General features: G+C 41.4%; 1 protein-coding gene across 3 annotated transcripts; it reads left to right on the top strand.

Annotated features, from left to right (window-relative positions):
* The first annotated feature begins 40,724 nt into the window (after positions 1 to 40,724).
* On the top strand, positions 40,725 to 46,556 carry LOC129030675 (FUN14 domain-containing protein 2-like). Of its 3 annotated transcripts, none has more exons than XR_008500722.1 (3): positions 40,725 to 40,878; positions 41,152 to 42,460; positions 44,432 to 46,556. XR_008500722.1 is itself a non-coding variant. In XM_054476286.1 (2 exons), the coding sequence occupies exon 2, from the start codon at positions 41,444 to 41,446 to the stop codon at positions 41,897 to 41,899; it is 456 nt and encodes a 151-aa protein (XP_054332261.1). In that variant the 5' UTR covers positions 40,725 to 40,878; positions 41,152 to 41,443; the 3' UTR covers positions 41,900 to 43,788. The 3 variants fall into 3 exon arrangements, 1 of the variants encoding a protein (XP_054332261.1); XR_008500721.1 differs by lacking the exon at positions 44,432 to 46,556 and adding an exon at positions 42,758 to 43,788; XM_054476286.1 differs by lacking the exon at positions 44,432 to 46,556 and having other exon boundaries at positions 41,152 to 43,788.
* The last annotated feature ends 25,533 nt before the right edge of the window (positions 46,557 to 72,089 follow it).

Below are 72,089 nucleotides of genomic sequence, written 5' to 3'. Positions count from 1 at the left end.
TCTACATGTGCTACCAGGAGAACCAGCCTGAGTCTACATGTGCTACCAGGAGAACCAGCCTGAGTCTACATGTGCTACCAGGAGAACCAGCCTGAGTCTACATGTGCTACCAGGAGAACCAGCCTGAGTCTACATGTGCTACCAGGAGAACCAGCCTGAGTCTACATGTGCTACCAGGAGAACCAGCATTGGTCTGTTTGCCTGTCTCAGGGATCAGCTGCCCTCGTGGTCACTCTGCTCAGGCAGAGTGAATCCAAAATGAAATGCCTTTTATCACTACTTCTCAGACCTTGATTAAATAATTGTCAACTCTCAGATGCAGAGTGTAAGAACTTCAGCTTTCTCCAACCCCAGTGGAGCATGTGCCTTTTGTTTTTTCTTCAACCAAACACACAAAGGTGGAAAATTAAAAAGAGATTGTATTTTGTAGTTTGTTGATAAAAGGTCCAGAGGTAAATCCCCAGACTTTCCATCATGGCAGAGCCTTAGATATGTCTGTCAAGCTAGTAAATCTCCTTAGAGAACTTTTTAAGACCATGTGTTCCTAAAGCTGGGGCTTTATGGAATTATGTCTGGCATCTAATTTATTCTCTTTGTGAACCAAAACATAGGCCTACTGTGTATCACATTGTATCACCATTCTCAGTCATCATACTAAACACCAGTACCAGAAAATGATACCCAGATCAGAGAATCTCTGAGGTCAGAGCTAGGAGGTTGTGAAAACAAAAGAAAATCTCGAGACCCCAAACTCACTATACCAAAGGGAAAAGTTAAGCTCAGAAACTGAGTCACACAAAAAAGAAAAAATGCCTTTCCTTTTGTTCCTAAACAGATACCTGTACAATAAAAGGCCACATATCTCCCCAGGTAGCTTCCCTCACTCTGATAATGTAAATTAATGGCTTATCTTCACAGGTACAGGACAAAGACAAGACTAGAAATCATCCCTCCTCCTACCTCAAAATAAAGTACACTCTCTATTTACTTATCTTATGTAAAATGCAGATTTACTGAGTGCAAGATGTATGTATAATTGATTGTTCCTCTATGCCTTTCACACGCAACATGGATTTAGTGAGTGCTAATCAAAGCCTCACAAGAAATGTGAACAGTTACCTCACTACATACCCTCCCTTTAATTTTCTTTCCTCCTTCCCCTCCTGCCTGCTTTTTCTCCTTTAAATATTCAAACACCCAAAACCCTCTTAGGAAAAAAGTACAGGCCACAGATCCCACTGAGACTTGTGTCTCTTTTTCTCAGGCGTGTCCTCAACCTCAGCAAAATAAACCTCTAAATGGATTGACACCTGCCTCAAACACTTTTTGTTTTACAAGATCAAAGTAAGGTTTGAAAACATAAAAAAACAAGTCTCCAAACTCAGCCAGTCCTGAGATTTGAGAAGCAGGTAAAGTGACAACCAGAATAAGAACCACAGCTAGCCCTGAAATAGAAAGATAGCAGAAGGGTGGTGAACAGAACATGAACAGTGAACAGCAATAAAGCAAAAAGATCCTCCAGTACTTTCTCTCCTCGCTTCCTTGTAGGAAGAGAAAACTGGTAGCTTGGATAGGTTACCACATCCTACCTGAGAGGCATCTGAATGGCAGCAGATATTCTGCACTAATTGGTGCAAATTTCCCTCTTGCAACTTAGTCTGGCGGCTGTGCTATTACTTCCCTCATTGCTGACCTAGGGAAGATCTCTCTGGAACTCTCTGGAACTCTCTACGAAGGAAATAGAAAATCTTTCTAGGATTTTCCTTGAAACCTAGAGGATGCTGGTCAAGTCCATCAAAAATGCCGTTTCTTGATCAAGTTTTACCACAGTATAAAGGGCTCAAGAGAAGGGAGCTCAATGGAACATGTGTTAATATATAGGGATCATGTAATAAATTGATCTCCTGCCTGGTTGAAAACCTGAAAGTTGCCCACAGAAGCCTCTAGGGGCCATATTGAATCTGTCACCTATGAGACCAGAAACAGAGAAATAGAGTATGTCAAGATGATGAAGACTTAAAGCCTCAACATTTCTCAAAGTGTGGAGAATCAACCTCAGAATCCTGGGCCTCAGAATCAACCAAGGGCATCATTAAAAATGCAGACAGTCTGGGCCCTACACTAAATCTACTCAATCAGAATAACTGAATCACTAATCTGTATCTGGAGATTCTCCTACCCCCACTTTTAACCTCACTCCACTGACCTAGGAAATTCCATTCTTTTCTGTCCTTCTAGTATTAGTCACTTTCAAGGGAGAAGGGGGTTAAATCCCACAGTCTACTTAATATCATGGGGGAGAATACAAATCATCGCTCACTTTATCCCTCTGGGAAGAATAGAAAAACAAGATACCAGCAAACCTTGCAAGAGGATATGAGCCAATTAGAGCCCCTAAACTGAGAAGGGTAGTATCATTAGGACCTGAATGATTTGAAGCTCCCAGGGTATGCTGATACTCAGTAGGTGCTTAATAAATATGGAGAGGGAGGGAGAAAGGAAAAGAAGGAGAGAGGGGTGGGGGGGGGGAGAGAGACAGAAAGAAGAAAAATAAGTAGGAACAAAAGAAAGAAAGAAAGAAAGAGAGAGAGAAAGAAAGAAAGGAAGGAAGGAAGGAAAGGAAGGAAGGAAGGAAAGAAAGAAAGAAAGAAAAAGAGAAAAGAAAAAAAGGAAAAGGAAAAGGAAAGAAAAGAAAAAAAGAAAAAGGAAAAGGAAAGAAAAGAAAGAAAGAAAGAGAGGGAGGGAGGGAGGGGGAGAGAAAGAGAAAGAGAGAGGAAGGGGGAAGGGACAGACAGAGACAGAGAAAATGAATGACCAGCCTTAATCTTGTGTTAATTTTCATCCTCCACATTCTGCCCAGGACTTACTCTCAGCTCTAACCCACTTACAGTCAACCCCTTTCACTTTCATTTGGGATAACGGGAATTCTCATTCATCATGCTGACTCTTTTTGATGAAGGTCTCCTGGCCTACCGAGTTAAGAAACCCTCAGCCCACGTCAACTGCTATTCTCTCTGATTCTCTAATCTGACAGCTTCTTAAAGAAGAGAGCATTTTTCTCTTTTACATAAAAGGTACTTCTCAAGGTCAGAGCAGCAGAGGCATACACACAGAGGACAAGGTGTGGATCAATCCACAGCACCAGAGCTCAGCTCCCCTCACTGTTTCATCAGCTCTTTAGTTCCTGTGCAAAGCCGAGCTCCTTCCTCTGGCTCTGGGTGTGTGTAGGGGGTTTGGGGAGAGCAGATAACAGGGAGGAGATGGCATCTGTGGTGTTTTACAGATTGTTCACACTCTCTGCCTATGTGGCCTCCGGGTCTTCTGGTCTGCCATGAATCTGGGGGGCCCAGTTCCTGGCACCATCCCCACTGCCATTGGCACTCTAATTTCCAGATTTTCCATCCAACTATTAAATGTTGTAGGCACTCTTTCTGAAGGAATGCTCTATGCTGGGCACTGAGCATTGACCATTGGAAACAGAATGTGTGTGTGTTTATTTTTTAATTTCAAATTATGTGTAGCAGATTTGAAAAGCAAAGAAAAATACAAAGAATGTAATTAAAATAACCTCTAATCCTACTACTCATCAATAATCACTGTTAAGTGGATCTATGTGCTTGTTAAATTTGTAAATAAATACACAACTGTTTCATTTTTTCAAAATTAAAATCATGTTATATGGTCTTTTGTCTTCTTCAATGTAAATGAATAATATTTTCCATGGTCATTACAATCTTTCATAACAAAACTTTTTAGGCTATATAATGTTCTGTGATATAACTTATTTAGGCAATTATCTTTTTGGAGATTTGAGTAATTTCCAATTATTCACTATTATTTTTTAAACCACTGGGATAAACATATGCATTAGTAAGCATATACACACAGTTTTGATCATTTCCTTAGGATTAATTCCTAGAATAGGAATTGCTTAGTGGGCATAAGTATGTTTAAGGCTTATGATGGCTATCATTATATCACTCTCCATAGGTTATAAGCATTTAAATTCCCATTAACACTAAGAGTGCATTTCCATTTTTCTTACCCTTATAACTACCAAATAGTACATTTCCCTTTTTAAAAAATTTCATAAGCAAACAACAAATTTTGGAATGCATTTTGTCATCTCCTACCAATTGTCTATCCATTTCCTTTGTTCATTTTCCTACTGTGTGTTTTTGTTTTTGTTTTTACCTTTTGTATATTGATCAGTGCTATGTTCTGAGTGTTTTTGAGAATGGACTCCTCATAAAGGGGATTAATGACCTTACAAAAAGAGCCCCTAGACTGCTAGCTAGTTCCTTCCACCATGTGAGGACACAGCTAAAGGGTGCTACCTATGAAGCAGAGAGCAGCCCTCCCCTGACATGACTCTATCAGCACTTTGATCTTGAACTGTCCAGCCTCCAGAATGGTAAGAAATAAATTTCTGCAATAAACATACGTGTGGCACTATTCACAATAGCAAACACTTGGAACCAACCCAAATGTCCAACAATGATAGACTGGATTAAGAAAATGTGGCACATATACACCATGGAATACTATGCAGCCATAAAAAATGATGAGTTCATGTCCTTTGTAGGGACATGGATGAAATTGGAAATCATCATTCTCAGTAAACTATCACAAGGACAAAAAACCAAACACCGCATGTTCTCACTCATAGATGGGAACTGAACAATGAGAACACATGGACACAGGAAGGGGAACATCACACTCTGGGGACGGGTGGGGTGGGGTGGGGGTGGAGGGGTGGGGTGGGGGGAGGGAGGTGGGATAGCATTAGGAGATATACCTAATGCTAAATGACGAGTTAATGGGTGCAGCACACCAGCATGGCACATGTACACGTATGTAACTAACCTGCACATTGTGCACATATACCCTAAAACTTAAAGTATAATTTAAAAAAAAAAATGAAAGCAAAAAAAAAAAAAAAAAAATTTCTGTTATTTACAAGCTACCCAGTCCATGGTATTTTCTTGTAGCAGCCTGAATGGAGTAAGACAATCTGTTAAGACTTTTTATACAGTAAGGACTGGATCATAAGTCGCAAATATTTTTCCACTTTAAAAATTTAACTTATTCACAAATTTTATATGAAAAATAAGTATGGTAGTCTATTTTTGTGTAATGTTTTATGTCTTTGTTTTCATGTCAAAAGAAAGACTTTTCCATTTAACTCTTTAATCCATTGTTAATGTATTTTAGTATATTGTATGTTATAAAGATTAATTTTCTCAGATAACTAATTGTTATAGCACCAAAAATTAACAAATTTCTTCTTTAATCATGAATTTGAAATCTTTACTTAACCATAACTATATTTTTATATTTGCAAGTATCTGTTTCAGAGTTTTGCTTTGTTTTGTTTTCTGCTCAATTAACTTTTCTGTATTTTTGCTTCAATATAAAGTAGTATGTATTTTAGCTTTAAAATACATTTTACTGTCTAGTAAGATAGCATTTCTTTTTTTTTCAAACTTCTCTAATTGGCTCTTTCTATTCTACGAGATGTAATTTTTTGAACTTGCATTCTAATATCTGCTCACAGAATCTAAAATTACAAGATATAATGAAAGGGCATTTTTTCTTAACCTTCCATAATATCCCTTTGTTCTTAATTTCACCACTTTAAAAAAATTTTTTAACTTTTATTTTAGGTTCAGGAGTACATGTGCAGGTTTGTTACATAGGTAAATTGAATGTCACAGGGGCCTGGTGTATAGATTATTTTGTCACCCAGGTAATAAGCATAGTACCTGACAGGTAGTTTTTTTATGCTCTCCCTCCTCCCACCCTCTACCCTCAAGGAAGACTTGGTGTCTGTTGTTCCCTTCTTTGCGTCCATGTGTTCTCCTTGTTTAGCTCCCACTTATGAGTGAGAACACGTGGTAGCTGGTTTTCTGTTCCTGCATCAATTCCCTTATGATAATGGCCTCTAGCTCTATCCACGTTGTTGCAAAGGACATGACCTCATTCTTTTTTATGGCTGTGTAGTATTCCATGGTGTATATGTTCCACATTTTCTTTATCCATCAATGGCCATTCAGGTTGATCCATGTCTTTGCCATTGTCAATAGTACCGTGATGAACATAGGTGCGCATTGTCTTTATAGCAGAATGATTTATATTCTTTTGGATACATACACAATAATGGGATTATTGGGTTGAATGACGATTCTGTTTTAAATTATTTGAGAAATTGCCACACTACTTTCCACAATGGCTAAATTAATTTATATTCCCACCAATAGCATATAAGCTTTCCCTTTTCTCCATGACCTCAACAGCATCTGTTATTTTTGACTTTTTAATGAAAGCCATTCTGACTGGTATGAGATAATATCTCATTGTAGTTTTGATTTGCATGTCACTAATAATTAGTGATGTTGAGCATTTTTCCATATGCTTGTTGCCCTTATGTAGGTCTTCGGTTGAAAAGTGTCTACTCATGTCCTTTGCCCACTTTTTAATGAGGTTGTTTTTCTCTTGTTAAGTTCTTTATAGATTGTGGATATTAGACCTTTGTCAGATGCATAGTTCGCAAATATTTTCTTCTATTCTGTAGGTTGTCTGTTTACTCTATTGATGGCTTATTTTGCTGTGCAGAAGCTCTTTAGTTTAATTAGGTCCCATTTATCAATTTTTGCTTTTCTTGCAATTGTTTTTGGCATTATCATCATGAAGTCTTTGCCAGGTCCTGTGTCCAGCATTGTATTTCCTAGGTTATCTTACAGGGTTTTTATAGTTTTTTATTTTCCATTTAATTCTTTAATCCATCTTGAATTGGTTTTTGTATATGGTATAAGGAAGGGATTAGTTTCCATCTTCTCCATATGGCTAGTCAGTTATCCCAGCACAACTTACTGAATAGGGGCTCATTTCTCCATTGCTTGTTTTTGTCAACTTTGTTGAAGATCAGATGGTTGTATATCTCTGTTATTATTTCTGGGCTCTCTATTCTGTTCCACTGGTCTGTTTTTGTACTAGTACCATGTTGTTTTGGTTACTGTAGCCCTGTCGTATAGTTTGAAGTCGGGTAGTGTGATGCCTCCAGCTTTGTTTATTTTGCTTAGGATTGCCTTGGCTATTCAGGCTCTTTTTCAGTTCTTATGAATTTTAAAACAGTTTTTTCTAGTTCTGTGAATAATCTCATTGGTAGGTTGATAGGAATAGCACTAAATCTGTAAATTGCTTTGGGCAGTATGGCCATTCTAATAATATTGATTCTTCCTATGCTTCAGCATGAATATTTTTCCATTTGTTTGTGCGTCATCTCTGATTTCTTTGAGCAGTGTTTTATATCGATAATTCTCATTGTAGAGATCTTTCACCTTCCTGGTTAGCTATATTCCTAGGTTGATTTTTTGAGCTATTTTGAATGGGATTGCTTTATTTATTTGGCTGTCAGCTGGGATGTAGTTGGTGTATAGAAATGCTACCAATTATTTATATTGATTTTGTATCCTAATATTTTGCTGAAGCTGTTTATCAGATCAAGGAGATTTGGGGCAGAGAGTATGGGGTTTTCTAGATATATAATCATGTCATCTGCAAACAGGGATAGTTTGACTTCCTCTCTTCCTATCTGGATGCTTTTTATTTCTTCCTTTTGCCTGATTGCTCTGGTTAGGAATTCCAGTACAATGTTGAATAGAAGTGGTGAGAGAAGACATCCTTGTCTTGTTCTGGTTTTCAAGGGGAATGCCTCCAGCTTTTACCCATTCAGTATAATATTGGCTATGAGTTTTTCATACATGGCTCTTATTATTTTGAAGTATCTAACAAATGAATTTTTACCATTAACAGTTTCTAAAAATCTTGGTGGAATTTAATTGGAATCACATTAAACCCATAAAAATTTGGGAACCCACAATGTCTTTACAAATTGAGGGTTCTCATTCATAAACTCTGTTTTCATTTTTCTAATATTTTGCTCAGTTTGGGGGGTGGTATATGTGATTTTCCGATATATGTATACAATATGTAATGACCAAATCAGGGTAATTGGAATATCCATCACCTCAAACATTCATATTTTCTTTATGTTGAAAACATTCCAAGTCTTCTAACTATTTTGAACTACACATTATAGTTAACTGTAGTCACCCTACTATAATGCTCAACAGTTGATCATATTCCTTCTAATGTATTTTTCTATCCACTAAACATCCTCTCTCCATCCCCTCTCCCCTCCCCTGTTTGCAGTCTCTGATTTTTATTTATTTAGTCAAGTTATTTTAATAATCTTTTAAAAACAGCTTCTATGACATTTGCAGTTTTCTTTATCTAGGCTTTGCACTAAATTTCAGATTAAGGTAAATCACAGGTATTTTACATTTGTACTGCTCATATGGATAATAGTTTCCCATTATATCTTCGAGGCCATAATAGATGTATAGACAAAAGTTATGAAATTTCTTATATCTGAGATTTTTTTTACATTTTTATTACTCTATATTTGTTTTTATAGTTAGTGTTCATCTCTTTTTGATGATTCTTTTTCTATTCTCCCCCTGCTTTGCATAACAAGAAAATGTTCATGCATACTTTTGTATTTTGGTGGGTCTACGCTCTGTGGCCCCCAGGGCAGATGGTTTGGTAGAGGTGGTCTAAAGGAATGTTTGCATTTTTTAGTATGAGCATATCCATCAGACAGAGACACAAAAGGAACATTCCTATTTTTTCCTCCTACCTTCAATCGCTCTGACATCCTTCAGATTCCTCTCTAACAACTCATTCTGCCTGAAACTATCTCCCTCCAATCCATTTCAGCAATATTTATCCCTTTAATTCATTTTCTCCTAAAATGCTTCTCCCACTCCATGATCAGAATTGTCCAGTGCTCTGAAGGAAATTAGTTATTCCTTTATTATGAAACCATATGCATGTCTGTCTCCACACCAAAATCTAAAACAGAAAATGATGATCCCCAACACCTATAGCACTGAGTCTGGTACACAGTAGGTACTCAATAAATGTTTGTTAAATTGAATTGAACTGAGTGAAATGTTCACTTATATATGTCTAAGCAAGTTAATAAGAAAGGAACCAAGAGGAACAAGAAGTAAACATATTTTCAGCCATATTGACATGTGCAAAAAAAAAGTTTTCTATTTTCTTATTCCACTTTTTCAAAGCTAGTGTTTGCTTAAGTCACAGACACCTGCTGCTCTGCAGCTGTATCAGGGAATACATTTGTGCTCTAAATTACCAACTTAGAGCTTCTCAGTGGCTTTTCTACTAACAAGCTGCCAAGTCTAGAATGATGAGGTTTCTGTTTTAGCTGACAACCAAAACAAAATCTGGCTGCTCTGAACAGGCTCTTTCACTCCACCTGCTGTTTCTACAGCTAAAGTGTAGAAGCACATAAGAATCACCTAAGCCCAAGGCCAGGATTCTGATAGAAATCTAGAAATCCATGGATTTCAACACAAGGCTTTGTGAAATTGCTTGTTTATTCCTGTTGAAACCATCCATGAAAAATATGAGAAAGTTTTAAAACTTTAAAAACTGTCCATGGCTTTTCCTGTCCAGGAACCTATCTTTGATAACAACACTAAGAGCTGGAATATGGTAGGGCTCAGGAATCCACCCATATTCTCACCTCTAAAAGGGAGGAATAAACTAGTACAACTCACCTTTTCTTCTCCAAAGCTTCCCTTGCAAAAAAGAATGACTCATGGGAGAAATTTCAGAGACTGAGACAAGTTGTGAGGAGGTATTTGGGGACTAAGAGGGCCTTTCAGTCTCATGCACATCAATCTTGGCACCAACTGAGGCTCTGTCAGAGTGTACTGAGAAAAGTATAAATAAAACCATCATTCTCATCACATTGTGTCAACTTAATAAGTCTCTCGTCTGCTTTGGATGAACCCACTTCGTGGGGCAGGAGGTGAGAGACTAGGGAGACCTCAGAAGGCCATAGCAAACACACCAAACCATCCCCCACATTCCACAGCACCAGACACAGAGAAGACACTTTGAATTGCTGGATATTTTTAGTGAATCATGAATAAACAAAAATAGTATTTTAATAATAATTTAAACATTATATAAAACATTAGTTTATTGAATGTTTACTATTCATCAAGCACTGTGATAGCACTTTAAATGCATTATCTAATTAAACTATCACCCCGAAATCACACAGTTGGTAAACGATTTGAGAAGAATTTAGACCCAGGAAACATTACATTTATTTTCTCTTATTCATTCCCAATCTAGAAAACTTATGAGCTGTCCTCCCAGACTATCCCAAATCACAGAAAGAAAATTCTCCTAATACGCAGGGAGAAATCAAAAACAGGAAAGGTTATGCAGATAGGCCAAGTAAAGTTCCAGGATGCCTGTCTTCCAGAAAGGGTTCTCATTGTAACAGGGACACTAGAACTGCTACCTCTACAGGAAGGGCACAAACCCTGGGTTCTGTTGCACTTTGCAGATATCCGATCCTGTTATAAATTTCTGAGGACATATCTCCAGATGTAACTCCCTCCCTTCCCAACAAAATGTCAAGACTGCCTGCCTCACATATGGTGGCCTTCATAATAGGCATTTCAATGAGCCTTAGATTTAGGTAAACAAAATTATATTACAGCATTTTAAAGCATCCTTAATACTGCTCATTTTAAAATACTATTAGATAGAAGCATATCTTGGGGACATGATTTCTAAGCTAACTTGTTTGGGCTAAGCAATTGAGTTAGTTAAGTTGACAAAGATGCATGTACATATTTTGAAACAGTGTTTCCCAAAATACAGTATTTAATGTATTGTCCCTCAATTCTTAGTTTACTGCTGAGCTATCCTTTGGTTCCTGACAAATAAATCTAATGGTAGAATTGATTCTCTTCCTAAAATGTTTATTTCCAGCTAATATGATTTGAACTTAGGTGGTACCAGTATGTATGCTACTCCCTAAGATTAGTAAAGGCCAGTTATTAAAAACCACAACTACTCAGAACAGGTAACGTTTGTTTATAATATGGGAGAAAGAGTAGAGGTTATAAAATAGATATGATAAAGTACATGAACTAATATGATTCATGACTTAGAGAAATGTGCCTGGGCCCTTACTCAGTCTGTCTATTCCTGTTTTAGGGACTACTCTAGTAAGTTTAGCCATTTAGTACCTAAGGTTATCCTTGAGTTTCAGCAAGAAATTAAGGAGTATTTTTTGGTAAACAAATTCTGACAACGTGAGCTCCTGTCCCTAACGATAAACAAAAGTAAATATGAAAAGCAGGCAAGAGACACCCACAAGCAGAGCCGTCTGTGCCTACTGGGGGGCATGCTGTGTGTATATCAAGGGTCAGCAGGAATTATTCTACATCATTCCAAACACAAAACAAAACAAAGCAGATGGTGTTCACTGTCCCCTGCTCAAGATCAAAGAAGAATTTATGCAGACTTGAAAAAAAAAAACTACTTAAAGGAGTAGGATTAATTTATAACCTCCCTGCTCCAAAGCTCGCCTGCCAATTAAGCTCACTCTGAGACTTGAGACTTGAGCATTTAGTCTTCCAACTCCAGTTTGTCCTACTGTGCTGATGCCAGATCAGTTCAACTTCTACCACAGTCCACAAACTGCAGGAAGTGGCAGAGGATCTTCTTGAATTTGAACTCTGGTGATAGTCAACTAAATAAATGCCAAGCCTTTCTTTAAAATAGCAGTAAGAATTACTGAGATCTGTCCCATACATTCTCTCCCTATCTCTTTTTATTTTTCTTTCTTTTTTTTGCACATGTCTGGGTTATAAAAAGGGAGAATGGTACATCTCTTGGGGGAGACATTTGCCATCTCCCCCTCTTTGGCCTTTCTATTTTTGCAAAGAAGAGTAGCCTACCTCTCCCCAAAGCCAGAAAGTTAAAGAGCAGGAATGCGGGTTCCCTCACTTTTACTACTGCTTCCTGATTAGTGAGAACTGTCACTGATTGGGCCACAGTTCTATCGGGTGGGGCTAGGGCTTGGCCTTCTACGTTTGTGTCTTGTGGCCTCTGGATCTTTGGTTCTTGCTGGCAACAGTGAGTGCACATCTTCTACCAGGCTTCTTGGTCCCAGTTACAATTGAGCAAATAAGCGAAGCTTCCATCCGGTGCAGGAGGCCCACTGCTTTCTCCACCCCCTGAAAAGGTTTGGGAGTGTGAGACACGCCTGCTGCTGGCAGCGGAACGTTCCTCAGGGTCTCCTAGACAGGATCCCCCCAAGCATTGGGTACCAAGTCTTGATGAGGGTGGGAGTAAATCCCCATCTAAATTGCATTCCCCCATGCACATGACCGGGCAGTTAGGAGATATTTTGCAATTGCCCAGAGAGTATCCCAAGCCTTTAATCACCATATTGCTAGTGATCATTATGCCTATGTTATCAATCAAAATCCTGAGAGATGAGAATTAGGCTCCCCTAAATCTGATGTCATCCAAGTTTCTCACTAGGAGGAGGCAGTGAAGGGATCTGAACTCAGGTCTTCTCATTCCAGATCCAACTGTCCCAAATCTCACACCATATCAGGCAATCAGGGCCAAGTTTGTAAGAAGCGGGACAGGGAGATGGGGATGGGAATAGTGAAGTACAATATCCCATTGCTTCTAATTGTTTTTCCTGTGATTCAGGTCCCTGATTAAAACAGAGTTACTAATCTGTAAAAATAAGACCTCAAAAGCACTGGCAACAAAGACAAAAATAAACAAATGAGATCATATCAAACTAAAAAGCTTCTGCACTGCAAAAGAAACAGTCAACAGAGTGAAAAGATAACCTATACAACTACTCATTTGACAGGGGATTAATATTCAGAATATACAAAGAACTCCAATATCTCAACACCAACAACAGAAAAATGATTTTTAAAATGGGCAAATAATCTGAACAAACATTTCTCAAATCAAGGCAACATGGATAGAACTGGAGGACAGTGAAGCAGTTCCAAGATGGCCAAATAGGAACAGCTCCAGTCTACAGCTCTCAGCATGAGTGATGGAGAAGATGGGTGATTTCTGCATTTCCAACTGAGGTACCAGGTGCATCTCACTGGGGATTGTTGGACAGTGGGTGCAGGACAGCGGGTGCAGTGCACCGAGCATGAGCCAAAGCAGGGTGAGGCATCGCCTCACCCAGGAAGTGCAAAGGGTCAGGGAATTCCCTTTCCTAGCCAAGGGAAGGGGGAACAAACGGCACCTAGAAAATTGGGTCACTCCCACCATAATGCTGCACTTTTCCAATGGTCTTAGCAAATGGCACACCAGGAGATTATACCCCATGCCTGGCTCAGAGGGTCCTACGCCCACTGAGCCTCACTCATTGCTAGCACAGCAGTCTGAGATCGAACCGCAATGCAGCAGCGAGGCTTGGGGAGGGGCACCCTCCGTTGCTGAGGCTTGAGTAGGTAAACAAAGCAGCCAGGAAGCTCGAACTGGGTGGAGCCCACCACAGCTCAAGGAGGCCTGCCTGCCTCTGTAGACTCCACCTCTGGGGGCAAGGCATAGCCAAACAAAAGGCAGCAGAAACCTCTGCAGACTTAAATGTCCCTGTCTGACAACTTGGAAGAGAGTAGTGGTTCTCCCAGCACACAGCTTGAGATCTGAGAACAGACAGGCTGCCTCCTCAAGTGGGTCCCTGACCCCAGAGTAGCCTCTGGGGGGAGGTACCCCCCAGTAGGGGCAGAATAACACCTCACACAGCAGGGTACCCCTCTGAGACGAAACTTCCAGAGGAACGATCAGGCAGCAACATCTGCTGTTCACCAATATTTGCTGTTCTGCAGGCTCCACTGCTGATACCCAGGCAAACGGGGTCTGGAGTGGACCTCCAGCAAACTCCAACAGACCTGCAGCTGATGGTCCTGACTGTTAGAAGGAAAACTAACAAACAGAAAGGACATCCACACCAAAAACCCATCTGTATGTCACCATCAGCAAAGACCAAAGGTAGATAAAACCACAAAGATGGGGAAAAAACAGAGCAGAAAAACTGAGAATTCTAAAAATCAGAGCTCCTCTCCTCCTCCAAAGGAATGCTGCTCCTCACCAGCAATGGAACAAAGCTGGATGGAGAATGACTTTGACGAGTTGAGAGAAGAAGGCTACAGACGATCAAACTTCTCCAAGCTAAAGGAGGAAGTTCGAACCCAATGCAAAGAAGTTAAATACATTGAAAAAACATTAGATGAATGGCTAACTAGAATAACCAACGCAGAGAAGTCCTTAAAGGACCTGATGGAGCTGAAAACCATGGCACGAGAACTACGTGATGAATGCACAAGTTTCAGTAGCCGATTTGATCAACTGGAAGAAAGGGTATCAGTGATGGAAGATCAAATGAATGAAATGAAGTGAGAAGAGAAGTTTAGAGAAAAAACAATAAAAAGAAATGAACAAAGCCTCCAAGAAATATGGGACTATGTGAAAAGACCAAATCTACATCTGATTGTTGTACCTGAAAGTGATGGGGAGAATGGAACCAAGTTCGAAAACACTCTGCAGGATATTATCCAGGAGGACCTCCCAAAACTAGCAAGGCAGGCCAACATTCAAATTCAGGAAATACAGAGAATGCCACATACTCCTTGAGAAGAGCAACTCTAAGACATATAATTGTCAGATTCACCAAAGTTGAAATGAAGGAAAAAATGTTAAGGGCAGCCAGAGAGAAAGGTTGGGTTACCCACAAAGGGAAGCCCATCAGACTAATAGCTGATCTCTCGACAGAAACTCAGCCAGAAGAGAGTGGGGGCCAATATTCAGCAGTCTTAAACAAAAGAATTTTCAACCCAGAATTTCATATCCAGCCAAACTAAGCTTCATAAGTGAAAGAGAAATAAAATCCTTTACAGACAAGCAAATGCTGAGAGATTTTGTCACCACCAGGCCTGCCCTAAAAGAGCTCCTGAAGGAAGCACTAAACATGGAAAGGAACAACCAGTACCAGCCACTGCAAAAACATGCCAAATTGTAAAGACCATCGAGACTAGGAAGAAACTGCATCAACTAAAGAGCAAAATAACCAGCTAACATCATAATGACAGGATCAAATTCACACATAACAATATTAACCTTAAATGTAAATGGACTAAATGCTCCACTTAAAAGACACAGACTGGCAAATTGGATAAAGAGTCAAGACCCATCAGTGTGCTGTATTCAGGAAACCCATCTCACGTGCAGAGACACACTTAGGCTCAAAATAAAGGGATGGAGGAACATCTACCAAGCAAATGGAAAACAAAAAAAGGCAGGGGTTGCAATCCTAGTCTCAGATAAAACAGACTTTAAACCAACAAAGATCAAAAGAGACAAAGAGGGCCATTACATAATGGTAAAGGGATCAATTCAACAAGAAGAGCAAACTATCTTAAATATATATGCACCCAATACAAGAGCACCCAGATTCATAAAGCAAGCGTTAGAGACCTACAAAGAGACTTAGACTTTCACACGATAATAATGGGAGACTTTAACACCCCACTGTCCACATTAGACAGATCAGCAAGACAGAAAGTTAACAAGGATATCCAGGAATTGAACTCAGCTCTGCACCAAGCGGACCTAATAGACATCTACAGAATTCTCCACCCCAAATCAACAGAATATACATTTTTCTCAGCACCACACCACACTTACTCCAAAATTGACCACATAGTTGGAAGTAAAGCACTCCTCAGCAAATGTAAAAGAAGAGAAATTATAACAAACTGTCTCTCAGACCACAGTGCAATCAAACTAGAACTCAGGATTAAGAAACTCACTCAAAACCACTCAACTACATGGAAACGGAACAACCTGCTCCTGAATGACTACTGGGTACATAATGAAATGAAGGCAGAGACAAAGATGTTCTTGAAACCAACAAGAACAAAGACACAACATACCAGAATCTCTGGGATGCATTTAAAGCAGTGTGTAGAGGGAAATTTATAGCACTAAATGCCCACAAGAGAAAGCAGGAAAGATCTAATATTGACACCCTAACATCACAATTAAAAGAACTAGAGAAGCAAGAACAAACACATTCAAAAGCTAGCAGAAGGCAAGAAATAACTAAGATCAGAGCAGAACTGAAAGAGAGAGAGACACAAAAAACCCTTCAAAAAATCAGTGAATCCAGGAGCTGGTTTTTTGAAAAGATCAACAAAATTGAGAGATCCCTAGCAAGACTAATAAAGAAGAAAAGAGAGAAGAATCAAATAGATGCAATAAAAAATGATAAAGGGGATATCACCACCAATCCCACGGAAATACAAACTACCATCAGAGAATACTATAAACACCTCTACACAAATAAACTAGAAAATCTAGAAGAAATGGATAAATTCCTTGACACATACACTCCCCCAAGACTAAACCAGGAAGAAGTTGAATCTCTGAATAGACCAATAACAGGCTCTGAAATTGAGGCAATAATTAATAGCTTACCAACCAAAAAAAGTCCAGGACCAGATGGATTCACAGCTGAATTCTACCAGAGGTACAAGGAGGAGCTGGTACCATTCCTTCTGAAACTATTCCAATCAATAGAAAAAGAGGGAATCCTCCCTAACTCATTTTATGAGGCCAGCATCATCCTGATACCAAAGCCGGGCAGAGACACAACCAAAAAAGAGAATTTTAGACCAATATCCCTGATGAACATCGATGCAAAAACCCTCAATAAAATACTGGCAAACCAAATCCAGCAGCAATCAAAAAGCTTGTTCACCATGATCAAGTGGGCTTCATCCCTGGGATGCAAGGCTGGTTCAATATACGCAAATCAATAAATGTAATCCAGCATATAAACAGAACCAAAGTCAAAAACCACATGATTATCTCAATAGATGCAGAAAAGGCCTTTGACAAAATTCAACAACCCTTCATGCTAAAAACTCTCAATAAATTAGGTATTGATGGGACGTATCTCAAAATAATAAGAGCTATTTATGACAAACCCACAGCCAATATCATACTGAATGGGCAAAAACTGGAAGCATTCCCTTTGAAAACTGGCACAAGACAGGGATGCCCTCTCTCACCACTCCTATTCAACATAGTGTTGGAAGTTCTGGCCAGGGAAATCAGGCAGGACAAAGAAATAAAGGGTATTCAATTAGGAAAAGAGGAAATCGAATTGTCCCTGTTTGCAGATGACATGATTGTATATCTAGAAAACCCCATCATCTCAGCCCAAAATCTCCTTAAGCTGATAAGCAACTTCAGCAAAGTCTCAGGATACAAAATCAATGTGCAAAAATCACAAGCATTCTTATATACCAATAACAGACAAACAAAGAGCCAAATCATGAGTGAACTCCCATTCACAATTGCTTCAAAGAGAATAAAATACCTAGGAATCCAACTTACAAGGGATGAAGGACCTCTTCAAGGAGAACTACAAACCACTGCTCAAGGAAATAAGAGAGGACACAAACAAATGGAAGAACATTCCATGCTCATGGATAGGAAGAATCAATATCGTGAAAATGGCCATACTGCCCAAGGTAATTTATAGATTCAATGCCATCCCCATCAAGCTACCAATGACTTTCTTCACAGAATTGGAAAAAACTACTTTAAAGTTCATATGGAACCAAAAAAGAGCCCGCATTGCCAAGTCAATCCTAAACCAAAAGAACAAAGCTGGAAGTATCACACTACCTGACTTCAAACTATACTACAAGTCTACAGTAACCAAAACAGCATGGTGCTGGTACCAAAACAGAGATATAGATCAATGGAACAGAACACAGCCCTCAGAAATAATACCACACATCTACAACCATCTGATCTTTGACAAACCTGACAAAAACAAGAAATGGGGAAAGGATTCCCTATTTAACAAATTGTGCTGGAAAAACTGGCTAGCCATATGTAGAAAGCTGAAACTGGATCCCTTCCTTACACCTTATACAAAAATTAATTCAAGATGGATTAAAGACTTACATGTTAGACCTAAAACCATAAAAACCCTAGAAGAAAACCTAGGCAATACCATTCAGGACATAGACATAGGCAAGGACTTCATGTCTAAAACACCAAAAGCATTGGCAACAAAAGCCAAAATTGACAAATGGGATCTAATTAAACTAAAGAGCTTCTGCACAGCAAAGAAACTACCATCAGAGTGAACAGGCAACCTACAGAATGGGAGAAAATTTTTGCAATCTACTCATCTGACAAAGGGCTAATATCCAGAATCTACAATGAACTCAAACAAATTTACAAGAAAAAAACAAACAACCCCATCAAGAAGTGGGTGAAGGATGTGAACAGACACTTCTCAAAAGAAAACATTTATGCAGCCAACAGACACATGAAAAAATGCTCATCCTCACTGGCCATCAGAGAAATGCAAATCAAAACCACAATCAGATACCATCTCACATCAGTTAGAACGGCGATCATTAAAAAGTCAGGAAACAACAGGTGCTGGAGAGGACGTGGAGAAATAGGAACACTTTTACACTGTTTGTGGGACTGTAAACTGGTTCAACCATTGTGGAAGACAGTGTGGCGATTCCTCAGGGATCTAGAACTAGAAATACCATTTGACCCAGCCATCCCATTACTGGGTATATACCCAAAGGATTATAAATCATGCTGCTATAAAGGCACTTGCACACATATGTTTATTGCGGCACTATTCACAATAACAAAGACCTGGAACCAACCCAAATGTCCAACAATGATAGATTGGATTAAGAAAATGCGGCACATATACGCCATGGAATACTATGCAGCCATAAAAAATGATGAGTTCATGTCCTTTGTAGGGACGTGGATGAAGCTGGAAACCATCATTCTCAGCAAACTATCCCAAGGACAAAAAACCAGACATTGCATGTTCTCACTCATAGGTGGGAATTGAACAATGAGAACACTTAGACACAGGAAGGGGAACATCACACACCAGGGCCTGTTGTGGGGTGGGGGGAGGGGGGAGGGATAGCATTAGGAGATATAACTAATGTAAATGACGAGTTAATGGGTGCAGCACACCAACATGGCACATGTACACATATGTAACAAACCTGTGTTGTGCACATGTACCCTAGAACTTAAAGTATAATAATAAAAATAAATACATAAATAAATAAATAATAAAGCTACAGATAATAGCCTACTAAAAAAAAAAAAAAAAAAAAAAAAAAAAAAAAAAAAAAAAGAACTGGAAGACATTATGTTAAGTGAAATAAGCCAGGAACAAAAGTTAAACACCACATGTTGTCACTCATATGTAGAAGGTAAACAAAGTTGATCTCATGGAATTAAAAAGTAGAACAGAGGATACTAGAATCTGGGATGGGTGGTAGGGGGAGGGATAGGGAGATATTTGTTAAGGATACAAAATTACAGCTAGATAGGAGCAATAAGTTCTAGTGTTCTATACCACTGTAGGATGACTGTCATTAACAATAATACATTATTTCAAGTATCTACAAGGAGAATATTGAATGTTCCCAGCATAAAGTAATGAAAACTGTTTGAGATGACAAATATGCTAATTACCCTGATCTGATCGCTATACATTATCTGTATCACTACGTGCCCCATAAATATGTACAATTTTTGTCAATTTAAAAAATAATTTTAGAAAAAGACTTAAAAAATAAAAATGAGTAAGGAAAAATATTTTGAATATTTTGAAAAAAATTTTTAATTTTAATTAAAAACAATAAAATAAAAATATTATTTTAGAGCAGTGGTTCTCAACCAGAGGTGATTTGGTGGCGTCCCTCTCCCTGTCCAAAATCAGGAGCCATTTGGCAATGTCCTGAGCCATTTTTGGTTGTTATAACTGGTGGATAAAGGACAGAAGTGCAACTAAACATCCTGCAATCCACAGGACAGCTCCCAAAACAAAGAATTGTGGCCCCAGAAAGTCAATCATGCCAAAGTCGAGAAACTCTATTTAAGAGGCTCAGTGAAATATGGATACCAAATATAAATGCAGCATTGCATATAAACGCATACAGCATGTAAATGCATCAGGGCCTCAGATTGGTGAGAAGGGAAACCGCCCTTGTAATATGATTACTGCAACTTTGCCATAAGCCTTTTGTGGATCTATCAGCCTGGGCAAGTCATTACCCAGACTGTCAGGTGGGGCAAGCTTGTATTTGCCCTTCCCTATTCTATCTTCTCCCCTTTTTGAGGTCCTTAGCCCACCAGCATCTCCTACTCCAGTGTCTCTGCTTGGAGACACTATAACTTCTCCATGCCTAGATGCTGTCTTGTCCAGTTCCTAACCAATCCTGAGCAGGACGAGAGAAAAAAAAAAGCATATTAACACCCTTTGCCCCAGTAGAAAGTTCCTATAACTATTAAGGAATGCCTATATTTTAGCTAGCTGCTTTATATATTATAGCTCATAAATTTAAAAACAATCATATGAGGTAGGTATGATTTCAATTTTAAAGCTGAGGAAATTAAGGCTCAGAGAGGTTAAGTAACATGCTCACTTTCTTAGAGATAACAAGAAGCCAACATTCATATCTATTCTGTATTAATTTCAAAGCACATCCTTATGCCACATTTAGTTAATACCTGACTTTCCTGTCCTAAAATCATCAATCAAGTTGGGTACAAGCAGTTTTTTAGATTTATGTTTTAAATTATTGGAAATAAATCTACAAGCCAAATAAATTATCGGTGTCTTCTTTAGTCTGCGTTTTAGTTAGGATGCTTTGATTGCAAGTTACAGAAACCAATTCAATCTAGATAAAATAAATTGGGGTAATTTATTACAGGGATGTAGGGATTCTCACAAAAACCAAGGAGATAAAAAACTGCAAAGCTGCTACCGCATTTTCTCTTTTCTCATTCTCACTCCAGATCAACTTTCTCAGCTTTCTCTCCTCCTTTGATATAAGGAAATATAGTTTGGACTGGCTCTGCCAAAGTTTCTGAAGAAGGGCAAGGGCTATCTAAAAATGGACAGTTTTCTTTCTATAAGACATAAAAGATGCACCTTCCATAGAAGAGAATTTCAATTGACTATTTAAATACAACCTGAAAGTAATCCTACTGATGGGTACAGAGCTTTTCCTATTTCATGATACTGCCTTATTTATTCTTAATAAGAATGCTTGGCAACATATAGATTTGAAAATGAGGATAAATTGACTAAAAGTTTGACTTCTAGGGTTTGAGATTCACACAGATAGACATTTCAGTCAAAACTATCACATCACCTCCTGCCTTCTCTGCCATCTCACACTCAAATTGGCCTTCTAAGCTAACCTGCTTTTTGGCTGTTGTAAAAATAAATGGAAATACCTTGGATGCCAACAAATGATGTTGAGAAATAGAATAAATGCACTGAACACAGGATAAGTTGGGGCAAGTGAAGACACTTTCTCTTTTACCCTATAAAATGCAGATAGCTGAAGAGCTACTGCAGACATCGTAAAGCAGCTATATTTTTAGCCCCTACTCATTACGGCTTTTAGTGAATAGTCTCTCTGTTGTCTTAAGCCATTCATCTTTGGAGAAATATGGCCCCATTTCTCTGTTTATTTATCTCTTTGGAAATGGGAAAACATAAACTGTTGCACTGTAATAAATTTTCTCACTTTTAATAGTTCAAATGGTTGAACAGTAAAATGAAAGTCAAGCATTATTTTTTATTCCTTGGGTTTTTGTCATTTTGAGTATCCTTAGCACCATTTAATGTCATGATCCCTAAGAATGGCCTCAATTCTATTATCTGTCTTCTGAAGATGTTTTTCTCAAACTTTAGACATTTAAAAGTGGACTAGCAGACAGCGTAATCATCCTTTGTGTCTAGAAGTACAGAGAAAGCAGGTGTTTTTAGCTATCTAATTTCTAACCCACTCATGCAAATTTCAAAATGTAGAAAAGAAAAAAACAGGAAGGACTAAAATTATTCTAAAATAAAAATGTTTTCTAGGACAAGAGCTAAACAACCTCAAATTATTCTTAACATAAAACTTAATTGGAAAATACAAAGTTAACAAAATTTTAGATGAACCAAAGAATATGACACCTTTAGTGTCTTAGTGACACCTTTGCTATTCAGGCAGATAATTCATTTTCATATGAAGAGATCAGTTTTGGATTTATGTAATCCATCTGCCTCATCCTGGTTCCTGAGAATTACAGCACAAGAGATGTTTCAGATAAACGCATACTCTCTATTCCTGGATAGAGCTTCTAACCTGAATCTTTGTCTCTTTTCCTATCCCAAATGAGCTGAGATGGGCAAGTCAGAAGGAAATCCAAAGGTTTTCTTCTTACCTTTGAAGTCAGCTCCACACCATGCAGTCTGCCTGCTTATCTTCCCTGAGCTTTTCCAGATTCAACGGGGAGTCTCAGGAGGAAAGTAATTGAAGAAGGAAAATAGAATGAAAGAGAGACAACCCCACAAAAGCACTCAGGCCAAAATGCTTCCAAAAACACTAGCCAATAGCCACTGCCTTCCATCCAAAAAAAAAAAAAAAAAAGCCAAGAATTCCCACTCCTACCAATTGAAACCAATGAGACTCAATTCCCACCTACAATATCTAGGATGAAGCAGCAAAGAAAAGAAATGTCCATTCACTCTCCAGATGGAACAATTCCCTATCTCCTTATTTTTCCCTGAATAAACCATAAACCTTGAATGAATTGACCTATGTTCTTGGCTAATATTTTCCCGTGAGTTATGTCCAGTGTGCCATCAAAATGACATCTCATTTAGCTTCAGCATATCTGCCTTAGATTGTAGGCTTTCATTTCCTACTGGTTTGTAAACTACCTGGAGACAGAACTTTTGTCACCTGTAGCTCAACAGTTAATAGCATGGACTTCGAAGCCAGACTATCTGATTGCTAATCACGGGTCTTTCCTTTACTGACTATGTGGTTTTGTTACTTTACCTCCTTATGCCTCAGCTTCCTCATCTGTAAAACTAATGGAGATATTGCTAGTAACTGCCTTGTGGCAAGGCAGAGAGGATCAAATGAGACAGTCTGTGTAAAGAACTTGGAGCAAGCCAGGTGCAGTGGCTCACACTTGTAATCTCAGCACTTTGGGAGGCTGAGTGGGTAGGATCACGTGAGCTCAGGAGTTCAAGACCAGCCAGAGTAACATGGTGAAACCCTGTCTCTACAAAAAATACAAAAACTAGGCAGGCATGGTGGTACATGCCTGTGGTCCCAGGTACTTGGGAGGCTGAGGTGGGAGGATTGCTTGAGCCCAAGAGGCAGAGGTTACAGTGAGCTAAGATTGTGCCACTGCACTCCGGCCTGGGCAACAGAACAAGACCCTGTCTCAAACAAAAACTTGAAGCACTATAAAACATGTGACTAGCAGTCACTTAATGTTGGCTAGTATTATTTCCCTAGTATGTTGCACATAATGGGTACCCACTTAGTGTTGGATGAATGAATGAATCCTGAGAGGCATTTGAGCTCCTTCTCAGAAGAAAATCTGACATTATTGTGGAATGTTATTCTATGGAACCCTTTTGTGGCTTGAGAAAAGCATATCCAGACAGAATGACAAAATATACAAATCTTTCCAAATAAAAACTTCCAACTCATCCTAACAGATTCCACACTTCCCCTGTTGCTTCATTTATCACTGGTTAGGGACAAATAAAAAATTTTCCTTGAAGAAAACAGAAGAAACTCAGAGTTAGGGTGAAGAGAATGTGAAAAAGGAAAAGTTTGAGTCTTTCATAGGCTCTCTTCCCATCCCAGCCAGCCTGAAAAATTGTCTCTATCAGGGAAAGAAATGAGGTGCAGAGAAAATTAAGAATGCAAGTAGAAAGTTGATTTTGGTTTTACAGGCACTTGAGCGGTATCTCAAAAAATGTAGAGGCCATTTAAAGGTACCTTCTCTTATTTATGGTTGCACTTCCTGAATGAAATATTGTCTGCATTAATCCCATCTGGAATTACAGGGCCTTTCTATGTTTGATGCCTCCAGAAACTTAGAACACAAACACCAACCAAAGAAAAATATATGAACAAACATAAATTAGACTCTTTTCCCCCCACTGGGATGCATCCATGCATCATAGCTTATAAATTTAGATTATATCTCTACTGCCATCGTGTGATAGAATGGTTTTTAGCGAAGATATCCTAAAAAGTGAGCCAAAAATTCAGAATACAAGGAGCTTTCAAGGAAAAAGGCTGTATGCTGCGTTTGCCTGCCTTCCAAGCAACGTCACGCTTTCTGATTACTCATGATCAAAGTAAAAATTGGGGAAATGCTCTCTGTGTCCATGCAGCAATGGATCGCGGGGGCAGAACGGAGAACACTGAAAAGAACATGATGACAATACCCAGCTATTCTTCAGTCATGTGTCATAAAAGTGTGATCCTATTTTGCCTTACTCTAGATGTAAAACCTCTAATTTTAGAATGATATACCCTCACCCATCCCCCAGGCCATTTATCCCCCAGCCTGGAACTCTCTGTCCCGTAATGGGTTCAGGTCATGGCAATGTCACTTTTCCCACCTATATTCTCAAATGACTTCCTCCCCACTGGACTTGGGCATCTCCATTCACACCCATTTTTCTTTGGTTGCTTTCACCTCTGTCACATTGGAAATTTCTTCCATCACTTTGCATCAGCTGGAAATCTGAGAAGTGTGCCTCCTACAACATTTTACAAATCATGGAGTCAATTTTTGACCTGACACTGAATACCAACTTCATTCATCCTCTGCCTGAATGTGCTGATTTCATGTTTCCTCAATTTTGGCAGAACTGTAACATGTGGGAAGCTTGTCTTTGGTGCCCCTCAATGTGCTCCCTGTTTTCCTTTTCCCAAGCCCTAACCATCCATCCCAGCCTTTCACTACCCACAAAATGCCCTCTGACTGCTCCTTCCTTCCACCCCACCTATTCTGTCTACTCCCCTTATCCCAAATATGCCTCTCCACTCTCCTTATCAAGCCTTGTCTCAGAACTCTGTGTAAAGAAAAGAAGTTAATGTATTTCAAGTTGCTAATACAAACTGATGATGGATCCTCCATTTCGTTCCTTCCATATTTGTGTCCATCAGAGGAAAATAGACTTAAATAAAAAAAATAAGTGTCCAGTTGTATCATGGGATCATTTTAGCTGTCGCTGCAACCTCCCACCTCCACACTTTCTGATCAGATTTTTCATCCACATCCCCTGAGTCAGTGGCAGGTGTTACCTCCTGGGAGGAGTTGCCCAGAATATGAAGAAACAGAGGCTCACTATGCTTTTGAGCTTCTAAATAAATTTTGAAAAATTGTAGCAAAGGCTTGAGAGTCATGAATTTTTATTTCCAAACCTATTGGGATTCTTTTAGTTGAAGACTTAATACCTAAAGAATACAGAGCATGAAATGTTAGCTTCTTCAAATAAAAATGAAAATATATAAAGTGCCAGGGTCCACAACAAGCAAGAGCAGATTTGCCGGGGAGAATCAAAGTCAGAGAGTAGAAAAAGAGGTATAAACTTTTATGTGCATCTGTCAGTCCCATGCTGAGCTAGCAGAGAGAAAGAGAAAGGGAAGGAGGGGACAGAAGTACCAGATACAACTGAGAAATTTAAGAACAAAGAGTCCCAATGACTTACATCCTACCAAAGTAAAAACAGCTCCCTGCACCAGCACAGTAGGACAGAAATTGAGTATAGCTTAGAGCATGATGTGTTTTGGTATTCGGGAACTTAAGATAGAGCCCCCAAAAGACATGAACAGCTTTTCATGGAGGCTTAGAAGTAGGATGAGAGAGAACCTATGAAACCTAGGTGACAAAGAATGTAAATATGAGGAACTGCAGCCATATGACAGAGAGTTGAGCATAGATATTTTAGTGGGTGTTGGTAGAAACAGAGACCAGTGACCTAGAGCCATTAAAGCTAATAAATATCGCATCCAAGGCCATTATAACCAAGGCGCAGATGACCTTTTCAAAATCTGGATACCTCATAAACCCCCTCTCTTCCATCTGCATTAAGACCCTGAATCTGGAGAAAGAGAATGAGAGGAAATCCTGAATTGATTGGGTTTATACCCGAAATCACATAGAAAACCTGAAAAGGACAGAATTTACCTGGAGATAACTAGACTAATTAGGCAGAACGGGAGTTTGAGGTAGAAACTAGATTGTTTTATATATAAATATATATTTATTATATTTATTAATATATATAGAGAGATATATATTTTTTAAAAAAAAAAAAAGGAAGCTGTACTTACACTGTATATCTGAGCTTATGGTCAGAACCAGAACCACCTGAGGCATTAAGACATTCAGGAAAGCCTGACTGCAGGTTGGAAACACTGGGAGAGATACTAAGGTACTAAGGTAAAGGACCTTCTTAGTGTCCTTTAAAGCTTAAAGGTAGCCTACAGTGCCTGCATGCTTGGTTGATTCAGCCTCCATATCTGCCTATTTACCAGGTTTACCTGCAGAATTGCACCTGCCATACACTTTCATTCATGCAACCTCATCAGCACAATAAAACCTCAACTAAGTGGAACACCAGGGAAATAAAAGTGTCTCATAAATTTAGCTTTCTGTTTAACTGAGGCTTATCCTGAATCTCAACACATATTGTGAAAATTATACTGAAAATTCCAGTCTACTTCCTTCGAGTCTTCAGCGTCATCATTCTAAGCACTGTTCAGGACTTTTTCCTTTATCCTGCATGAATAGATTTCTTAGTTTCCTCAGATTTTCTGCAAACAACAAGATTCCATGGCCACTCTCATCTGCAAATGTCTCGCTTATCTGTATGTCTTTGAATAGTCACTGAAAATGGAGCACAAATTCCCAGGGTCAGTTGATGTGAACAGGTTAAATATGGACTATCACTAAACACTGTAATGTATTTCATTAATTCACTCCATGATCCCATGAGATTTGGGGTGACTACATCATGCTGGTGACTGAATCCCCTAAGTCAAGTGTTCTTAACATTGAGTTCATGGATGGGCTTCAGGGACATATGAACCATTTGAATGTGGTATGCAAAAAATGTTATATGTATGCTTGTGTATGTGTGTGTGTGTGTATACTTATATGGGAATATGTGTTTCATCAGTTGCTCAAGAGTGTCCATGACCCAAAAAAGTAAAAAAAAAAAAAAAAAAAAAAAAAATAGTGGCCTTGTCTTTCTCACATGCTGCTGACAAGCCCAGATCTCTATTCATTTATACTTCTTAACTTAGGATTTTGAGAAGCTAGGAGAGTTTCACATCGCAAGTTGGTGTACACTAGGATAAAAATGAAGGTGAAGACGTTTTTCACCTCCATTCTTTCTTGCCATCTCTCTCACTCTTCAACCATACAATCTATATACATGCTTTAGTATCTTCACCCACATTATAAAGAAAGTTTCAGGGGAGGATAAAGAACTCTAGCATATCATGAAGTATCCACTTCCTGGTAGATATCACATATAACTTACAGATTATCAGGACATCTCACCTATGACTAAACCACTGAACTGTGGTAACCACACCCACACTTTAGCATCTTATTCACAAGTATATAAACATCTCTTTGTGTGCCATTGTTAAAGTCTAGAAATGTTAAATCTGTGGTATTTCTGTAAGTATCCTCAGCTGAAAGGGAATGTAGAAATTATCTATATCAATCCCTTCGTTTTATTAACAGGAACAATGAGGTCTAAGCTATGTCAAAGGTGACCTTAGAGCCTTCTCTTGATAGTAAGCCCAGGGCTTTTTACCCTGTTCCAAGTAGTCCATTGGCCATGATTCACTGCTCCTACTGATGCATTGATCCCTATATTATCCTTATGACTTCCAGCATATAGTTCAGACTCCTGGACCAGACCATTAGCATTCGTGGGAGTGGGTGCATAGGAGAGAATCTCAGCTGGTTCATTTTTCCCTCCACACAGAGACTGCAATGATTGTGAAAATGTGGAAATATGTGCTTCCCATCAGAAAGGCAGGGTCCACCTTGCCACCAAGGGTAACCTGGATCTTGTGATTTTCAAATGAATGGAAAAATTCCTTTTAGTCCTCCTGCCTGGAATGTCATCATGGACTGAAGTACACTACCTATCCCTGACAGCAACTGACAGGTTTGCACACTGTGTCAACCTGTGCGGCGACCCTGTGTCCAGCTTCTGTCAAGTTGGGCTAGCATTGCAGTGACCAGAGGTACAGCGGGAAGACCACATGTTGAGAACTTTTCACTTCACTCCTGTTGAGAGGAGTATTAACATGTACGAATGGTACCCAAGAATACAAGAGAGAGGACAATTAGTTCTGAGGTCTCTTCATCAGACTGACAAGCCAGAGCTGGGGCAGGAGGAAGGGAGGCAGGGGTAGCAGATAGACACTGTACTAAAACAGAAGAAAGAAGCAGAAACCTGGGAGTGGTGTCCCTGTTCCCTTGGCTTTAACAGCCACAGCAGAGCCTCAGACTTGGTGATCATTGCCTGCTCTCTTGCCTTTCCATTGGTGTACCTTCCTGGATATCAGCATAAAAACCCATCTGCATACCTCCATGGAGCTCCAGGAAAGGACACTAGGAAACTATTTGCAAGAGTGCTGCCAGGCCAGTGGGGACTCAGATTGAAGGTCTGGCTCTAGGACATTGGGATTATGACTTTTGGAATAAGAGGAAAGTGATGGCTGCCTAATGCACACAGAGCATCCCACTAAAGAGAGCATCCAGAAAGGTAGAGAGCACACTGCAATAGGAAAGGACTGAACTATGCAGTACCCAAAATCGGCCACTGGTATGAGGGTAGTTCTCACTGGTATGAGGTGGTGACACAGGTTCCCATAGACAAGCTCCCTTGAAAATTTATTTGAAGTATTTTAAGAGAAGTACAATCCCTGAGATCTGTCGTTAGATGTCAGCTCATGTCATGTTGGTAAAAGCTCTGCAATCCCCTGTAAGGCTTCTCTCCAGGTGAAGGAGAAAGGGGGTCCTGGGGGTATGAACAGAGTCCTCTGCTGAAAGAATACACTCACAATGATTAAAAAAAATTCGGAAAGACTGCTAGCCTTTACACAGTTCCTTTCTATCCAAAGCTACCAGCCCTCTTTGAAAGGCTCCCACCTTCTGCAGATCATTGCCTCAAAGATCTCCCCAGGCTCTTTTCCTGCCCGATCTCCTTCATCGGCAAGCTCTAGGCTTTGCTTCCTACCCTACCTCTAAACTTTCCACCTTACTTGACACTGTGCCTGGGATGCTTCCTGCCATTCCCTTTTGCTGTACAGCACACAGCTGCCACCTAGCCACAAGTCAGGCTGAACCCCAGGCCTCCCATAAACCCAGCAGGGCCCTTCAGACAAGATCAAAGGAACAGGGACAGGAAAATACAGGAGCCACTGAGAAGCACTACCATTGAACAAGTGAGTGAGCCACCAGAAACCCAAGATAGATGTAAAGAGTCCTGGGAATCAAATTGTGCAAGTTATCAGAGTCAAAAACTGCAGTCATGATCAGTGGCAGCCAAGGGTATCCCAAAAATAGGTAAGGCCAGGGAAAACAAGCATAGCATACAGAAGCATAGAGTACTCATTATGTGGGGTGGTCCTGTCTGTCCAGCTAGGTCTTCAGCTGCCTGAACACACAGTCCCAACCCTTAGAATGGAGTTATCCACATTCAGTAAGCCTTAAACATAATTCTGATACTTAAGTACCTGTTTGGTTAAGCCAATTCAGTAATTAAAATAAATTAATCCTTAGACTTATGGATTCCAAGTAGTTACAAGCTTGACTGATTTTATTTCCAATTGTTTATGAGATGCCAGACATGTGCATGGACAAGAGCAATTAAGGAGGGCACCTATCAATCAGAATAGTCACCATGGACCTATCAAAATGTGTGCTGGCTGGTTCACTGCTCCAGAATATTCTGTCAGCTAAATACCACTCTAAGTATGGGACTCCAAAGAGATTCGTCTCTTGCATGATGATTATACATTATGAGTTATCACAACTATTTATAACAGATGCATTATATGCCAGGAATTAATAATTCAATAATTCCCCTTTGCCATTAATAACAATTACCATAATTATTATAATAGCTATGAATTAGTAGATCTTTTATAAGTGAAATGGTAATGGATTAGTGGGTTTTAAGTGTCTTTTTTTAAAGGACCAATAGAGAAAACATTTGGAACATAAAACCGAGGGTGAATATTTGAGAGAGTAGGGATCTGTGTGCCATATGGGAAAACATGTTACTGACTTTAAATATAGGAACTAGCTGTAATCATTTTCATATTCTGGTAAAATTCAAAGAAGCAGGAAAGTTTGCTCTTTCATTTAATAAGACATCTCGGTGGGCATTTTGCTTGTGAAAGTGGGAGCTGTCTTGTGCTGGACTGAGTGGCTGAGACAGAGGGAAGACAAACAGCTCTGAGTAATAACGGAGTACTATTTGAGTTTTTGTTTGAACAACATGACAGGCAGGGGTGGAGGCTCTGAGTACCATAATGAAGAAGGTAGAGAAATTATCTATGAGAAGAAAGCTTTAACTCACCAACCCACTAGAGGCTGGGGCCTCAAGTGAGATATGATCAAAGAGAGATTCCTTTTAGTGATGACCAGTTGATTTGGGGAAGAGTTTGAAGATATTTCTGATCTGTGCTCTAATTCTTCTCAGTAGCCCTAAGACTTCAGTCTGAGACTCTTGGTGTTACAATGATGGTATTAAGGAGAAGCACAGAATGGGCAGTGTGTGATGTATGCAGTGGGGACATGACCTTCCCCACACACTGTTTCCCAAATACACTCTGTCACTGGGAAGAGTGTTGGGACAGTAGCATCTTATTGAGGGAGGACTGTAGCTCCCAAAAGTCAGGTTATCAGTGGACAAGAGCTGAGACTTAAGATGGACCTGGAACTGATAGTGGAGAAGCAGGCTAAATATGGATCAATTCAAGAGCCGTATTTGTCAGGCTTCTCCAGAGAAACAAAGCCAGTAGGATAGATATAGATATAGATATATAGCTGTATAGAGAAAGAAAGAGAGATTCATTATAGAAATTGACTCATGTGATTATGGAGTTTGGGAAGTTCCACCGTCTGCCACCTTCAAGCTGGAGAACCAAAAAAGCCAGCAGGGTAAGTCCTGAGCTGTGTCTGAAGGCCTGAGAAGCAGGAGCACTGATGTCCAAGGGCAGGAGAAGATAGATGTCCCAGCTCAAACAAAGAGTGGGCAAATTTGCCCTTCCTTTGTCTTTCTGTTCTATTCAGGCCCTCAACAGATGAGATGATGCCCTCTCATGTCAGTGATCTTCTTTCCTCAGTCCATCAATTCAAATGCTAATCTTTTCTGGAAGCACCCTCATAGACACACCCAGAAATAATATTTACCAGTCATCTGGGCATCCCTTAGCACAGTCAAGTTGACCCATAAAATGAACCATTACAGGAGTAGATATGAGGAGGTCCACTCTTCCTGAAATATGCTCGGAGATGGAGAATGGATTGGGAGTAGGTCAATGCTGCTGTGATACGGACTGGGACCAGGCACTGAGAGGACACATGGGTATATACACGTAAGAGAGAGAGACTGAGAGCCCAGAGCGCCTTTGTGGTATAAGGTGGCCAAACACAAACTAAAAGTGAAATCTGACAAATGGAGGATTTCAAGTGCTTATCAAAAGACATTCTTTCACTGAGAGGCTTTTACAGAATTCAATCATACCTAAAAATGGAAGCAAAGTAAGCACTGAAAAAAAAAAAAAAACAAACAACTTCCTGCGTCCACACGATAAGATATCAGGGCTTTCCAGGAAGACTAGAAATCCTAGGCCCACAGAATACTAATGTGGACAGCAGCCATCAAAACGGCTGACAAAATCCTGGTAAGCGGCACACACCAGCTGAACACATATAAGAAAGATATGTAACAGCCTTGGACTTAAAAAAAAAAATACAGACATGAAATTAAATGAAATGTCGCTGGAGCATAATGTCATAACTGCAACCAAAGCTACCTCAACTTCTCTGTCACCTGCAAGACTACTTCTTGGAGGTCTGTTGTGTAACCAACCAAAAGTAAATAAATAAACTAGGAACTGGACCTGTATATACAAGAGAAGAGAGAGTCTTTGTGTTTGTGTGTGGGTGCGCATGCACAAAAATAAAATGTAGAAGCACGTAAATATATTTGCAAATCAGAATGTTGTTCCTGTTGGTTTTTATGTCAGTTTTTCTCCTTTATTCATTCACTCAATTAACATGTATTGAACAATCAGTAGGTGGCCGGCACTCTCCTGGGCAGCTTCTCATAGTCACAATTATTTCTCAGAACTCTGCAAGGTGTACAAATCCTCTTTTTTTCAGACAGAAAAACCAAAGCTCAGTGAGATTAAGTGACTACCTACTGTTGCAGCTACTAAGCGGCTGAGGATTTAGAGCCAGGTCTCCTGATACAGGGGACGCCAACTTGCATGCAAAGGACTTTGGGCTACAGCCTGCAGGGAAACAGTTCTCAACTTCTTTCAACTGATTCCAAATTCAAAACCCTTTCCACAGCACCAGAGCTTCCTAAGTACAAAAATTATATATTATGTTTAAAAGCTCATTTAAGAAACATTTGTGAAATGCCATCTATGTGGCAGGCATAAATTTTAACATCAAGTTCTTATTCTCAAGTTGCTCATAGAGAAAAACATCAGAAAAAATTAAAAATAAAATAAAATAAAAATGAGCACGGTGTACGAGGCTGAATAACAGAAGTGCTAGAGACAATACTGACCAAAGTCGACATGATGACTTCAGCTCAGGGGTCAAGAGGGAAAATTAATCATTGAAAACAGTTACAGAAAAGGTGACGATTAAGTTTAGTCTTGATCAAAAAATAGGAATTTCCAAAGAGGACCCCAAAAAATATTCTAGGGAAAGGAAAAGCCTTGGCAAAGGCAGATGTGTGAAAGCTCTGGGCTGGGAGAATTGCAAGGAGTATTGCTAGGGTGAGATGTGGTCTGAGGGGTGTGACGGGGAATGAGGCCGATGGAGCATCTGGGGCTTATTATGTAAGTGAGGAATCTGAGAGAGGTGTATTGAGACACTCTGGATCACCTGGAGCTTGTTCTCGGATGGAGCTGAAGGCTGGAAGTAGGTGATTTCTCCCCACATAGGGGCTCACAAACCTCCTGGTAAAAAATGCTTAAACCCTGTCCCCTATTGGGGTTTGGACATGTGCAAATATGATTGATATGACCTCAAAAGACAACAGATGGAATAAAGAAGTTTATTAGTATAAAGAAGTTTCCAGGGCCAGGCACGGTGGCTCACGCCTGTAATCCCAGCACTTTGGGAGGCCGAGGCGGGCCGATCACGAGGTTAGGAGATCGAGACCATTCTGGCTAACACGGTGAAACCCCGTCTCTACTAAAAATATAAAAAATTAGCCAAGCGTGGTGGTGGGGGCCTGTAGTCTCAGCTACTCAGCAGGCTGAGGTAAGAGAATGGCATGAACCCAGGAGGCGGAGCTTGCAGTGAGCCGATATCGCACCACTGCACTCCAGCCTGGGTGACAGAGCGAGACTCCATCTCAAAAAAAAAAAAAAAAAAAAAGAAGTTTCCATTAAGGAATGAGGAGGCTGACTGAATCAAACAGCACAGCCTGAGGACCAGAGTGGGGTGGGAATCTGGACTTGGTGAGGCGGCCTCTTTCAAACCCTGTTCTAACCCAGGCCTCCAGATCAGCCTGAGCCGTGTTCATTAATTGAAAGGACTGGACCATATATTTATGAGAGTGCACAAACTATTCTGGAAGTTTGTTCAAGTAAATAAGATGGAGGAACTGGTGTTCAGGATTAGAGAGACTTGCTTTTTCATTGTTGTATCATTTCGTACTGCTGGGATTTTTTTGTTTTTAATCACATACCTGAAGTAGTTATTCTAAAAACTTAAAAAAAAATTATACTTAAAAGAAAAAGTTGTATCACTTATATCACTTACTAAAAATATTTAGGACCCAAACAACACCAGTATTGAACAATTTCTGAATAAAACAGAAGAAACACCTTTCTCAGTGCACAAGGGCCTTTCTAGGTGTTGAATGGTTTCCTGCACTAGGTTGATTAAAATCTCAGCAGTGGAGCAGATATTTCAGCTCCCCTGGTGAAGACAGTGTTAAGAACAGGGTTCAACTCAGAGCAGTGCTTCTGAAGCCCATCAGAAACAGTGAGAGAGAGAGAAAGACAGAATGTGTCTTATAGTTATCTCCAGCAGGAAGCACAAGAGTTTTCTGCTGTAAAACTTTTGCATTTAGCAAGTGTCTCCAGAAAGGATCACTTTCCTTTTTAATCTGAACAAGGAAAGGGGTATTTAACACGTGCTGGGGGTGTGAGGAGGAACAATAAATGCTGCATGGTGGTAGGAGGTGGAGAACATCATCAGGGGACCTCCAGGTCTGCAGGCTCCTAGGCAACATCAAGGGGAAAATAGTTCCAGCTGAGAGCAGTATCGCCTGGAGCCTGTCAAATCTGCGGGACTATAGGTCCTGCCTTAGGAAGCAACAGTAGTCAATAATATTTGAGAGTGATTTGCATGTACTTGGAAGCCCTGCTGGAGGCTCTCAGAAATGAATAGGGGAAAGTCTGGTTTGGGGGTGAGAATTATAGAGCATACAATAAAGCCAATAGGGACTCAAATAGTCACACAAATATTAACAAAACTGCACCAGCTTCAAGGAAAAAACAATGGCTTTGCTCCTTAAGACAGTTTTTCTGCTTTTTTCCTGATTAAAAAAATGGTAGATAATTCAAGACTGGTATCTTGAATGTACCCTATTTTTTCTTTTTTTTTTTCTTTTCTTTTTTTTTTTTTTGAGATGGAGTGTTGCTGTTGTTGCCCAGGCTGGAGTCCAATGGTGCGATCTTGGCTCACTGCAACCTCCACTTCCTGGGTTCAAGCGATTCTCCTCCCTCAGCCTCCCAAGTAGCTGGGATTACAGGTGCCCACCACCACACCCAGCTAATTTTTTGTATTTTTAGTAGAGATGGGGTTTCATCATGTTGGCCAGGCTGGTCTTGAACTCCTGATACCTCAGGTGATCCACCTGCCTCAGCCTCCCAAAATGTGAATGTACCTTTTTTTTTTAAGTGCTATGAACCATTAATAAGTTTTGGCACCTTTTTGTAATAATTAATTACCCATGGGATCTCAACAACTGATGGGAAGCATCAGGGTACAAAACATCATAGTTAGAAATGACTTTTACCAGTTAGAAATGTGTTCAGCTTGAAACTGGTAATCAGAAACTTGGGGATGTGATATAGTTTGGATATTTGTTTGAGTCTCATGTTGAAATGTGATCCCCAATATTAGAGGTGAGACCTGGTGGGAGGTGTTGGGTCATGGAGGCAGATCTTGATGACTTGGTGCCATCCCCATAGTAATGAGTGAGTTCTGGCTCTGGTAGTTCACGCAAGAGCTAATTGTTTAAGAGTATGACACCTCCCTCCCTTCTCCCTACCTCTCTATCTCTCTCTTTCTCTCTCTCACCATGTGACATGTCGGCTTCCCATCTGCCTTCAGCCAGGAGTAAAAGTTCCCTGAGGCCCTCACCAGAAGCAGATGCCGGCACCACACTTCTTGAACGGTCTGCAAAATAATGAGCCAAAATAAACCTCCTTTCTTTATAAATTACTCAGCTTTCAGTATTCCTTAACAGCAATGCAAAACAGACTAACACAGGGTGTCTATGGAAAATTCTCAAAATACTATCAGGGGATGTCTGGATTCTGCAAATTCTACCTCCTAAATATTTTATCTTCTATCCGTCCCTTCTCTTCTCAACCTCCAAGGCCGGCACCATTACTGCCAGCTCCATGTGATGAAAACAACCTCTCTGGAAGCTACACATGTAAGATTTATAGTTCTTGTATAATAATAAGTCCAGCACTGGCATTATGACTCACAGTAACCATTGGGATCCAGGCTCTTTCCATTCTGATTTTGTGCTCTATGACAGACTGGTTGCAAAATGCTCATCACCACAGCTCCCATCCTGGAACACAGGCCCATTAATCTGAGCTGGTCATGTGACCTGTTTTGACCAATAGAATATGCCAGTTTCTTTGTGTGATTTCTGAGCCATATCCTCAAGAAGTCTTGCAACATCTGCCCTCACTTTTCTGCCCTGAAGCAATCATGTAAGGATGCCCTAGTCTCCTAGAGAAGGAGAAACCAGATGGAAAAAGAGGCATGTACATATGATTGAAGTCATCCAGGACCAGCCACATAGATGACCCTAGGGCAACACTTGCAGAAGAACCACTCAGCTCAGCCCAATTCAGAAGGCAGAATTGTGAGGAAATAAATGGTAGTTGCTTCAAGCCACTAAGTTTTTGATGATTTGTTGCACTGCAATAAACAAATGAAACACCATCCTTTGTGTTTTTCTTCTATTCTCACGACCAGCAAGATGGCTGCCACATCAAAATCATGTCCCAGCGAAAAGAAAGAAGGATAAAGGACAAAAGGATAATGCTAGTCAAGTCTATCCTCTTTAAAGCACTTCCTATCAGTGCCACCCAGTAATTTCTGCATATAACTTGTTGGTGAGTATTGGGCCACATGCTATAAAGGAGTCTGAGGAAGTGAATGGGGCACACTACCATCTGAAAAAAGTTGAGAGGTGGATATTCAGTAGGTATCTAGCAATGAGTACCAGATCAGATCACTGCTATTGGCAAAAAGAGAACTCCCTGAAGGGCTTGTGCATGGAAATAATGCGATCAGAGCTGCATTTCAGAAGGGTATGTCTAGAAGATGAATGACAGAGAGATCAGAGGGGGCCAGATCAGAGACAGAGAGATCAGTTAGGAGGTTGACATATCAGTCTCGGCAAAAGATGAAGATCTAAGTAAGGCTATGACAATGGGAATGGAGAGAAGAGGATGTTTGAGGGGGAGCTTCAAACTTGTTTGATGTGAGGAGTAAGGAAGTTTCTATCTGGCTGGGGTGAGTCAGTGAATGGCAGAGCTAAAATTAGCAAGATTAATAATACAAAAGGAGAACGCTGTCTGGAAGAAAGACAAGGAGTTCAGTGTATTACAAACACAGAGTTGATTCTTGTTATTTACAGTAACTATATTCTATAGTCACTGTGAACGCTGCATTGTGAATACTGAACCATTGCTCCTGAAGGAAATACAGGGGTAGGTTCTGAGAAGCCTCTAGTCAAAATATTTTCCATCAGCTCATCAGTACATAACATTGTGTTATGTGTGTTTTTGTTTAAAGGCATCTTGTTTAATATAGACTGTTGATTCACTAACATTGAATTCACAGCCAGCCTCACTATAACTCATGCCTGAATGAAGCTTATCTAACATATGTATTTTCTCCATAAGGCACATCACAGCCTCCTAGTGCTTAGAAACACTAGACAGCACTTCAGCACTATGATTGGGGGCCATTTTAAACAGTTAAATAACCAAGGAAAAGCACAAAAATGCAAAAAAAAAAAAAAAAAAAAAGTGGCACTCAATGGACCGCAAAAAGAACAATTACTTACAGTGTGAGAGCTGAAACATGAAGTCAGAGCATTACTTTGTTCAGCCTTAGCTGGGAATGTGCTATCAGGTGACTCAAGCTTTTCATCACTCTATGCATGGCCACAAATGACCACAAAAGCATCTTATATATTGATTTGGGGATTATAAATAAATTTTACCTAGTAGGCACATTCACAATTGCAAAATTTGCAAATAATGAGGACTGAGCATTTAACTTAAGCTGCCCACGGGATCTCCAAAAAGCAATCGAATATACCAGTCTGGAGGCAGGAGAGAGATGTAAGTCAGATGGGTAACGCCTCTGCCCAAAGCCCAGCAATGCTTCCCTGTCACTATGAGCAACAGCCAAAGTCCTTGTCACAGCTCATAGGACCCTAACATAATCTACTCACCCCACATTTCCATTTGATCTCATTTCCTACTTTTCTTCCCCAGAATTACTCTGCTCTAACCACACTGGCTTCCTTGTCATGTCCTTGAACATGTCAAGAATACAACTCAAGGAATTTGCACTATAGTTCCCTCCACGTGGATGTTCTCCCCACAGAGAACTGCACAGTTTACCCCTTTGGCTCCTTCAGAGTACTCAAATGCTGTCTTCTCAATGAAATCTACCCAGACCACCCTATCTACACTTGCAAATATCCCCCCTGCCCGAGATGTACGCAGTCCTTCCAATACTGCCCATCCTGCTTTGCATTTCCTTTTTTTCTTATAATATACTACATAATTTTCTTATTTTGATTATTGTGTATTGTCTCCCCCCATTCCCACACAGCTACCAGACTGCAAGCTCTATGAAAGCAGCAATCTTAGTATGATCTGTTCAGTGTTATATCCCCAGAACCTAGAATAGTGGTGGGCACATTCCAGGTTCTCAGAAATACTTGTTAAATGAATGAATAAGTGAATGGAGGAATTATGAATTGGGCATATAGACCACACTTAATCTACACATAAATACAGGCAAGAGCACTCACAGCGAGTAAACTGAGACGGGGGTTGAGGACAGAACCCCTGGGAATGCCATGTGAAAAAATGAAGCAGCGACAATGAGCCAAGAAAGGAAGCAGCATAGAGAAAGGGACTGAGAGTGAGATTCAAAGCCAAGGGAATGGGGATTTTCAAGGAGGGAGACTTGAACAGTGTAAAATATTACAAATAGGCTGAGCGCAGTGGCTCACACCTGTAATCCCAGCACTTTGGGAGGCCGAGGCAGGTGAATCACCTGAGGTCAAGAGCTCAAGACCAGCCTGGCCAACATGGTGAAACCCCGTCTCTACTAAAAATACAAAATGAGCCAGGTATAGTGGCACATACCTGTAGTCCCAGCTACTTGAGAGGCTGAGGCAGCAGAATCGCTTGAACCCAGGAGGCAGAGGTTGCAGTGAGTCAAGATTGCACCACTGCACTCCACTCTGAGCAACAAGACCGAAACTCCACCTCAAAAAAAAAAAAAAGCACAAACAAGTCATTGAGTTGAGAAAGGAAATCTGTTATCCATTTATGTAAAAAACAAATTGCTGCACATCTTCTATGTGCCAGCCACTGTGGGCACCGGGACAAGCCATGCAAAGAGCAGGACTCTAATGACAACGTCAATGCTCCACCCAGGACCCCGGGATTCACTTTCTGCCATTTTTGCACACCACCCACCTTCAGTATGCCTCAGCAGTAAGGACACCCCTCCAGCTATTCAGAGGCTTGTCCACACACACTCATACATAGAAGAGCTGGAATCCTAGGAATTTACTTCCCCCAGGGCAGCCCTTGACCAGTAACCATAGGTACTGGGATACTGCAGTCCATCTTCCTGGCCTTCCATGGGCAATTCCAAGGTGTAACATACTCCAAAGCTCCCCTACAGGGTCAGACTGTAGCTACCGCCCCCAGGATATTGCCTGAGGACGCCCTCTTTCTGGGTTTCCTCCCTTCCACTGTCCTGTACCTCCACTTCTTACCAGGCTCCATGGGAGCCCTTCCTTAATATATCACTTATGCATGAACCCTAATGTTAGTCCCTGCCTCTGAGGCCTTCAGGCGTCCAGCCTCTAGAAAGGGAGATGGTCAAGAGAAGAGAAAAACACAGTGGTAAAGAATGTGGAAAACACATCGTGCTGGAAGAGAACATGGGAAGGACCCAAGATCAAGACTCCCAGGACTCGAGAGGGCTTCCAGGAGACAAGGGAGGCTGTGCTGATGCTGGAAAGACGAATAGGAATCAGTCCAGCAAAGGCAGAGGGCATTTGTGACAGAGAAGGCAATCAGTGTAAAGATCCTGAGAAGAGCAACAGCAGAGCTCCTTGGTGAAATTGCAAACAGATCAGTATGGCTGGAGGGCAGAACACCAGAAGGGCTGGGCAGGCCATAGACCACAGGTGGGCACTGGCCACTTCAAATGGCTTGGTAAGCCAGGCTGGGGGATTTGGAGCATCCTGACAGCCTTGAAGTGCCTTTGAGCATCGCTTTGGCAGCAGTAAAAAGAATGGATTAGCGAGGGGCAAGATAGGAGACAAAAGTACCCATTAGAAAGCTGTTGAAGTAATTCAGCCATGAGACAACAGTGGCCTGAAATAAAGTAGCAGAAGTGGGACCAGAGAGAGGAAAAGGATTAAAACTGAGAGATCAATTGTGATATCAGGAGGGCAAGGCCAGTGAACTGGGCAAGGTAGAAGGCAGACAGAGTAGGTGGGCAAGTTATGTGCAGTAAAGAGGTGGAGATGATGAATAGAGATTATTTTTGAGCAGCTTAACCATACGAAGAGGGAAAGAATTCAGTGTCAAAAAAGGGTTTTGCAGGGGCTGAAGGGGGCAGCCTTTAAGATGAAAGAGAACTGGAACTCATTTATAGAGTTACAAGGAAAGTGAGATCTACCCATCAAAGTTTCTGCCCATTTCTCTCTCTGCCTTTCTTGCTTTTATTTTCCTTTTTACTTAGATGAAGACTTGTTGTTATGTTATCCTCAAGATGGGCACAAGAAATTCCAGCAGCAAGAAGACACCAGGACATAAAAACTATATACTTCAAAAGTTCAGACTTAATTCCTGTTCATACATTGCGTTGGATAAAATTTGCTTTTTTTCCAGTCCAGCCCTGGTAAAAAGGCCACAATGGCACAAGCAGTCCTGTTATGGCTGCAGAACAGAAGGTGGGAGGAAAAGTTCAATTAGAACCACGCCTTCCTCAGCCCGATAATGGGTTTGACATTTGCAGAGGGTTCCCAGGCAACAACCCCTGCCATTCCAAACCCTACAAATTGGGAATGGCTTTTTGTTGCAGGCTGAGAAAGCACCACACAAAAGGTCCCAGGCAGCACAGCTTTTTCATGTTTGAAGGGTTGTCAGCCCAGCCCCATCTGCCTCCCAAAGCATATTCCCCTCTTCTCTTTACCTTCCCACAGATGACACTTCGGACAGCTCTTTTCAAGTAAGTCCAAGAGAAAAAGTAAATGCTAGGCCTGGTGAAATAATTTCTCACTCAGGTTTTGCAAAATCCAGAGAGGCTACAGGTTTCCCCAAATATACTACAAAAATCTTTGATTGAGTCTCAAAAGGGGAGACTGTTGACAGTGTGAAGGAAAGTGTTTTCAAAGATAATTCACCTGGACATTTGCCTAGGAGTTTTGAAATTTACAAAATATTTCACGCACATAATTTTATGGGATCCTCACAATAATACTGTATTTTTCTTATTCTATAGATGAGAAAATAGAGACTCAGGTCTTATCCTTGGACATATGGTCCACTGCTCTTCAACTGTTGGGCGGGGCTACGGGGCTTGTGACGCCGCCCGCTGAACTTTGTGACGCAGCCGCTTGGGGAGACAGGAAGCGGTCGCAGCGCGCCAGGCCCGCCCTCTTCCGCGGCCGCTGTGGGAAGGGAAACATCTGCCCCACGTGCAGGAAGCCCGGTGGTGGCCACGACAGCGCGCCACTCTGCAGCGTAACCTCGCAGATCCTCTGAGTGTGTCCTCGTGAGACTAGCTCACCGAAATGGCCACGTCCAGTCAAGGAAACTTTGAGGGAGATTTTGACTCAGTGGACCTTGCAGAATTTGCTAAGCAGCAGCCATGGTGGCGTAAGCTGTTCGGGCCAGAATCTGGACTTTCAGCCGAAAAGTATAGCGTGGCAACCCAGCTGTTCATTGGAGGTGTCACTGGATGGTGCACGGGTTTCATATTCCAGAAGGTTGGAAAGTTGGCTGCAACAGCTGTGGGCGGTGGATTTTTTCTCCTTCAGCTTGCAAACCATTCTGGGTACATCAAAGTTGATTGGCAACGAGTGGAGAAGGACATGAAGAAAGCCAAAGAGCAGCTGAAGATCCGTAAGAGCAATCAGATACCTACCCAGGTCAGAAGCAAAGCTGAGGAGGTGGTGTCATTTGTGAAGAAAAATGTTCTAGTGACTGGGGGATTTTTCGGAGGCTTTCTGCTTGGCATGGCATCCTGAAGAAGATACCTCATTTTCATTGTTCCTGGTTTTTTCCAGCCATCAGCCTCTACACTCCATCATAGGACACTGAGTCCCTCCTTCTCTTCTCCCATGCCTTCCTCCCTGCTGTGGCAAATCCAAGTGGCTTCTATAAGCGTCTCTTGGTACAAGTTAATGTGGCACCATGAGCTTGATTGGCTTCTATAAGCATCTGTTGGCACAAGTTAATGTGGCACCATGAGCTTGATGGTGGCAGAAGAGACAATAGTCCTTAGCTCTTCTTCCAGTACACCCCCTACTTGGTCAGTCTGTAGGTCAGCAAGAAGGTCCCTCTACCCCTATGCAAGACACTTACAAGAACACATTGCAAGATAGCTGACCATGGAGAATGAGTGGATCCTGAAAGGTTGTCCCGAACTGTTGATATGGAAAAGAAATAAGCACATAGATAATCTTATTGTGTGCTGCATGGAAAGGAACTGAATACAATTGCCTTTAAGCATTAAAAAAAAAAAGGATGAAAAATTGGGGTGTCACATTTGCAAAATGGATGGACAAATGTGGTCAGGGCAGATCAAGGTAAGGGATGATCTGAGGCAAAACTGTGAAGGATAACCTTTGGTGACCCTTACATATTTTTTACCCTTACCCCAGGTGCCCCCTATTTCCCAACCCCTAATGCCCAGGACCCTCATTCTGTACCCTTTTGCTAAACAAGGCAACTCTTCTCTGTTGCCCACGTGAGCAGAACCTCATACTTTGGCTTCCCTGACTCCTCCTATCCCTTCAAAACGTACCTATCCCTACCTGTGTTCTTCTCCCTCAATTTCTCTCTGGGCAACTGATCTACTTTAACCTGATCATTTGACTTCCTAGGAAGTACCTTCCACTCTGAGAGTCAGGATGCTCTGCATGTGTGCTAAGGCATTAAATGAAGATTGAAAATCACTCCTGTGTTACCCCTCTCTGGCAGCACTGCTACTTTGACAAGGGTTCTGTTGACTCAACATGAATTCCACAGTGTTGTGAGAGTTTCAGGCACTGCTGCAGCTAATAGGTATAGCTATTACTGGGTAGGGACTCCCTCACTTGGCGTACCACAGTCTAGCCATCAAAAATTTCTCAACCATGGCCCTGGGATTGATTGCCCAAAGCCCATTAGAGGACTGCAGGGATCTGCCAGAAGGTGGGACATGAGATATGAATACATTCCTTAAGGCTCTGTAGCCCTGAGAACTCAGCCCCAGAAGATGATCTGTGCAGGAGGTTTTGAGCCTATCCAGGGTACCAGAGATGCCAGGAGTACCTCCTCCAGCCGAGACTGACCACAGTCCAGAGAACAAAACCCAGATAACAGAATCTATCTCTGACACTGGACTCTTCTTTCTTGCATTGTGGGAAATGTAAGAACTACTCTTGGAAAGAAACAGTAGAGACCAAGAGACACTGGGATGGAAGCTGACTGGTTTCAGGGTTCAAAGGTCTGTTTCCACCCCAGCTTGGCCAGTTATCAGCGAGAGGGGCCATGAACAATCCAGAAAAACCCTCTAGGCCTCTGGTTCCCCATCTGAAAAAAATTAAGGATAGTGAAACTTGCCTTGCCTACTCACAAGTCTGTCCTGAGCTCATGAAACTCTAGCAGCTTTTCTATCTCCTCAGCTTTTCTATCACTTAGGTGAAAAACCTGTGGCCTAAGAAATTAAATGACCCACTTACCTATTGTCTTAGTTTGTGTGTCCCCAGACCTTGAAACAAGCAATCAAATACAAGTAGTGTATTTAAGACAGGCAAGAAAAACTGTCAGAGGAGTGGAAAAGTGAACCAAGGAAGAGAAGGTAGCCAGTAAAATGATTTATCAGTCTTGCTGCCTCTGGGGACAACTGAAAGTTAATTCCCTGAGGAAATTCTGGAAATGGAGTACAATGCAGGCCTTGAAGTTATCCTGCCCATGGAATGAGGGAGCTGGGGTGTTTGCATGCCAGTCCTGCAGAGTCAGTGGCTGGGGCAGGATGTGAGCAGAGTGGACTTCATGGCTCTTTTTTTTTTTTTTAAAAAAAAAGGAAGAAAAAGCCTGCAGACAAAAGGAAGCAGAGGCTGGCTAGTGGAGGTTGGTCAGAATGCATGGAAATGGCAAGGCCCATTGGGTATGTGTGTGTCATTGCGATGGCTTCAACAGCTAACTATCAACAAGGCTAAGATCTCAACTTCGGTTCCCTGACATCCCATTAGGGTCTTTCCCATTATCACAACTCCCTCTGACGTTATGGCTCAGTTCTCCTGACTCTCCTCCTCATGAGGTTTCTGCCAATGCCCAGACTGCTTCCTGCCAATGTTGTTCTTCCCATACATGGTAACACCATTGGGTCAGAGCTGGGAGAGGGCATCTCTTGGCCAAACTGTCCTCTCCAGGCTCTGGCACTCAGCTCAGAATGCTCAGCATTGCAAGCCTAGAACAAGTTCCTTAACGTGAGAATTCACAGATTTGGGTGTCTGTTTCCAGACCTAGGATATCTGTCAACAGAATACTAATCCAAGAAAACATTTTGACAGGTGAGAGAATAGTGACCCCAGAAAAAAAGGCAAGTAAGAAGAGAGGGAAGGCCTTGAGTCCAAGTGACAAGACCATCAGGGCAAGAGAGGATACAGGGGATTCAGTACCCGGTTCAGATACTAAATCTGCAAACAGTGAGCATCCCTGTTGTTTACAGAAGCACATGTCCTGGATGCGGCTCAAAAGCCTAGAGCAAGCTAGATCTGAGCTGTGCATACATAGCCAGGCACATGTGAGTGGCCCAATGCCCCAGGGACAAGGTTCTGTTCTTAGCTGGGGAAAAACAGGCACCGGACTATCTCTGCCGAGGCCTCACCAAAGCGATCCGTGGAGTGCTAAACCCTATCTGACCATAAAGTCCAAAGTCCAGGTGAAGAAACATGGAAATGGTCTTCTCTCTTTGTGTTTTGGTGGTAGAGAGGGGCTGAAAGGACAAACAGTAAAATAAATATTTTAAAAGTCGCAAAACATTAAGGAAAATTCTGACTCATTAGGTACAAATTCATAATTAAAACAGCCTAGCCTCACCGCTTCTGCACGTCATCAATTGTAAGACGCACATTTTTTTTTCACATTTTAATATCTCTGAAATTGGAGTGGTCCTTGCAGTAATTGTGGCCCCCAGTCCCTCATAACCTGAGAATAGTTACAGCAAAACTGTCATTGTCCACATGTGCCAACGTGCACAGAGATACTCCCATTTTCTTTACTCATGTACTGAGTTTAGTTGTGTAAGATGTCTTCAAACAAGAAAAATGTCAGTAATTGTTGAAGTTAGATAATGGATTCACAGGGTTTATTATTTTATACTTTCCACTCTTTTATATGTTTAAACATTTCTAAAATAAAAAGGAAAAAAGGTTTCCAAAACATAAAATGATTCCGCATTAAAACGAAATGCTTATTGTGTTTTCAGAAAGGGAGAAAAATAGAGCAGTGAGGTGTCAATGTGATATTAGTAAAACAAATGCTTGACATTGAAGGAATGACTGAAATTTTACATTTTCTTAGAAAATAACAAGCAAGCCCTTTTCAGGACCTAAGAAAGCAAGCTGTCTACAAGTGGATGTAGCATGTAATATTTTGTTACTGAGATAGAAGGCAGGAGGAATTGCCTAGGCTTTTGGAATTTGTTTAAGAAATTTTGAAACAATGTAACCAAGTTATGAGTTATGGTAGACTACCATTATGCTGTTGTCATAGTTTAATACATAGAATAATGGTACACCTTCCCTTCTATAGTGTCTTAGAATCAATAAAACAGCATTTTCAATGTAGAGTATTCCCAATGTTGACTATCCAAGGCAAAATTTTAAAATATGCATATTTACAGAAAGAGATGAAGAAGTTTTTGTTCACCAAAGTTCCTCTTAGGAAGAATCCTGCATTTGTCTAGAAGAAATGCTTTAATAAGAGACAGTACAGTGTCGGGGCTGAGATCATGAGCTCTGAAACACAGCTGCGTATGTTTGAATCCCAACTCTGCTGCTTGTTAGCTGTGTGACATTAGACAAGTTACTTAACTCTTCTATACCTCAGCAGATAATGAAAGTGGATCTTTCAGAGGTCGTGTAAAGATTAAATGAAATAATACTTGCAAAGAATTAAAACTAGTACCTGGCACAAAGGAAGTTTTCAATAAGCTGTTATGCCATGAAGGAAGTGGAAAGAACAATCTGTTTACTCCTGGAGAAGAGATGGTCAGGAGATGGGTGGAGAATTCAGAGAGAGGGATCCCAAGAGACACAAAAACCTTTCCTAAACCATGATGTGTGTTTATTAGGGAAAATTTGACATTAAAGGTGAATACTAAGTATAACAGGAAAAGCACACGTCACGAAAGTAGAAGGCAGAAGAGGCCCTGGAAAAGCAAGTCCTGGGAATTCACAGAGTCAACTGAGAAGCTATGGATCCTCACATGCCATGCGTTTTGGGGCTAAACTAGGTTGCACTGAGTTAAATGTATACACCTTCCTCCTTCTCAAAGATGATAAATCGATCCCATCTTGGGTGCCAACTGTGATCAATTAGAGTGTTATACTATGAAGGATTAGCAATATCTGCCCTAGGCATGGGGGGATTAAGGCACAACACATGAATAACATTTCAGCCACATTGGTTTTAGGCCAGACCTGTGTCCCCTTGATATTAGAAATACAGTCAAAATGAGGAAAGCCCCACAAAAACCTCTCTGTTCCGTGTGGCTGGTCCAGGACTTAAGTATGTGGGACAGCCCTCTTCAGACTGCACCCTAAGGTCACACAACTGGATAGAATTTGGGTGACTGATTCAAAGTGCATCGAACAAGTATCACCACATAGGGATTCTCCAACGCAAATCAAGCACCCAGCAGGTGTCCAGGGGATTCTCAACCAATAAAAGATACAGCTATTGCACCCATAGGCAGGGAACTGGTGGCAACCAAATGAATTGAAAGTTGTAAAAGCTATATGCTGGCTTGAATTATGTTCATTGAAATGTGTAGAGAGAAAGGGGAGTGTAGTTCAGAATTAACATTGACTTAGCAATCATTCTGTTTAAATCTCTCATTGTACAGAGAAAGAAATTGAGTTCCAAAGTTTATAAAATGTCAGAGGCAGGTCTAGAACCCTGAGCTCCTGAGACCTATCTAGCCCAGGGCCTTTCTTCTTGTAAGGTTGAAAATATAGGACATGCTGAGGGTTAACTGTGAAAAACCAGCCCTTCACACCATGCTTGCTGTCCTCTCCTGCAACTCCAGGGAAAATTGGACCAACTGGGAAACTATCTGCTCCAAGAACATTGACTCCTCTAAAAGTTCAGTCACTCTCTGCCGTGTTAGAACCATCCATGTGTGTTTCTTCTGAATTCCAAGCCAGAGGAAATATCTCAAACTGTGCCTGTTAGAACCCTGTCTCAGAGTTTATCAATAGACTGCAGAAGAGCTTCTAGGTCATATGGTCTCACAATGAGCAAGCCATTCTTTCTGCTGCAAATGAAAGCTTGTCCCCAAGTCTATCCCCAGTGGCTCACTGTGGCACTCTTTTCACTTTCTCCAGAAGACTCCTTTTAAATATGCATGCTACTTTTGAGTAGCATCTTCATAACCCATTTGGTTTGTGCAATTCAGAGAGAACAGACCAGGCCCATGACCTTGGATGAAAGATCCAGGGAAATTCTTTTTTATTTATTTATTTTTTTAGAGATAGTCTCATTCTGTCACCCAGGCTGCAGTGCAGTGGCATGATCACAGCTCACTGTAACCTTGAATTCCAGGCTAAAGAGGTCCTTCCACCTCAGGCTCTGAAAATGCTGGGATTACAGGTGGGAGTCACCACGCCCAGCCCCAGGGAAATTGTTGAACCTCACCCACTTTATGGTTGGTGAGGATCAGAGGCTGCTTCTTGCCCCTCCCCAGTAGTAAGGAATGTGGTGCTAGGAGGGGGCGGGGTCTGGTATTGGCAATGGCAGAAGCAATACCTTTCTTATGTTAATCATTCACGTTGATTAATGTTTGTAAAATCCACGCATGTCATTATGTGTAGCTATGGTTCATTCCTTTTCACTGCTGGATAGTATTTTGTTGTATGCCTGCACTACAATTTATTTTTCCACTTCTCTGTTAATAGGCACTTAGGTTGCATCTAGTTTGGGGCAATTATAAACAAAGCTGCTATGAACATTGTTTTTTCCATGTGTCCACTTGTACATATATTTTTCTAGGCATAGACTCAGCAAAGGATGCCCTGGGTGTTCTTCATAAAGTGTGAAAATCTTCAACTGAGTTTTCTGCAGCGTTTGCACCATCTTATGTTCCTACCAGTATGACTGAGCATTTCTATTCTTCTGCATCCTCACCAACACAGGGTATTTCAGAGTGTTTAATTTTAGCCATATTCCTTGGCGGTTTTATTTTGCATTTCCTCAATGACTAATGAAGTTAAACACATCCTCACATATTTCTTGGCCATTTATATTTTCATTTTGTGATGAATGTATTAGATTCCTTTGCCAGTATTTCTTTCGTGTTGTTTGCCTTTTTCTTACTTGGTGAAGGAGTTGTACATGTGTGCTGGGCACTGGTCTTTTGTAGTGATAACTGTTGGAAATACCATTCCCACCCCCGTGGTTGGTCTTTTCACTTTCTTGTTGGTGTGTTTTGTTGAACAGAAGTTCTTAGTTTTCATAGAGTTGAATTTATCTGTCTCTTCTTTAGAGTTAGTGCTTTCATGGTCTTATTTAAGAAGTATTTCCCTTCTTAAATACTTCTTAACATAAAGATATCGTTTATGTTAAGATATGTCATATCTTCTTAACATAAAGATATGTCTTAACATTAAGATATGTCATATCTTCTTAACATAAAGATATGAAACATAAAGATATCGTTTCATACTCACTTCCAGAAGAATTATAGTTCTGCTTTTCACATTTAGATCTTTTATCCTTCTGGCATTAAATTTTAAACTGTCTCAGACTTCTTTGTCAAATTATAATGGGAACCATAGCATCATGTTCTTGAGCACTGGCTTGGAGGCTGCCTGCATTTCAGTCATGGCTCAGATGTTCACTAGCTGTGTGACTCTGAGAGTCTGCTTTACTTCTCTGTGCCTCTCTCCCAGCTGTAATAGTACCCACCAGAGCACTCTTCTGAGAGTTAAATGAGTTCATCTGTAAAAGCGCTAGAAGAAAGAATGTCTGGCACCCACTTAATGCTTTACAGGACTTAGCTACGTCTTTTTTCTGCCCTTGAAGTTTCTCCTCGGCTTATTCAGACCCAATGATCGTGCTTGCCATGCCCTAACAACAGCCAAGAAACATGACCCCATGGAAGCTCTGTGCTGTCATAATCAATATTCTGCCTGAAGAGTTTCTTTTCACCGTATAATGTTCTTGCATGTGTCAGTATTTATATGCTTCACTTGCCATCTGCAGGCACCTCAGCCTTCTAAGAAAACGTGCCTAGTTCTGTCGACTTTAAGATCAGAGAGATGTGGAATTCAGCTCTCCCCAGATATTTCTTATGCTCCCTGGGAAGTAAAATAGCTCTGAAAGTGGTGGAAAAGAGAAAAATTTCTCAACTTTCATTCAACTGGGACTTACATTTCTGGGGACACTGCATGATCTGTCTATCTTTTTCCTGTTACCAGGTGACACCTCTAAGGCACCAAAAGTGGCTTCAAGCCAGAAAAGGAAAGAAATCAACATTTGTTCAAAGATTTCTAAGTTATAATAAGTGCTTTACATATTTTATTTAAGCTACCCAACAAGTGACAGAGGGAGGTAACTAATATGCAGAAGAGTCAGAAATTCTGTATTCAGAACAAAGTCCTTCTGCTTTCCAGATGAAAGCTCTTTACGGCAGGCGGCCTCCCACAGAGGCACCATCTAGTAGACTTAGAATCATTCTGGCCTTCTTGAATTCCCCATGTATTTTAGACTTTTTTCTATTTTGTCACCTCATCTGCATCCTGCTCCCTCCTCGTGCTAGCCCTTGGTTGTGCTTTCAGCACCAAAACCTGTTCTCCCAGTGAATGCCGGTACCTGCAGCTGACCACCCACCATGAATCTTAGACTGGACCCCCTCTCCAAAATCTCATGCTAGCAGCTGCTCCTGTGGACTCTCTCTTAGGAATGGCAGCATATGAAGTTTCTCTTCTCTTACACAGACATGTTTATACAGGTCAGTTTCTATGTCATTGTGCCTGTATATACATGTAAGCAAGGACAGGCATGTAACAGCAATGACTTGATTAATGAGAATGATCATTACATATAGTTATGCAATGAAACATGTATGATTCAAGTGAACACGTAACATAAAATTTCATGTAACCTAACTGGTATTAACTTATATGAATCCTTCTAGTAAGTTGAAGTCCATTTTTAGAGTAATACAAGTAACAGAACATGAGCTATTATTTTTAAGAATTTACTCAAATGAGCAACTTCCAGGTTGAGTCTCTAAAGAACCTACTGGGATTAAGCTCCCCAACACAGCAGCCCTGATTCAGTATTCTCTGCAGATCTCAGGGTGCATAACACAGGTCTGGCATCCATAATGAGATCTTCAGTGAATGCTTGTTGTGTAAATAGATGAAAGAATGGATTGGATCCATTGACACGCAGCCCAATCATCTTTCCACAGCCAGCTCCAGCCCTGTACCAATAATCACTAGGAATAAGAATTAGCACCCTGAGGCTGTCTAGAAGCCAGTCATCAGGTTCAGTCTTGCAATCTAACTTAGACTTAATTGGGCAGAAACATTGACTCAAGCATCTCAAATTATTTAAACAGCAAGAGTTCAGATTGGCATCTTTCTTCACAATCCGTAATACAGGGCTTCCCAGGCAGCAAACGTTCAATAAATACTAACTGATTACACTTCAGAAATCTAGATAATTCTATTAACCAAATTCCTCCTTTGCTGTATGTGTATCCATTAATCAAGGTAAACATCCAAAGACACACATCTGTGTGTCCATCTTACCGCCTCCACTGACCTCTGCCTTCACTGTCTGCATTTGTGGGCTGGCTGCTAAGGGACCAGATTTAATTATCAGATTTTAAGCACATTCCTTCTCTCCAAATAATGTGAGTTTGTTTTTCTATTTGAGAGTTTGGCAAAAGCTATATTCCCACCCTGTCACTTAAGAGGAAATGTGTTACTCTTAGCAAGAGGATATCTCCCACAGTAGGAATCCAACAGCGTCTGCAGAGGTGGTCCCAGCTTGCGGCAGCCTCTACGGATTGCCAAACTCCCACCTCAGGCTGCCCCTACTTGCCTTTTGCAATGAGCCTCCAGAAAATGTTCAGACAGCCCCAGCAAACAGCCAGAAAAGGCGTGGTACTTGGATAGGAAGGTGACATAGGGACCTCAACTCCCTAAATTGCTTTATGATTTTTGCAGACCTGGAAGGGTATTTCTCAGAATTATTCCTGGCTACTTAATTGTTGGTCAGTCCAAGCACATTACTGTCACTTCTTCAACTACCGGTAGGCAAGGAATAGATGGTAAAATAAGCTAGTGCTTAGACTTTAAGCAGTGATTAGACAGAATTATATCCCCCCCAAATTTTATTTGTTGAAACTCTAACCCCCGGTACCTCAGACTGTACAGACTATATTTGGAGGCAGCATCTTTTAAAAGGTAATTAAGGTAAGTTGAGTTCATATAGGTGGGACCTAATACAGTATGACTGTTGTCCTTATAAGAAGAGATTAGTATACCAAATGACACAGAGAAAGGACCATGTGAAGACACTGCAAGAAGACAGACATCTACAAGCCAAGGAGAGAGGTCTTAGAAGAAGCCAACTTGACTGACATCTGGATCTCAGACTTGCAACCTCTAGAACTATGAAAAAATTAATTTGTTATTTAAGCCTGTGGCAGTTTGTTATGGCAGCCCAAGCACACTAATCCAGGCAGCAAAGAGCCTGAGATAAACTGTGACCATTTGCCACAATGGTCAACATCTTAAATGGTCACTGGAGGCAAATTGTCACAACTATTAAAGAATAGAGGACATTCAGGGGACAATGCACCCCTGTTCTTTATGTTAACTCATTACCAATATCTCTGTATCCATTCTCTACCCTTACATGACAAACCACCTAAAACTTTGCAGCTTAACACAATCACCATTTATTTGCTCAGAACTCTGGACCAGCAATTTGGGCTGGAGCATCTGGGCAGCACTTCTGCTGCTGTCTCTAGAGGCCATTCACACGGATGCAGCCACCTGGCAGCTTGTCTCAGGGAGAGATGCTAGAAGATGGCCTGGTTCACATGCCTGGAAATTGGTGCTGGCTGCTCGCTGCAGTGCCTTCATTCTCATGCTCCAGCATGCTGGGCAGAATTGCTTTCCATGGTGGTCTCAGGTCAGCAATCCAAAAGGGCAATTGCAGAAACCCTAAGATTTTTTGAGGCTGAGATTCAGAAGTCTCACAATATCATTTCAGCACATTCATTTGGGTAAAGTAAGTCACACGGTATCTTAGTGCATTTATCATTATTATAACAGAATACTACAGACTGGGTAATTTATAAAGAAAAGAAATGTATTTCTTATAATTTTGGAGGCTGAGAAGTTCAAGGGCCCTGCATCTGGCAAGGGCCTTCTTGCTGCATCATCCTATGGCAGAAGCCAGAAGGACAAGAGAGCACCAAGGAGAGAGAGTAAGAAAAAGGGAGCCAAATTTGCTTTTATAACAAAGCCATTCTCAAGATAGCAAAGCCACTCTCAAAATAACTAACCCACTCCTGCAACAATGACATTAATTCAGTCATGAGGTTAGAGCCCTCATGACTCAATCACCTCTTATTAAGCCCCACCTTCCAACACTGCTGCATTAAGGATTACGTTTCCAACACATGAACTTTGGGGGACATAGTCAAATCATCACACATGGCCAGATTCAACTGGAGGAGAATTAAACCCACTTTTTCATGGGAGGAGCAGTAAAGTCACAGTGCCAGGGTGTATGTGCACAGGATGGAAGGAATAGTTGCAGCCATCTTTATAAACAGGTCACTACACCCTCTTTCTATCATCAGGACCATTTCCCTGATTACAAGCCAGGTGCATGCCCTGTCCCAGGCATTTAGAAGAACAGGGGCCAGACTTACATGTGTGAGTATGCCTTAATGATTGCAACACTTGTTCATTATCCATCCATTCCACAAATACAAAATGAAAAATCTATTCTTGGAATACAAAGGTGGGTGTGATATAATGCCCACCTTCAAAGAAAGTTCAGTTACTAGGGTCATAGAGACACAAATAAGCAGATCAAAACAGAATTGTGTACAGAGTAGTCAATTCTAGGGAGGAGCAGGTCAAGAAACATTTCATAAAGGAGGTGACTCTTGCCCTAAGTTCAGAATGGTGAGGTACTTGTGAGGTGAACTGTGATAAGAGGACAAAGGCCTGGGAGAGAGATGATTTTTGAGTAGGAGGTAGCACCACCTAGTGGCAAGAGAAGGGGGAGGCTTCTCTGCCATACTAAGGAGCATGAGCTTTCTCCACAGGAAACAGAGACTTTGAAACCTTTCAGGTATGGGCTTGTTATGGTCCTACTTGCAATTTGGCAAAATGTGCAGGGTGTTCTTGAGGCAAGGGGATCAGTGAAGGGGCTTCTACAATTACAGTTTTGTAGTTGCAAACAACAAAATGCTGACCAACTGAAGCAAAAGAGGAATGAATCAAAGGCTATGGAAGTACTCACAGGGTTGAAGGGGAGGCTGGAGAATGAGGCTTGTAACTCTCAGAATATAGAACAGCTCCAGAAAGTGTGAAGACAAGATCCAACCATCTGTCTGTTCCCCGCATAGAACCTGCTGACAGATACATGGATTCGAACCATTCCTCCCATTTGGATTCTTCTGTTTCAGGGTCACAGTTTTGGAAGAGAAGATCTAATTGGCTGAACTTATGTCATATGCTGCTTGCTGGAGGTTGTGGGAACTTCCATTTATACCCTTTTGATTAGAAGTACAGGTGACAACCTGGGACTTGTGATTTGGTTTCTGAAGTAGGGGCAGTCTTGTGAGACTCCAGGGCTGGAAGGGAATCCCCAGGGATCTCTCAGAGGAGTCTGTGGCAAGAAGCCCAGCACCCACCCTCATTGATCCACAAGACAGAGGTAATTCCCAAGAAGGAAACCAAGATGCCGTTGGGAGGTAGAATGGAAGCTAGATAGCCCAAAATGAACAACTCTCACTATAGAGCCATTCTGTCTGTCTTGATATCTGCCTAAGTGACAGACATCAAGGCCAATCTGCCTCAGTGGGACAGCATAAGTCTAGAGTGAGAGAATGAACTCAAGGGCCACAGGTAGCCAGAGCCATAATTTGGCTACACCTAGATGCCTATGGCCCCAACTGTAGCTCTTTTCTAGTGGCACTCTCTCTTCTGTAACACAGAATTTAACTAATTTGTTCATTTTTTTCCTAAAGTGAATCAAAAATTTCAAATGAAATAACTACTTCAGTAGTGCCTCTGTGAGTACTTCTGCTGATGAAGATTGAAGAGTTGACCCACCTTCCTCACTAACTTTCCCAAGCATCCAAGACCTAGGTTTAGACACACACACACACACACACACACACACACACACACTCACTCATGCCCCAAGAACTCTACTAAGAGGTTTCTTGCATAATATCTCATCTTTAAAATTCTTCTGACTCAAAGAAAACTTTTATTTCCCTTAAAATGGCTTCCATTATGAACCAAAAAGACGAGGGCTTGGGACTTTCCCATTAAAGTAATAACCATATTAGCTAACAGCCCAAAGCTATGTCATGGGTCATCAGCTCCCAGCCCACCATTAATTATGAGACAATATTATTCATATAGTGCTTTGCAAGTCACTCAAAGGATGAGACTCTCCAAATCAAATCTGAAGATACAGTTTATCCCCCATTTGGCAAATATTGCTTTTGAGGATGCAGAACATTTTCCTTGTTCCAACCTCTCCAGACATGACCAACCCAAACCCTGGGCCCTGTCTGATCTCTGCCACTGAAAGAGGTGAGGGTGAACCTGGCTTCTGGGGGAGACATTATGGGACCATAAACTTTAGAGGCCTGACAAACCTCAGAGTTTATGAAAGAATAGTAGTAATGAACTTATGAACCTTGTTCAGACATTAGGCTTCAGCACAGAGTCCCAAATTTGACAGCAGAAGTTTTAGTTGTGATTTCTAGCAATCTCCACTTTCCCAGCCCTGGAATCTTGAGATAATTGTTTTTAACTTTCACGCACTTACTGATTTATAAAGCGAGGATAACAATACTGTGATGTTGTCATATAATAATAAATATATATTTAATCTTCATTCCCAGCTCCTGACCGGAGCTCCTAAAACCCTTACAATTTCCTAAGCGATAAAAGCAATAGGAGCATCTTTTGCTGTGTTTTGTTTTTGTCCCCACTTCCTGAAATAGCTGCTGGGTGATAAAGAGCAAAAAACATCTTTTGTTATTCATAACAAGACTCCTTCAATCACACCTGAGTTTATGTTAATGGAGTGGTCTCCAGAAAGCACCTAAGAATGGAGAGCTGTTTGCCAGGAGAACAAACCTGTGGGTAAAGGGTTTCAGCCCCACCCCCTGACCTCAAGGGAGGGGAAAAGGGCTGGAGGTTGAGCTAATCACCAATGGCCAATGATGTAATTAATCATGCCTACATAACAAAGCCACCATAAAATCCCCAACCAAAGGGTTTGTAAACTTCTGAGTTGGTGAACAAGACTATATACAGTTTCTGGGAAGGTCGTGTGCTTCAAAACTCCATATGGACAGAAGCTCCCGTGCTCAGGACCCTTTCAGACCTCTGTGTATCTCTTTATCTAGCTGCTCATTTGTGTATTTTTAAATATCCTTGTAATAAATTGGTAAAAGTAGGTAGATTGTTTCCTTGGGTCCTGTGAGCTGTTCTAACAAATTATTGAACATGAGGAGAAGGTTGTGGGAACTTCCATTTATAGCCTTTTGATTAGAAGTACAGGTGACAACCTGGAACTTGTGATTTGGTTCCTGAAGTGGGGACAGTCTTGTAGGACTCAGCCCTTAATCTATGGGGTCTGTGCTAATTCCAGGCAGTTAGTGTCAGAATTGAGGTAACTTGTAGGACACTTAGGCAGTGTTCCAAGAGGTGGTTGATGTTGGGGAAAAATAAAACCCACACATTTGGTTCCAGAAGTATTGTGTTGAGGCAGGATAGGTAGTCAAGAAGTAACCATGTTCTCAGGGCACGGCAACCATGGTGGCCATACAGTCAGCACAGTAAGCCCCAGCACTCACATTATAGTTAAGCTTATCCCAGCAAAGCTATCTCCAGTAGGGAATCCTGCTCCTCACCCACTCCCAGATAGCATGCACATTTTAATTTCACCTGTCCTCAAACTCACCCTTTGCTCATGACAAGAGTAGAAAAACATAACCCAGGGTGGAGATGCTAATTAGACATGCAATATTATCGGGGGAACTAGCCCCCAATATTTCAATGTAGGTTCTTTTCTATTTTCCCTAAGTGTCGGCCGGTCTGAGAAATAAAGAGAAAGAGTAGAAAAGAAAGAAATTTTACAGCTGGGTCTCTGGGGGTAACATCACATGTTGGCAGGTTCCATGATGCCCCCAAGCTGCAAAACCAGCAAGTTTTTATTAGCGATTTTCAAAGGGGAAGGAGTGTACGAATAGGGTGTGGGTCACAGAGATCACATGCTTCAAAGGCAATAAAATATCACAAGGCAAATGGGGGCAGAGCAAGATCACAAGGCCAGGGAGAAATTAGAATTACTAATGAAATTCCATGTCCTGCTGGGCACACATTGTCATTGATAAACATCTTAACAGGAAACAGAGTTTGAGAGCAGACCACCCATCTGACTACAATTCGCCAGGCTGGAATTTCCTAATCCTAGCAAGGCTGGGGGCGCTGCAGGAGACCAGGGCATATTTCATCCTTTATCTACAACTGCATAAGACAGACACTCCCAGAGCGGCCATTTTAGAGACCACCCCCTGGGAATGCATTCATTTTCCCAGGGTTATTCCTTGCTGAGAAAAGAATTCAGTGATATTTCTCCTATTCGCTTTCTGAAAGAAGAGAAATATGACTCTTTTCTGCCCGGCCCCACAGGCAGTCAGACTTTATGGTTATCTCCCTTGTTCCCTGAAAATCGCTGTTATCCTGTTCTTTTCAAGATGCCCAGATTTCATATTGTTCAAACACACATGCTTTACAAACAATTTGTGCAGAAAATGCAATCAGCACAGGGTCCTGAGGCAACATACATCCTCAGCTTAGGAAGATGACGGGATTAAGAGATCAAAGACAGGCATAGGAAATTATAAGAGTATTGATTGGGGAAGTGATAAATGTCCATGAAATCTTCACAATTCATGTTCAGAGATTGCAGTAAAGACAGGTGTAAGAAATTATAAAAGTATTAATTTGGGGAACTAACAAATGTCCATGCAATCTTCACAATTTATGTTCTTCTGCCGTGGCTTCAGCCGGTCCCTCCATTCGGGTTCCCTGACTTCCTGCAACACAATATATGAGAAAGCATGTATAGCTACTGTGCCTGTGCACGAAGAACATGCTTACTAGTAACACCTCTTCCCACCTACTTATGAATAGTCATGTAAGATTCCCATGAAGGGAGTCTCCCTAGTGCCAGTCTTTGCTGTCTCATATTTATGAGCAGCTTTCCCTGAATCCTCTCTGTATTCTGCACCTAGCTTTCAGAATATTCTTCTCCTTTGCAATAAGTTGCTCTGTGCTGCATCTCCTTTGCTGTGCATCTCATGTGTAAACTCTTTTAAACTAAGAAGACAAGAACTGAGGTTTCACAACAGCCATTGACAGTGTGAGTAGAGCAACAGTTTTGCCTTTTAAATACTTAATCTGCCTGCCTCAGAGGTTGCTTATATAAAGGTTATATAAAAACAGTATACAGACCTGATAAACTGTAAGTCCCATGTGAGTGAGTGGAAAGTGGCATTTGTGTCTATTTAGCATTCGCATGGCTCTGAGAAAAATTTTTTAAAATATCATCTTGTTCTCACTACACAGACACTACCTGTGTCCATTGCTCAATCTTGCATTGGTTTGCTTGCTAAGAAGGAGAAAAGTCACTGGTCCTCAGAATCTTGAAAGACAAAGTTCTACGAGGTGAATTAAGCCATTTATACTTTGAAATCGTCCCATGAGAACTGGTGTTACCAGCCATCCTTCAAATGTGTCTGAATTTCTCCTCTCTTTCCTGTTCTCTTTTTCTTCTTACCCCATTTTTCCCTCATTTTTTTCTGGATGTATCTTGCTGACTCACTGATTTATTTATCCACTTATCAATGCTTGTGCCCACCTAAGTCCCTACTATGCCCTACTAAAACCCTGGACAGGTTCTCTTTCATGTAATGGGTCAACACCACCAGCTGAGGGACCATGGATGGGTTGTTATTGAGCAGGTGTTCCAGAAACATAATGTTTTGTTATTCTCCATGCCTTCCCTGTGCCTTGTACTTGAGGATGGTAACATGGGGCTTGTTGAGTCCTCCATGTATGTAAAGTCTAGTCCTTATGTTTTTGTTTGAAAGAAGCTGAGTAAAATCCCTATTTAGAAGCACACAAAAGATATAGCTAAATGCCACAGAGTGTCTGCTATAGGGATCTCTCAGGGGGGATTTTCAATAACTTCTTCCTTAGTAGGCTAATGTAATTTGTCCAAACCCAAAGAACTAGTACATGGCTAGGATTTGAACCTTGGTCTGACTCCAAGCCCTACACTCTCAATACTAAAATGAGGGCAAAGCCAATGAGAAAATCATGAGTGTCCTCTTGTCAGTAGCTGCTTCCAGGAGAGGGGGAAACAACCAGTGGAACCAGAGCTTAACTGCTCCTTACCAGCCCCCCACCATCCTGCCAAGCATTGGCAGCTCCTGAGTCCAGAACAACCACAGCACACCTTTACCTTTGAACAACTCTTTACCCTCCACCAAGAACTTGCCTAACTTGCATCCTCACAGCAATGGAGAATAGGGGTTCCTGGTCCCCTTTCACAGGATAGTGGGTTGAATGGTGTCCCCCAAAAATGTATGTTCATTAGGAACCTCAGTATCTGACCTTATTTGGAAATAAGGTCTTGCAAATGTAATTAAAAATTTCAAGATAAAATTATCTTGGATTTAGGGTGGGTCCTAAATCCAATGACTTGTGTCTTTATAAGAGAAAGGAGAGAAATACTTGGATACCCAGAGAAACCCAGAGGAAAGGGCCATATGAAGATAGAGGCAGAGATCAGATGGCAGCCCTAAGCCAAGAAGCACCACTAGGTGCAGGATTTCCTGCAGCCACTAGAAGCTGAAAACCAGCAAGAAGGGATTCTCCCTAGAGCCTTCCCTGGGAGCATGGCCCTGCCCTGTGAATCTCAGGCTTCTAGCCTGGAGAACTGTGAGAGAACATGTTTCTGTGTTTTAAGCTACGAAGTTTGTGGTCCTTTGATATGGCAGTCTAGGAACCTCACAAACATGGTGAGAACACTGAGGCTTATAGATGCTACCTGACCTTCTCACAGGATAAGTGAGAAAACTCAGGGTCATAGCTTGGCTTCCCTGATGAGGATTAGGGCATAGGTAATTTACTGGGGGAAGTACAGCAATGAAGTAAGGGAAGAGAATAAAGTAGGCATTATGAAGCCAGCAACCACAGTGGAGAACCGAATCATAATTCCACAGGCAGGTTCTAGAAACAGTGCAGATAACTCACCTCGTAATTATCACCCCAAGGAGCAAAGGAGCAATGGGCATTTATGCCTCAACTCCCATGAGTCATGGGTGAAGACTGCTGGGGCACAAGCTGCTGCCCAGCCTTTCTGGCCTGACATAAGTGCAGGTCCAGTGGCTTTCTGCCGCTTTGGGGCAAGCTCTCAGACACAGAGAGAGTGGCTACTAGGAATCAAGTCAGGAGCACCCAGGCATGGGAAGGTCTAAAGGGTCCAGGCAGTGTCTGGACCTCTTTTATTCCATCTGGGTCATGGATTAGGAGAAGCTGTGTACTCAGACACCTTTGCCCTAAATGATAGACATAGGCAGAAATGTTGGCTGCAATACCTCATAAAGCTGTTAATTTACAGTCCTCTAAAGCACTGTTGTTACTCACCACTTACAACCTGCTTCTTTCCTGGCTGTGCTGCAAATTCAGCAATCAGTGATTTCCACAAGTTAACACATATTCTAATTCTCCATGCTGGACAAAGAAAGGAGTAAATCAATATCCAGTGACAATACCGTGTAAAACAGATGGATACATGTAGACCACAGGATATTAGTCCTCATCTGAAATTTTATTCATAAAGTTACAAAATCCCAAAGCTACATCTGTTCACATGAAGCCTTCTAATTCCTAGGGACATAAGAAATTCCATACTGGCCATATCAAATCCAGGAGCCTCTCTCTAAAGGTATAGCCTGGTGTGGATTCTGGGAAGTCAAAATTGCCCTCCATCTAAGTCAAATCATTAGGAATAAGAATACTTAACTTCCCTAAAATCCAGTTGCTATGAATGCTATATGTAAATATTTGCTTAAATATTCTTTAAACCTGTTTATCATTTTAAAATATAACCCTCTTTATGAGAAACAAGTTTCATAAACTTAATCTTAACTTCACCTGACCAAGTCTTACCTCCCTTACAATATAAGACAGAAACTCTTAGTTCTGGTATAAATAGCTAATAGGAAGAACAGTATCTTTAAAGCATTTAATGAGCACTGATAATGTATCAGATACTCTGTTAAACCATTTTCATATTTTATTTAATCCTTACATAAACTATACAAGGTAGATACCGTTACTTTGTTATTTTGTGGATGAGGAAATTGAGGATTAGAAAGGTGAAGTTGCTTGCAATCACTCAGTTAATGAAAGGCATATGCTTTTCCTGAGGGACTGCAGTAACAGGCAGTCCTAAACAAAGTATAAAGAAATGAATAACACACACTCCCTACCCTCAGGATCACTTATAGCAATGATAACAGAAGACAGACAGCTACCTACAACATACGGCAGAATGCCCTCCGTCTGCTTCTGTCGTAGTTTGCTTATTCCCCACCAGCATGGGGTAGAGTGTTTGTAAGAGGCCCATAAAGCTTTAAAATCCCAGACACCCAGATTACACAGTGGACAAATTAAATCAGAATCTGGGGGAATGGGACAGAGTTAGTCCCAGCATCAGTAATTGTTAACACTCCCCAGGTGACTTCAGTGAGCATCTAGGATTGAGAATTGCTGCGCTAGGATTGATAATATACAATTCAGAAGTGACTTCCGCAGAGCATAGTATGGGGTTAATTTCAAACTCTATCTGGACATTTTATTTTAGCATATATCACAGCCAGAGCTTGTGTGCTTGATCTCCTGTGCTGAAATTATGCTTTTCCAGGAGATGAATGTGCAGCCAAGGGTGATAACCACTATCCTACTGTTCCAGGAAAGTGTTCTGGGATTTCTTGGAGGAAAGAAGGAGGGCGAGGTCTGAGCAGGTCAGGCTCAGAGCCACATATCACGGCTTGAACCTGAGCATCTCTGCTTTTGTCTTGTTTATATCGTGGGCCTCTGCCTCAGGTTTCCAGAAAAGAAAGGGCTCTGTTGCTGCAGAAATAAGTGTGAAAACCACTGTCTTAAAGTTCTTAGATGTCAAGAGTCCACAGGGTTTTTGTGTCAAGAAAACTATTTCTCAGCATCATCTTCAAGGTTACCTACTGGCACTTTGGTTACTGGAGTTCTTACGAACAATTGCTGAAAAGCAAAGAATTGCTGGAATTAGAAAAATACCATAACTTAATGAAAGTGTCAATGAATACCATAAACTTAGAGTTTATGGGAGCCTTCACATATTCATTCACTGCATATTTATTGTCTACTATATTTTAGATGCTGAGGATACACCTTGAAGTTGACAGACAAGGTCTGGCTTTTAGGAAGCTTCTATTCTATTAAAATACAATTTAATCAGGAACAGTGGCTCACACCTGTAATCCCAACACTTTGGGAGGCCAAGGTGGGAGGATCACTTGAGTTCAGGAGTTCGAGACCAGCCCAGGCAATATAGTGAGACTCCATCTCTAAAAATAATAATAAAAATAAAATTTGTAGCATGCCATTGATTTGCATTGGGTTCCTAGCCCAACAGATCAAACCAATATGTGGTAATTCATGCTAAATGAAACAAATTAATTTAGAAGTATACTCATGTAACAAACAGCTGAACTTCAGTCAATGGTAGGTGGTCAGCTGATTAAAGTAAAACAAAATGCTGAGCTATAACTAAGTTGTTCTTTTTACCTCACTTCCCTTTTCTGTCCATAAATGCTGCTGTCTGATCATGTAGCACACAGAAGCTCTTTGACCATGTTCTGGTTCTGGGGGCTGCCAGATTCACTTCACTAATCATTTTTGTTGTTGTTTTTTGGGTTTTTTTGGTCATACAAACTCTGATAAATTTAAACTTTAGATTTTTCCTTTTTAACAATTCTAATGGGGAAGACGAGCAAGGGACAAATGTATAAATGAGATAATATGCATAATACACATCTTTCATTCTCAGGCCTGTAGAGGAGGGGCTCTGCCAGGTGGTGCTTCTGCTCAGTCCCCCCAGCTTCAGAAGAGTCACTTTCCTTTCTAGCAAGGCCGGCGGGTCCTCCGCAGCTCAGTCCATGGGAATCAGCTGGCATGTGCCACCACTGCTGCTGCTGTGGCCCCCTGTCCTCAGAAGCTTATCTGAGATCTGATGGAGTCTGAGAACCAGCTTGTCTTTGAGGGGCACCCAAAGGTATTGGTTTCTGTACATCAGAAGGGTCCTTTGCTAATGAGGAGTTTACCTTAAGAGGTCTTTACCTCCCCAAGGCTACTTGGCTTCCATACATTTTTGAAGTATCCAAAAGCCCATCCTGTGAGAGATGATCACTTAAACAGATCTTGTTGCTTCACATCTGCAACCTTAAATATCTAAGCCATTGGAGGTCTTCTGGGATTCACCCTAGAAAGAGGATTCCTGAATGTGTCATTTCTGTATGTGTCTGAATAAACGGTCACAAATTATTAGAGCTTACTGGGTATACTAATATATCCCACAGTCTGATTTTAAAGCTACAGATGGGTGTTAATGTAGAGAGACACCATCTATAATCTGATGAATGAATATATAAGAAAAAATTTGTAATAAGCACATCAATGTTAGCATATACATGAGAATGTCAAAGGTAGTTCAAACTCCATTTAAACAATCTGCTCTCCTAAACATTGCCTTGTTCTTAATATCCTTTTGTAACCTCAGTAAAAAAACAAACAAAAAATACCTCCTATCTCCTATGGATATAAGCACAAATATCAAATGAATAAGCTGAAAATTAATGAGTTTTCTTTTTCTTTAAATGGCTATACAAAAGCTTCAGTCTTCCTTTGTCAAATCATCAGGAACTTCAGGCACATAACTTTCATTCTGATGGGTTCATCTCACAGAATAAAAGACTTGTTTATAAAACAGCATTATTTTCTTCTCTTATTGAAAAATGTATATACACTTCAAGGTTAAAAACAAAAATTTCTTAAAGCACAAAGAAACAACTTAAAATCACTCCAAAATTCTTAGCTAAAATACAAAGATTATTTGGAGTCTTTCCTTCCAGTCTTAAATGTTATACAATATTTTTAGAGGAATAACAATTTTTGCTAAGAACCTGAACTAGCACACATCAGGACAGAGTTGCATAATTAGTGGCTTGGAAAAAGATAGCAGTCACTCTTTAGCTACCAAATTGGCAAGATCAGAAATGAATGACACCATAAAGATCTCATGTCTTTCATTAATGCTTAAAGCTGAGACTTTATTTATAAGGAGATTCTAAATTCCAGGCCAGTCTCACCGGGCTGTCCTTGATAGAGGTAGCCTGTTTGTCATGTTAATGAAGAGAAAATTTCCAGTTCTGAGTTCCACAAAGACTTTTCTCCCCCACCTACAGCTAAAGAGGGAGAAAAATGTTAGCAGGTAAGGGATAGAATTGGAGTGAACCACTTCCTTACCTTTGGGAGCAGCTGGCCTAATGTCAAGGTCAAGGGTGGGGCAGTTCCAGCTCCATCAGAGGTGACTGAACCATGACAGGCAATGCTCATAGGCAAATCCACAGCTCAGCATTTGACAGGCTGGAATATTATCTATCCCAGTGCTTCTCAAACTGGAGCAGTATCAGAATCCTGGCAGGGGGCTTTTAAAAACATCGATTGGGGCCAGGCAGAGTGGCTCACATCTGTAATTTCAGCACTTTCAAAGGCCGAGGTGGATCACTTCAAGCCAGGAGTTGGGAACCAGCCTGGGCAACATAGCAAGACCCTGTCTCTACTAAAATATATATTTAAAATTAAAACACACACACACATGCACACACAAACTTACACAGATTGCTGAGCCCCACCCCGGGGTTTCTGATTCAGTAGGTTTGAGAATTTGCATTTTTTATTATATATTTTTTAAAAGACACAGTCTCACTCTATTGCCCAGGCTGGAGTGTAGTGGCACAATCTCGGCTCGCGACAACCTCTGCCTTCTGGGTTCACGGAATTCTCCTGCTTCAGCCTCCCATGTAGCTGATACTACAGGCATCTGCCACCCTGCCCAGCTAATTTTTGTGTTTTTAGTAGAGACGGGGTTTCACCATATTGGCCAGGCCGGTCTCAAACTCCTGACCTCAAGTCATCTGCCCACCTCGGCTTCCCAAAATGCTGGAATTACAAGTGTGAGCCACTGCGCCTGGCCAAGAATGTACACTATAACAAGTCACCAGGTGATGCCAATCCCAGGGGGTTCCAGGACCACACTTTGAGAACAAGTAGTCTATCCTGATGCTTGCACTGTTTAACATAGAAATTCAAAACTCAGGCTTTATAGTCTGTCAGACCTGGTTTTTATTCCTAATTCCATCAATTAATAGCTATGTGAACGTGGGACAGTAACTCAATTAATCTGAGCCTCTATTTTCTCACAAGTAGAATAGGAATAATTGCAGGGTTGTTCTAAGAAATGGATCACGTAATGTGTAAGTGCTAAGCACATTGCCTGCTTCATAATAAACATTTAATACATGATTATTAGTCTTTCTATTCAAGTCCTACCTCAACACCCTCCTGGAATCTTTCTGCACCTGTTCCTATTGATCTCTTAGTCCTCTAAAATGTTGGTTCACTTGCTTTCCAACCTGCCCTGTGGTAAGGAAACTCCATTTCCCTACCCCCATAGAGCCTCCCGACTCCACTAGCAAGTGGGTAATCCTCTGCTGCCACCTTGTGGTCTTCCTTCGCCTCACACATTGCAGGCTAACCTTGTCAAGGTGGCGTTTCTGGGACTGCAATCCAGTAGCTGAGCATAAGCAAAGGAGCCAGACGTGGTGCCCGCTCAGGCTGCTCAGTCGATGTGAGGACTGTGAGAAAGGGTTCCCAACGGGACAGTCCGAAGGACACCCAGATCCTAAGGGCTACAGAATGACAGAAAGGAGCTGGAATCAGCACCAGGAGAGCGACCTGGCTGTGATCTCAGGTGAGTCTGGAGGCCCCGCTGAACTGAGGGCCTGGCCAGTGCCCTTCTATGCAGGACCCCAGGACACCTGCCTGTAGACATTTCTGAGGACTCCAAGGATCTCGAGCATGTCCCTTCAGATGCCTCTTGCTACTGAGGTGACCAAAGTCATGTGTGTCAAGGACAAGGCTATTAGAGGGTCCCCAATAGTCCCATGTTGAGACCACAGTCCCAATTCCTAATGAAGACTGCTCATTGTAGCTGGTTTGGAATAGAAACCCAGTACTTCGGTGAAGAAAGAAGCAGGACAGAGAGATGTGAGCAATGAAATGAAGACTCAAGTTGCTCTTGTCTTTTATTCTCATTACTCCTTTGCCCTGGTACAAGTGTCTTAATGAGGGGGGTTGACAGGTCGATGGTGGGGGGTGGGTACAAATACAAACTGTATTTTTTTTTCAACGATAGTAGGAAACACCTCTTTCCAGGAGCACCTCACACCTGAGGTTAACGATAGTGATAACTCTCTCCCCTCCTTGTGTTCTCATCCCTTAGAGTGATGAACAATGAACCAGAAGGTAGGGTGGAGAGTGAGGATGACACCCGGGATGGCAGCCACAGACCAGGAAGGCTGAGCTGGGAAATTGGTGCGTTTTTTGGCTTCTCTCTTTAGAACATGGGTTATTTGGGACCTTTTCATCCTCATTTTTTGGGCCCCCAGGCACCAATTCTGAGAAACAGGAAAAGTTGCACTCAGCATCTCCTCCCTAGACTATGCAATCTGGCACACACTCAGACCCCTGAAAGAAATAAAAAGCAAAGCATTCTGATCCTTCTCCAGGGGATGGCATTTGTTCTCCTTCTGCAGAGGCTCATTTTAGATTTGCCTCAATGTAATATGCATAAGAACTTAAGTCACCAGGGGCACCCCTTCCCCTCTCTAGAAGAAAGCTAAGACAAGGAAGGGGTTAAACAAAGGAGTAGGGCAAAACAGACACAGGCAGAGGAATGTAAGTTCTGCTGGTGAATCTGGGAGTGGGGGGTTTTCTACCAACAATTTTCTACCCCTTAACCAGACATAAGCCTTGAAAATTGACTTAAGGCATTTAATCATGCTATCTCACTTATTATAAAGCATGCAACAGTTTGACCAAGGTCTTTTTTACATTCATTAATTCACATGGGTTTTAAATCTTGCAACAATTCTCTTGCATTGGTAGAGCAGACGTCACTTATTCACTGATAAGAAAAATGGAAGCTCCAAGATACTAAATGGCTTGTCCAAAATCACAGAGCATTAGTCTCTCTTCTAGGGCAAAGTATTTATATCCAAAACTATAAACTTACACAGCATCTAGCTACTTAACCAGCTTCAAGCACTTCAAGCAAGGCCTTGAAGGAATAAGGGGTTAGGGAGTGTGTGAACATTGTGCATATAAGTTTGGGTGAAGGAAGCGAAGTTGCAGAATGAGGACTGATGTGCAGGAGAGTGGCTTGATTTGGTAGCAGTGGGCAGTCAGAAAGGAATATGACTCCAGGGTGCTGGGACAGAAGGTGAGTGGAAGCTTTGTAGATTATCAACCAATAGAAGGCAAACTCCTCATTTACCTTATACTTTTACTTTTCCTCCTCATATAGATCCAAGTATGCCCAGTTGCACCATGGGAAAAATCTCTTAAAGCCAAAACTATCTGAGGTGGGAGAAAAGATCCTAAAATACTTTTAACCATTTTTGTGTGGTTCTAACTTGTCTAAGCAGCGAAGAAACTTTCCTTTGTTAACTCAGGGGCTTCAAAGCCAGGTTTGTTTTCATGCCTAGTATTGATTTGGATCCTCCGGGGGTGTCTCTTGACATGTCTCCACACCTCGCCTGATGAAGCCAGCAAGTCCAATAGGCTTCTCACTCACTGACAGACAGAGATGTTCAGAGCCCCTGTCTGGCATAACAAAACCTCTCTAGGGCAGAGTGAGGAGCTGAATGCCAAATCTCCACACAGGGTTTATGAGCTCCTTCTGACATCATCATTTTTCTAGCCTGGAGAAAGGACTGGTGAAGGGACCACAGGACTTTTGCGTTCTCTGCTCCTAACAGACATAAACTCTTGAGAGGCAGCCCTTCGCCTTGCACTCCCTGAAAGAGGCTAGGCTGGACCAGCCATCAATCATCCTAGTTCCCAGCCTGACCCTGCCCTCCACAAGCTAGGTTACTCTGCCACTTCCCTTCTGGCCTCAGTTTCCACATCTGTCCAACAAAGGCTGGATGGAAGATTTCTAAAGCCCTCCTCAGCTGTCTTTTCTCTTTGGTGCTATGACTGGTTAAATTCCTCATTTTTTTCATGCCTGCCTTTGACACAGTGTTTAGGTTTTCAGCCATTAAACCCTGGTGTGTCTGAAGGAGTAGCAAGGAGAGATCAGCCAGCCAGAGGGTTTCAACAAAAATACCTCACATGCTTGACAAATATTTATCAGCCAAAATGATATAAACTTATTCTACATACAAAGTCTGATGTTTTCACAATATAGTACTCAAAAGTGGTTTTTTTTTTTTTTTTTTTGGAGACAGAGTCTCGCTCTGTTGCCCAGGCTGGAGTGCAGCGGTGGGATCTCAGCTCACTGCAACCTCCGCCCCTCCAGGTTTTAAGCAATTCTCTGCCTCAGCCTCTGGAGTAGCCGGGACTGCAGGCGTGTGCCACCATGCCCAGCCAATTTTTTGCATGCATTTCTAGTAGAGACGGGATTTCACTATCTTGGCCAGGCTGGTCTCGAACTCCTGACCTCGTGATCCACCTGCCTCAGCCTCCCAAAGTGCTGGGATTACAGGCGTGAGCCACCACGCCTGGCCTCAAAAGTGGTTTTCAATGTTTGATACAGACACCTGGCAACCAGAGCTCAGAAGAAATGTGTACTTTTTTTTTTTTTCTTTCTGAGACGAAGTCTTTGCTCTTGTCACCCAGGCTTGAGTTCAATGGTGCAATCTCAGACCACTGCAACCTCCACCTCCTGGGTTCAAGTGATTCTCCTGCCTCAGCCTCCCTAGTAGCTGGGATTACAGGCACCTGCCACCAAGCCCAGCTAATTTTTTTTTGTATTTTTAGTAGAGACGGGGTTTCACCATGTTGGCCAGCCTAGTCTCAAACTCCTGACTTCAGGCAATCCACCCGCCTCGGCCTCCCAAAGTGCTAGGATTACAGGCTTGAGCCACCGCACCTGGCCCTAAGTGTGTACTCTTGGGGCGCTCGTTTAGCTTTGTGGGCTAGGGATTATGGTGCATTATCTGATAAATTAGAGGAAAATTTTATTTTATCTGAGAAACATATTTGCAGCCAGTCTCAGACACACTAAGTCACAGAAGAAAGAAGAATCAAAATAAAGAGAATTCTGTTGTCAGCTGTTTCCCCTCTTGCTTTACCTAAAAAAGCAGCCATCTGTGCCCTGAGGCAGACATGGCACAATGTACTTACTCAACACCTGACCTCCGACTCCTGACCCCTCGAAACACACACTGGGAGCTTAAAGCCTGCCCCCAGGCTGCCTCTCCCCATCCTTTACTCCTCAAAATACATACTGAGAGGGAGGGGGATGCTTGCAGCTGGTCCAAACTGCTTCTCTTGGACTAAGATATATTTACCCGGGGTTATCAACAGCGTGGGAGTGGAGAGAGCAGGCAAAGGGGAGCAGGGAGGTCCTATGGCCTTGCAGAGGACAAAACCACAAACCCCTGGCAAGTGACCTGGGTTTTAAGACCAAATGAAGCAAAGCATTTATATTTTTACATTTTTAATTGACAAATAGTAATTGTGTATCTTTATGGGGTACAATGTGATGTCACAATATATGTATACACTGTAGAATGATTAAATCCAGCTACTCAGCACACACATCATCTCACATACTTAGCATTTATTTGTGGTGCAGGCAAGGTGTTTAACCTCAGTTTTGTCATCCATAAAATAGGAATAAAAATAGCTATCACACAGGACAGTTGGGTTTCTCTTCCTTTGCTCACACTCCAAGCAGTGCCTGGCAGAGGGAAATAATTTGATCCATATTTAGTGAGTAAACTTCACGTTTTGTCCAGAGCCAGGTCAGAGCCCACAGATAAAATCTCATTATCTTCCCCTGGAGGCTCTCTCTCTAAAGCTGAAAGATGAATCCAGGGTACATCAGTTGGGATTTTACCTAGGTCTCTAGCTCCTGTGTCATCCTTTTCTGTTTTGTAGATCTCAGGCCTCCCAGCAGAAGCCTGTGTTTTCCAAAACAGAAGACAGCTGAAAAGACCCGCAGGCTACAAAGAGGGCAGATGCTACCCAACTGAGAGAATGGCCTCCTCTTGCATCTACGGAGCCCATGGTTCTCATTGTTCTGGATGTGGGGTAGAAGATTCCCATGTGGTATAAATGTGCCATCTCACATCAGTTACAGGATAAATGTGGGCTCTCAAGTGCCAGATTTTATCTAAGGGAAAAAATGAGAGGCAGAGAGGAAGAGGGAGAGAAAGTGCCAGCCTCCCCCCTGACAAAGCCTCAAGAATCAGCAATTTTTGCCTTTTGCCATTTGATTGACTTTAAGTCACCATTTAGAAGGGAAAACAGAACATCAACAGAAAAACCTTGAACCATTTTTAACCCTTCATCTAGAGCTAAAAATGAATTTTATTTCACTCTCTCACAGCAGGCTGCAGGTAGAAGCAAGGTCTCTACTTCAGAGGGACTGAATGAAAGATGGGGTGATTCTTCAGAAAACCCCGCACAACCAGGCAGGGCTCCATTCAATAATATAACTGCAGGAAGAGATATACTCTTGTTCTCTGGCTGGACCTCAGTGGTGATATGGTTGTTAGTAATGAAAAAGCAATAGTCCTGCTAATTTCCTTTAATTCAGCTCACCTGTTTTCCTAGTAACTAAAGCCACAGATAATTCTCTCCTTTGCCTGGAAAGCTCCTATTTCCCCTCCACCCTCCTTTGAAGTCTTCGCTGACTCTGTGGTTCCACTGTGCTCCCAAACCAGTAATGGAGCACTGCTCAATCAAAATATAATGTTAGCCACAAGTAATTTTGAATTTTCTTGTAACTACATTTTAAAAAGAACAAAGAATCAGATGGACCTAATTTTAATACTACATTTTATTTAACTCAATATATCCAAAGTACTATCAATTTAATATGTAATCGACATTTTTAAATATTAATATTTTAGGCCAGGTGTGGTGGCTAGTGCCTGTAATCCCAGTGCTTTGGGAGGCCAAGGCAGGAGGATTACTTGAGCCCTGGAGTTAGAGACCAGCCTGGGCAACATAGCAAGACACCATCACTACCAAAAAATTGAAAAATAAATTAGCTATGCATGGTGGCATTCGTCTGTGATCCCAGCTAGTCAAGAGGCTGAGGCAGGAGGATCTTGAGCCCAGGAGTTCAAGATTATAGTGAGCTATGATCGTGCCACTGCATTACAGCCTGGAGGACAGAGTGAAACCCTGTCTCTTAATGTATATTTTACATTCTTTTTTTTTCATTCTAAGACTTCAGAGTACAGTGCGTGTTTTACACTTGGAGCACATCTCAGTTCAGACTAGGCACATTTCCAGCACTCAGTAGCCACATGTGGCTAGAGGCTGCTGAATGACAGCGCTGCCCTAATAGAACACTTAGCACATTTTTCTGAAATTCTGTGTTTACAAGTTCATCTGCTCTATTAGAGTGGAGCTCCTTAAGAACAGAACCATTAACAGTGATCAATTCATAGCAGTTACATCATAACTCTATGTAGAATGATAAACCAGAGTAATTCATAAATCAATGTCACTATTAACCACAGATAGAAGAGGAGAGAAAGGGAATGTATTTGGCATTAAGGATTTTAAGTTAGAAGCACTATGAGACCCTTGGAGTATGATGCTCAGAAATAAGTCAGAGATAGAGATGGAGATCAGAAAAGGAACAGGATGAAAAATAAAGGTCAGGGAGGCATGGTTTGGGAAGGTTACTTTTACCATAGAAAGCAGAAACACTCATCCATGCATTTCACATAAAAATGCTGTGGGCCACCTCTATGGAAAATCATAATATGCATCATGAGAAATTAATCTCAGCATGCAGATGCACTGCTTCCCTCCTGTAGTTAATTACTTGGGGCAGGTCCTGGACAAGCCTGGGATGTGGGTGAGATTCATGTGCAATGTCCTTCTATACAGCAGGGTTCTCCCCCTCTGAGTAGAAGTCCTCCCTCTTCCTCTCACCCCATTCCCACAATGGTCAGTACCCTCAACAGAAAAAGAAGTCTCTGGCAGACTCTCTCACATTACGGCAGCACTTCTCAAACATTAATGTGCATATGTACCTGGGGATCTTGTTAAAATGTAGATTCTGACTGAATAGGTCTGGGGTGAAGACTAAGATTCTACTTTTTAAGATGTTCCAGGAGATGCTGATGCTGCTGGGCCATGGGCCACACTTTGAGTAGCAGGGCACTGGGGGTTAAAGACCTCTGTAAAGCTTTATCCAGCCTTAGGTTTTAAGAAGAGAATCCCAGAGAGAGCACTTTAGCCCACAGGAATACAAGAAATGATAGCATTTAAGTGATCAGATGGGACTCATGAGACA

Source organism: Pongo pygmaeus, chromosome 12 (assembly GCF_028885625.2).
Source record: "Pongo pygmaeus isolate AG05252 chromosome 12, NHGRI_mPonPyg2-v2.0_pri, whole genome shotgun sequence".
NCBI classification, from domain to species: Eukaryota; Metazoa; Chordata; class Mammalia; order Primates; family Hominidae; genus Pongo; species Pongo pygmaeus.
Note: the sequence above shows the minus strand (reverse complement) of the source record. Positions and strands in the feature narration are given on the sequence as shown.

What these genes read in the sequence shown, in the direction of transcription:
- LOC129030675 (XM_054476286.1), top strand. Translation starts at nt 41,444, where the DNA reads ATGGCCACGTCCAGTCAAGGAAACTTTGAGGGAGATTTTGACTCAGTG.